Source organism: Trematomus bernacchii, unplaced genomic scaffold (genome assembly GCF_902827165.1).
Source record: "Trematomus bernacchii unplaced genomic scaffold, fTreBer1.1, whole genome shotgun sequence".
In the NCBI taxonomy this organism is placed as follows: domain Eukaryota; kingdom Metazoa; phylum Chordata; class Actinopteri; order Perciformes; family Nototheniidae; genus Trematomus; species Trematomus bernacchii.
Genome location: NW_022988131.1, coordinates 23763 through 95851, shown reverse-complemented (window position 1 = coordinate 95851; position 72089 = coordinate 23763). Strand labels below are relative to the sequence as shown.

The following is a 72089-nucleotide window of genomic DNA, read 5'->3' as shown; positions in this document are numbered from 1 at the left end:
TTACACGAGGCCGATAGAAACTGACCCCACAAACGATAAAGGGTCCCAAGGTGGATAGATTTGCAAACGAAACGCTCTGGGGGGGTCAACCGAGTCCGTGTAATCACCTCGATACGAATATTTCCTGAAAAAATAGCGATAGCCCCACCTCTCCCCACCTCTCCTGCTCACTGCTGTAGCAACTATCAAACATAGCTGTGTTAATTAAACGCACAAGGGGTTCTTGAATGAAATAATATTATAAAAGGCAAACCAGAATTGTTAACGCCCAATATACTCCTTAAACAAAATAAACAGAGTCAGATTTCATGCATTGATCCATTATATTGACAAAGGAGCGATCTCACCCGGTGTTTGTAGAGAATATCTCTCTTTCTGAGCGTGTCCTCTCCACAGAGACGTGCTTCTTGGTCGGTCGATGCAATATCCACAGATTCGGTTTCTTTCAGTTAACTTCCCCGTTGCATTTATCCATATGCTGAGGAAATGACTATATCCCGCTGAATACCAGCAATCACCACACACACTTCCTCCTGTCAGTAGCTACTGCTACTGCTACTGACCATGCTACAGATGTTAGTACAACATCTACAGCTCGACCATGCTACAGATATTAGTGCAAAATCTACAGCTCCTCTACCACAACCATCAGCAACAAGTGGACATGGAGAATTACATGAACTACATGTTGCTAAATACACCGCGGGGCATAAACAGAAGGGTAGCCATGGCAACATTGCTGCGGGGCTGCTCGGGCTGCTCTTCTTCGCTGCTTTTGGTGTATTTTGGCAGAAGTTACAGCGCCACTTACAGTCCCGGCATATGTACTACAGCGTTTCCAGCGGCCTCGTTTGAACAGACACGTTAAATGAAACAAATGCATGTGAACGGAAGACTTTTTTGAATATGCATACTGTGCATAAACGCAAACGTTCCCGTGTGAAGGAGGCCTAAGAGTGTAGTTCAGGGGATAGGGATGTGTGAAAGAGTGTGGTGTGTGGGTGTAGAGTGCAAGAGGAGGGGAAATGATATTGGTGTAGTGAGAATAACTTATCTGAGGGTGACGGGCCAGAGTAGATCACCGGATTGCAGGGTTTAACTGGGAAGGGGAAAGTGAAATGTTTCCCCAACAGCTCCTGGGTTCAGTGGCAACACTCCCAACAATAGCCTGATTTCTCTGATGAAGTCCATAAGAATCCACTTTCTTCCTTGCTGGATCCGACTTCCTCTTGGTTCTTTCTCTTTCTGTTGAATGACATGCTGTCCTCCTTTTAACAGCACACAGGTGCCAATCATGTCCTTGATCGGTTTCCTCCAGCTTCTCTCAGGGGTGGCTTGATTAGCCACTCCCCTTTTTCTCAGGGAATCTGTAGGAGTTTACTTTTTCCCCTGTCCTGCTACAACCTCATCTGCATCACAGCTCTCATCAATGACTTCTGCTCCATCTGTGGATAACAGTGAAGTGGGTCCACTCCACCACAGCTTGCTTTGGATGAGGTTCTCGACGCTCTGGCCTCTGGTGGGTCACTCTGTCTGACACAAACGGCTTCCACCTTTGTGCTGAGCTGCGAATCCAATGGAAAACGATCATCGAATCTGTCCACATGTAAAGTTGAATCTTTTCCATGTTGAGTGGCTTGAGAAGATTATTCCCTAACCTTGCCCCGATCAGTGCACCCATAAGCTCCAAGCGGGGTAAAGTCATTTTCTTCAATGGAGCTACCTTTGACTTGGAGGCCACAAAACTTGTTACAACCTCTCCATCTTTGTTTTGTCCTTGCAGATAGGCAACAGCACTGTATGCCTTTTCGATGGCATCGCAGAAGACATGCAGTTTGATTGTCTGTGAGTTTGGTTGGATCTCAATTTGGTACCACCTCGGAATGGCCACCAGGTGGAGCTTCGGCAGCTCTGCACACCACTGATCCCATTTTTCAGCCAAGTCTGAAGGCAGCTGCTCAACCCAACCGATTCCCCTCTCCCACAGTTCTTGAAACAGACACTTTACTCTTATAGTGAAGGGAGTCAGGAAACCGATGGGGTCAAATACTCGAGCTGATGTCTGCAGTACACTTCTCTTTGTATTTTCTTTGCCTTTTAAAATATCCAGCAGTCCCTTTAAGTCAAATACAAAATGATCCATCTCTGCTTTCCATACTAACCCTAACACCTTCAGTACATTTCCAAGTACAAGTGGCTGTTTCTGTTGTGTGCTCCACTCCACTTTCTGTCCACTTGGCTCTCAGATCTGGTGAATGTGTCACCCATTTGCACAGGTTCATGCCGGCGTGAGACAGAATCTCCTTTCAGGGTTCTTACGGTCATTAAAAACCTGGAAAAGTCATGGAAATTCAAAATGCTAATTCCAGGCCCTGGAAAAGTTATGGAAAACAATATTTTTCCCAAAGTTTTGGAAAAGTCATGGAAATGTAACTAAAGTTGCATCAAATATAATTTATATTTTATCTAATCGCCGAAATAGTAATACTATAATGATAATAAATACTGTATCGTATAGTAATGTAACGTAAAATGGCATTTAACTGACGAGGTGTTTTGCTGGTGAGAGATTTTGGTTGCTTTAGCGTGTAGAAGCTAGTAAGCCTACTATTGGATTTGTTTTAGATAGGCACAACATGTTTCATATGCAGACCTGATTTTCCTGTTCCATGTTAAAATAAACCATTTTCAGTGGTACCGCTGAGAAAGAGTAATTTTTTTAGTCATGGAAAATTAGGTAAAGGTCAAAATCACTGGTGAAAAAGTGTATGAACCCTGTTCTTTGCTGTTGTGGTAACTGCAAAGGCTTCATCCACATCACATGAGCTGGCAATGAAATCATCAACATAGAGAGACTCTCTCAGTGCTTCCACTGCCCAAGGCTGCTCTGATTCATACTGCTTGATATGATTTCTTATTGTTGCAGCTAACAGGAAAGGGCTAGGTGACACTCCAAATGTCACTCTATTCATTGTCATGATACGCAGCTCATCTTTACAGTCTTTGGTTGGAGGCCCATGTAGCCACAGGAACCTAACAGCATCTTTATCCTTTTCTGCTAGAGCTATCTGCAAGAAAGCCTTGGTAATATCTGCAGTAAAGGCGATCTGGTGGAGTCTGAACTTAATGAGCACATCTAACAGATTTGGGTTAAGGTTTGGACCTGTCAGCAAACAGTCATTTAGGGAGGGGCAACCCTCTTCATGTGATGATGCATCAAACACAATTCTTAGTTTAGTTGTTGCTTTATCTTCTTGATGTGGCATGTGATATTTCACAGCCTCCGGTTGCTCTTCTGCTGATGTGTTCACTGGTACATCCTCACAGACGCCCTGCTGCAGGTCATCCTGTATGACATCATTGTACCTTGTGTACAGGGTCACATCTGTTTTAAGTCTCCTCTTAAGACCTTCAAACCTCCCCTTTGCTACTCTGAAGTTGTTTGGGAGATCTTGTCTCTCTGGTCGCCATGGCAACTCGACTTGATAGCAGTCATCTTTGTATTTTACAGTCTGTTCGAAGTTTTGAAGAGCCTCTGGGTGTTTCTCAATCGCGAGTACGCTTGCTTGGTAGCACATGTCTGCCGAGCATCTTGCTTCAGAAGCGAGTCAAGAATACTTCCTGCCATTTGGAAAACGAAGTGTGGAACACGCTAGCAAGTGTGCAGGTGTGCGTCATATGAGAGGCCCCGCCTTACATCTTCCGCCACAGATTTGGGGAAATTGGTCCGTGCGCAAAGCATTGTGGGGACAGCCTGGCTGTGAGTGCGTGTGTGTGCGGAGATCCGCGGAGCCGCGGCAGAGAAAAAATAAGGCTGAGTGAGTGTGTGTGTGTGTGAGGAGCTCCACGGATTGGTCCATTTGGACCTGGGTATCGTTACTTCACTGTACTCAGGAAGAAAACAATGGAATAAGAGAAATGTCCAACGAGGCGTTCTGGGGCAGCATAGACAGGTCTTTTCTGTGTTAAGAGTTTTACTCGCTACAGGGTGTACTTTGAGGGTTTGTGACTCTGCAGACCGTTTACATGCATAAAAAGCTACATAACACACAAGGGGACGGGTAATAACCGGAAAAGCATGACATGGGACCTTTAAATATATTCAAAATGAAGCATCTACCTTATGTTGACCATTTAATGTGGGAATGAAATAGGTGTGGCCAAAAATGAGAAATACAGTATACTTGATGTTGACCTGGCAGTGTGGCAGCAGTTTAACAAAGATATGAATACATATGTATCCAGTTGGTAATAAATGTATAATCTAGATATATACTCTCATACTATATACTGTTTACTAATATGTCCTGTTTCTTCTCCGTCTTTTATTTATTCATTTTCATATTTATCTTATTTATTTATTATTTTTTTAATATAATCATGAATTTATTTCAGGATTCATTCCTTTTTGTATTTATTTTCAACATACTCTATATTTATTCTTAAATGTATTTAATTACTGTATTATTTATTTCCATATTTATTCTGTTATTTTGTTCATACTTCCATAGTTAATGGCTAGAAAAAGGGCTCCTGACCTATCTTCAAGCTTCATGAACCATCGCGATCTGAAAGTATTGAATTGACGAAGACGTTGTTATATTGCTGATTTGACATTACAATCAAAAAGTCTTAATGTACTTCACAAAAGACAACAACAAGCTGACCTCACACACAGTAGAAAAGCAGCAGTGATTCTTGGTGACAGAATGAAGTGAGGACAGATATTCTTCAGTCAGAGTAATGAGTGCGTGTCCTCTGGTCCTCAGGTCCGATAGCAGGTCATGTGGGTGACGGTAACTTCCACTGCATCATGGTGGTGGAGCCCAGCGACCCCGAGGAGCTGCACAGGGTCCACCTGTTCACTGAGAGGCTGGCCAGGTAAATCAACGCAGAACTGAACTACTGATCATCAAAACATGAATCTGTTATTCCAGGGTTGTTAAAGGACGTTTAAGAAATATATTAAAATGAATTGACAAATGCAAGTGCCCTGCCATTTGAACCTCCAGAAATACATGTATGTAGTCTGCTGGTCCAAACGGTAAATGATCATCAGTATGCACCTTCTAATTAGCTAGTCTTTATTCATGTCATGCTTAACATTTGGCCCTTTCCGCATGGGAATAACAAGACAGCGCTGCAATACCAAACAGCAAAATGATGAGTATCGCTTTCAGTAACAAATGTAGAAAACCTAAAGAGAAAACCCAGTTAAAGCTTGTATTTACTTTTATATGCTTTCAAATAACACAATTTGTATTTATTTTTCAAATCTCTTTTTTTATTCTGCTACCATAAGCAGAATAATTGAAACCTTACGGATGTGTTTAGTTGTATACATGTGTTGTATCATCAGTATCTAAACTCTCAGTGTGTGTGTGTGTGTGTGTTCCCCCAGACGGGCCCTGGCCCTGGACGGGACCTGCACAGGGGAGCACGGGGTGGGCCTGGGGAAGAGAGCACTGCTGTGTGAGGAGGTGGGCCCAGAGGCTGTGAAGGTCATGCAGCGCCTCAAGGACAGCCTGGACCCCAAGAACCTGATGAACCCTGGGAAGGTTCTGCAGTGATGGAGTCTGAGGAAAAGACAGAAACACAAAGAATGTCGGCTACTGACTAAATCAATCAATGATTTGTTCTCAAATATATTTTTGATGATTCTAATGATTTAAAAATCGTATTGCTTCTGCAAAGAAAAAAAAAGTGTTTTCTATTTCGTAGCGACGGCTGAACTGCGGCAACAACAACGTAATTTAAAATGACGGCAGCACTTATGGAGGTTTTCTGTAACTGTCCAAGTCTATTCACAGTTTATTTTCCATGAACCAGTCTTTAAACACTGACAGAGCCCATAATGTGTTCCCGTTAGTGTTTACTTCCTGTCTGTCTTCGTCTGCTGTTCCCGTTAGTGTTTACTTCCTGTCTGTCTTCTTCTGCTGTTCCCGTTAGTGTTTACTTCCTGTCTGTCTTCTTCTGCTGTTCCCGTTAGTGTTTGCTTCCTGTCTGTCTTCTTCTGCTGTTCCCGTTAGTGTTTGCTTCCTGTCTGTCTTCTTCTGCTGATTTCTCTCACGTCCAGTGCTCTTAACCTATTTCTTTCTCTTGTTTTATTGTTGTCTTTTTCTTTTCCTTACTGGTGAGATTGTAGCCATCTTGAATCCAAAAATGATTCCATGGTGTTTCGGATGGAAGAAAACTAACATGTTTTTTTGGCCACCCCTGACGTTAAAATGACAGGACTTTTTTCTGCGGATTGATGCGTCTGCACATTATCCCTTTATCAGAGCGTCCTTCTAGCAACAGTCTGTTATCCTTAGCAATGGTTTGCTATCAATACAAAGAGCAGACCACAGAATGTTCAAATAGGCCAATAAGAATTGAGTATTCAGCTAAGCGAGTAATTCACTGGGGGCCTTTATGACCTGTCATAGTAAGAAAAGCCCGGGTGTTTCTAAGAACACGAACAACATGTTCAGTGTAGTGACAGTCAGCGACAAGGCCCTGTACCAGGGAACTGAAATCAAAGCGGCCATCTTCATTTAATTATTTACTTCTGTACATTCACTTTAAAAAGGAAAATCAACATTTGTTCTATGAATTCAAGTCAATCAAGAATGTTTTAAATTAAAAATAGTGGCAGTCTGTACTCTCTATGTGGGTTTTTCATGCTAATATTATAAAGCTGTATTTGAATGAGGACTGCTTTGTACAACAAAATAAACCACCAGTTACTGAATCCTTTGAATCTGTCCTCACTTTGTTCCTGCATATCGTGATCATTCTTGTTTGATATTTAGCAAAAATGCTAGTATTTGCTTCTCCTCTCTGTTGTATATTATTGTAAGTATGCCATATTAGCTGATTCCCCTTTTTCCAGTGGGCCAAAGAATGATGCTAGGCTAAGCTAAGCTAACCGTCTCCTGGCTCCAACTATCAGACTGGTATCGTCTCACCTATGGACAGAGTGATTGAGTGTACTACATTTCAACTGTTTCAATGTTTACAATTCCTCAGGAAATGTATTAGAGTTTGTATACCTGTATTATTTCAAATGATTTCAACAATTTTCAAACTGTCTCATTGTATTGGTGTCGTATCTCCTTTGGGCACGCATCAGCGTCAGAACAGAAGCTGTCGTAAATGTATTTTATATCCAGTATTTTTACCTCACATTATTTTGATCTTGGTTGTTTTGCTGACTGACTTTTACCCAAATGAAGGATTTTTGTCACGGGACGTCTGAATCGTAAAATTTTTGAGAAACAAGCTAAGCAAACGTTAGCAGCAGCCGAGCAGCTAGCAGGGGAAACTGATTAGAAATGTGACTCCAAGTTCAGGTTTCTAAGTCTTGCACAACAAGTACATCACTTGAGATATCAATTTCCAATTTTATTTTTCAGGCTTTGACATAAAGTGAAATATATAAAGCAATCCTATTCTGAGTTATAATGCCAGCAAACAAGCTACATCAGTAATGAGTCTGATCTCCCCTACAGACAGTATGCACCTCATGTCAGCAGCTACAGAATGCTGTTATGACCTCGCTCTACTCATAGAAACCGGTAGGTGACTCAGCAATAGTCACACTTGTACATCTTGGTATCAGAGCACAACAGCATGCTAAATAAAAAATGATTAGAGTGTCAATGAACCTTCCTGTGGCATTGCAAAACATCGAGATTTTTACTAAATGGTTCTGAGACATATTGGCTTTTTTTGCAAGACAAATGATGCTTCAGATTGATTCAGATGTTTCCAGGCTGTCAGTCTGCTTTCACATCATGCTCCCATGGACATTGAACTGGACAGAAAGGGGATGTGCTGACTCAGCAGTCAGGCTGTTTGTATTGACTTGATCCGGTCCTGTCACAGAGAAGAAGTAATACTGAGCCGCACCACAGAGTGTCAGCAGAGCGTGCCTCAGTCAGACTGTGGGGGGACATGCAATGTTTTAAAGATGGATACAATAAAATGCTGTTAGCTACATCCTGCCTTTGTTATCCTGTAAATATTATGATCATAGCTGAAATGAACATTAGAAACACAATAATGAGTCCATGCACATTATCTGATCTGTTGAGGACACCGAGGTCATGTCCTCAGTTTTATTTCTGTGCATTTGGAGCTTTATGCATGCATAACATTTCACCAACATACACGTATTTAAACTCGCTGGGTTTTTAAAGGTCAGTTCTGTTATTTGATGGACTTATATCTTAAAGATGTTGCCTGATCTAAGCAAATCAAAATGAAAAGATGAGGTCAAATTCTCCATCATGGCAGAATTTAGACCATTGTAAAGGGTTCAGGAAATATAATGGTGACACTTTCTATTTCCACATCTATAGTGCATTATCAACGGCATTCATAGTGAATTATAAAGCATTGATTGATGATTCATACTTGATAACAATTCCGATGCACTATACCTATCGTCTTAAAACATAATGAATGTCACTTATGATCAAATAAAAATGAAGTGTAAAGGATTTTCGTGCACAGAAATCACTAATGATAAAGCAGATATATATTCTTTGAATGAAAATGCATTACTTCTAACATACCAATACCAGCGGTTTATTTAGTGAGAATGCTGATACAGCATTCCAACTATATGTTATGCTACGGACAAAAAGTTTATTATTATTATTCCATCCAATAATTTTGTCCGTCTTCTCTCCCACATTCAACATCGCAGAAACTCCGTTCAAACATCAAAACGTTCAGCTCCGTCGGGAATCGATGGCTATTACTTTTATCATTCATAACTTTCATAATTCCAGAGATACATCCCATAATTCATCACATTTTTAACCATTGAAGTCAATGGAGAAATTCTTCAGACTTCAAAAATCTTCATGCTAACTGTTCATTCATACTTTCACTCAGAAACCTCATTCCAACTTTAAAATGTTACACATCTTTCTGACATTATTCGTGTAACACAACTTTTAAATCTGATTCTTACTTTTAGAGAATTAAACATTGTTCAGACCTTGTTAAAGAGGTTTTCTTCAGATTTTAACATTAACTAGAGTGCGTGATGTCACAGCTAGAGGGTAAGAAATCTTGAAATGTGCCTTCATATATTTTTTTAAAACTGCCATAATTCCCAAACCCTACATTCTGGAGACATCATTTTTCATGACAAACGTAGGAAAAACATCTCGTAGCTTGAAAAATGACAAATGATTAAGAAAAATAATTAAACAAAATGCCTCTTGAGGGCATGAAGTGACAAAAACGTTCAACATGTCTCCATTAAAGCCCATTGTAATTTCAGGCAGATATTTCCTCACAGCAGCAGCCGCACACCTTTAGTTAAACTGCCAAAAAGGCCACATTATTAACCCGAAAGTACACAAATATTACACTTCAGATACTCAACTTCCTTGACATGCTTCACGTTTTGAAATTTCACAGATATCTGTTATCGTTCTTCCACAAAACGTTCACATGTAAGAGGTTTATCTGTCATTCAGAACAATGCAAACCTTTGATCTCTTCATAGCTCGTTAGCTCAACTATAAACACCTGTGTAATGGAACACGATGATGTCATCACTCCAACTGACAGCAGTCAGTTCTAACTGTTCATTTTCTCTCTCTCTCTCTCTCTCTCTCTCTCTCTCTTTCTCTCTTCTCTCTCTCTCTCTCTCTCTCTCTCTCTTCTCTCTCTCTCTCTCTCTCTCTGCCACACCGGTCCATGCCTCAACAGCTCTACGCCAAATCTGAACTCACCATATGCCGTTTCCATGGAAACGCATCCCTCGCCATAAAACACGATGTCCCTTTAAAGGTAGGGTAGGTAAGTTTGAGAAACCGGCTCGAGATCGCTAGAATTTGAAAATACACAACCGGAGAAAATCTGCCACTTCCTTACAGAGCCCTCCTCCAACACACACGTACGCGCACTGACCAATGAGGGCACGAGATAAGTTTGTGCACAGATGGAAGGCTGACAGGCAGGTAGGCCATCTAGTTATTTTAGCCGGGCCGGCTAAAATGATTGGTTGTGCTTTTTACAGTACTACGGCTTCCACAGATTAATTTTTTTATGGATTTTTTGTCAAAGCACTTAAGATATTCATTGCTATCGGGATGTTAAGAGCATTCCATGGAATATAACAAAAAGTGTATCTCGAGCCGGTTTCTCAAACTTACCTACCCCACCTTTAACTCCTATGAAAATGTTCAAAAAGTGCTCAAAATTCACATGTGTGCTAACAGTCCAGCCGTGAAGACATCTACGAGACAGTTTTGAGATTTCTTCAAATGCCGTTGCCATGGCAACACAATGCTCGCCATGAAACACGATGTCGCTGTAACTCCAATGGACACGGTCCGATCGCCCCCAAACTTCGCTTGTATATCACCGGTCCATGCCTCAACAACTCTACGCCAAATCTCAGATCTCACCATAGGCTGTTTCCATGGAAACGCATCCCTCGCCATAAAACACGATGTTGTCGTGATACCTATGCAAATGATCCAAACACCACCAGACTTCAGATGACAGTTAATGGTCCAGCCCTCAACATGTCTATATACCATTAGTGAGTTTTCCTCAAAAGCTGTTGCCATGGCAACGCATCCCTTGCAATAAAACACGATATTGCTATAACTCCTATGAAAATTGTCAAAAAGTGCTAAAACTTCACATGTGTGCTAACAGTCCAGCCGTGAAGACATCTACGGGACAGTTTTGAGATTTCTTCAAATGCCGTTGCCATGGCGACAGACCACTCGCCATGAAACACGATGTAAGTCCAATCGACACGGTCCAATCGTCCCCCAATCTTCACTTGTATATCACCGGTCCATGCCTCAACAGCTCTACGCCAAATCTGAGATCTCACCATATGCCGTTTCCATGGAAACGCATCCCTCGCCATAAAACATGATGTCGCTATAACTCCTATGAAAATGTTCAAAAAGTGCTCAAACTTCACATGTGTGCTAACAGTCCAGCCGTGAAGACATCTACGGGACATGCCGTTGCCATGGCAACACAATGCCTGCATGAAACACGGTTTTCTCATAACTTCAGTGAAAATGCTCCAAATGGCCCAAAACTTCACAGGTTTGGTAACACAGCCATCAACGCATCTAAGCGTATTATGGGATGTCATCAAATGCCGTTGGCATGGCGACAGATCATTCGCCATCAAGTTAGTTCAAAAGTTTGCATTTCAAAATTCTGCTGCTTTTCCAAGCCTTTTTACTTTTCTTCTTCTCATCACACATTCAAGCCCCCAGTGTTCATGTATCATTTCAATCTAAATTCTTCACTTTCTTCTTACACATTACATTTCAGCATAGCAGTTTAGCGTCAGCTTTTCAGCATAAAGCATTCCCACTAGCAATTTCTTCAGGAATTGCATTCTCTAGTTATAAATGCATGTCCTTCACTTTACTAACACATACAATCATAAGTTATGCATGATCTATTAAAGCTATTAGTGAGGTGTGGTTAGGTGATCACCAGATCCTTCCACTGTACAATAACTAAGAGCATCCATAAGATGCGTGTTCTTTATAAGCTCCTTTAATAGTTCATGCGTTATCATTGTATGTGTTAGTGAATTGATGCATCTATAATGCTTAACCCTCCTATTGTCTTCGTTTTCCCCCCCTTACTTTGGTGTTCGCGGTCAAATTTGACCGGTCCTGTTTTAACTGCTATTACATTAACACAAAAACCATTAATCATCACCACATTTCATTTAATACCTTTTCAAACTGTAAATATTGTATCAGACTACTGGTATACATGAAAAACTGCAGTAAATATACAAAGAATAGACACTGAACATGTATTGCGTGTGCCAGGTGTGATCCATGTGGGGGGATGGGCACATAAGAGCGGGAAATTGTTCTGTGTGTGTGTGTGTGTGTGTGTGTGTGTGTGTGTGTGTTTGATCTGATCCGGATGGTTACTAATTCCTTTTCTTTAAGGCGGTCATTTTTTACCAGGAACACCATGGGTGTTACAAAGTTGACTAAATCATCCAAAATTCAATGAAAGTGGTGATCAGCAATTTTATATGTTCAAATGTCTAAATAAAGCCTTAATGCAATCGAATGTAAAACAAAACAGTTATGATTGATGAAAGTAGTAAATCGGTCAGATTTGACCCGAAGACAACAGGAGGGTTAATAGTTAATGCGTTATCATTGTATGTATTAGTGAAGCGATGCATCTATAATGCTTAATTGTTGCATTGTATGCATTTTTATACATTAGAAATAATGTGCTTCAGATTACCATGCATGAAAAAGCAACTTAACATACACTTATTAATTATTATAAGTATATTTAATGTGTTATGATCGTTGATTAAGTGCATCAGAAATGATGTGTGTTTATAAAAGTATTCTAAAGAATGATGAATGCCTAATGACTCCACTATGAGTGCCCTCTTAATGCACTTGATGTGGTGTAGATGTGGTTTAGAAAGTATACATATAGTAAAGAGCTAAGTGAAGGTACATAAATAGATCAAATGTGAAGTTTGGTTTGGTTTGTCAGAAATCAAATGAATCACCATCTCACTGTCATCCTTTACTAAGGGTTTAGCTGTTACTGACAATGATTTGAGCATGACTTCCTTTAAGTTAATGAATCCTTGATCAAGATGTATTCATCGGTATTGATATGGTCAGTTATCCATCAAAAAGAACATCTTCTGGGTTTTCCTGTTTGTGAAAAATCATTTAGGTGGTGTTCATTCTTTATGCTTAATGCTGTTTTAAATTACCGACTTTTATAACTGCATTATAATTGTGGTTTTTCACTGTCTAAAAAGCTGTTAGTATGTTTTTAAGACAATGAATACCTTTCTAAGGGATTTTCCACAACCTTGCAACCTCAACGTTATTCTTATGAATGCCTTATAAAGGATCCATGAAGCATTAAATGATATATAACCCATTAAGAAGACAATTGTGAGTGAGAACCATTCCCACAATTACTCATTCTATAGGGTTCACTATGTTTTATTGGCTTATTTAAATAGTAAGCACTTAGTATAATTAGATTGTATTTACTTAATTGATCCCAGGGCATTGTTCATATCAAATATTATAATAATAATAATAAATACACACAGGTAATATATCAACAGATTAACCTTAAGTAAAATATAAACTAAGGATAATATTTACATTATACAAGTTGGCAAAGTAGTTGCAGTTTTTTTTTAATTTAAATTCATGAGGTAGTGTGAGCACACTATTGTTCACGATTATTGAAGTGTATGGTTAAAAAGAGAAATTAAAGAAACCATGAAGCTGTGAGTTCTATGCTAGCCAGAGGTGATGTGTTGTACAGTTTCTTTTTATCAGAAATGTTTTTTAGATATCGACAATAATTACTTCATTTAAACCAGAATACAGAGTTGCCCTGGCTGTGTATCCTTGTGTTTTTAAGGTCTAAAGTCAAAGATGAATCTTGATTGGGCCAAATTTGACCCCGAGCCACCCACAACAATGCTGCTGGGTCTTCCCAGACCCGAACACCAAATTATACATTTTTTTTAGAGACCTTCAGACTTGGCTAAAATGGTCAAAATCAGTTTTGTAGTGTTTTTAGCTGTTGTGGAGGATATCATGAAGACTTGTTCCGATAAAAAAAAAAACTAGTGCGTTATTATTATATAATTTTAACTTGAAACGGGTCACGGGAACCCGAACACAACATAAGGGTTAAGAAATAAACCCAGAGGGGATTTCCTTGCCCTTCAAATATTTCCAATTCCATAACGAATATTGTAAAATTGGATATGCACATGGACATCTGTTTTTAGAGCTATATATTGACAGTTTTGCTTATAGTCTTGCTCTTACTAACATAAATAAAGTCAAAACTACAACAACTATTTAGGATCTATAGGCTATTGCTGTAGAAGAGGTCTACCTGGTGTCCACTGCCTCACCTCGTCACCTCCTAAAATAAATGCCCCATGATTCAGAGGACTTTAAGGTCACACTGCAGACAACATCCCTATTGATTGTGAATTAAAGCAACGTGTATTTGCCTTCTCTCAGCAGCCTACTGTCTCCTATCCTGTCTCTAGGCTATTTATGATCCGGGCTTGCGCACTGAGCGCCTCCATTGTCTGGCGAGCAGCAGCAGCAGAAGCAGCGGCGGCTGAGCGGAGAGCAGCGGAGGGCCGATGTGGGCTTCACTGTGACCCGATCCCCGCGAAAAAGCGACAGCTGTTCGGACAACACGGGACAGACATCACGGACCAGACGTCATTGTTTTTTTTTCAAAGGCAGACTGTCGTCGGTCAGACAGGCAGCAACAGTTGTCACGATGTCTGAGATCAGATGAGGCGGGAGCAGGGGAGCGAACACTGCGGCGCTGCTGTGCTCCCGGCCGGGCGGGATAAACGCGTTGCTGTCGCGTCCCGCCTGCGATGATACCGCCGTGCTAACCACCTGGGACAGCGAGGGGAGTGAGCTGTAACATCTTTGTGTCATTCAGGACTATCGGCGTTACTCGGCTCCTCAAACATCCCCCGGTTGTGTCCCGGTTCTGTCTGCGGGTGAGCTGAATCCAGACTTCGGGGCGGGCTCATGTTCCGCTCGGCAGCGGAGCGGGCTGTTGCGTCTGCAGAGAGTCAGAGCTGACGAGCCTGCTGCCGAGACACAAGGACAGACAGACAGACAGAGAGAGATAGACAGGCAGCAGGCCGAGAGACAGACAGGAGCGAGGGGAGGGGGGCGACAGCCTGTTTCGGCTCTCTCGACCCTGTGCGGATCGAGCCGAGCCCCCTCCTGTTTCCGAACAGAACCCACCTATCTCCCGCTTTGGATGGGAGGAAAGCAGAGCACGGCGGGCCGGCCCCGGGGTGCTTTCCCCGGTGTCTCTACAGATGACAGCGCAGTGCCACCCTCGGCCCACTTCGGCCACTACCGGCCGAGCGGCACCATGGGCCTACGCAGTCGCTCGGTGAGCTCCGTGGCCGGGATGGGCATCGACCACAGCCCCGCCATGCCCTTCGGCTTCTACACCCCCAGAGGGACGGACTCGGACAGAGCCGGGGGGGGTCAAGGGGCACTACCGCCGCCCTCCACGGTACCGGCTACCAGGACACTGGGGGAGGGCACCACACGGAGGGGGTGCTCTATCTGGGTTCCCGGGGGTCGCTGGCTGACACCTTGCCCCTGCACATCGCGCCCCGCTGGTTCAGCGCGCACAGCGGTAAGCGTGAGCTCTGCACACACGCACGCGCACACACGCATCATTTTAGTGACGCTGGAGGATTAATCATCGCAGAAATCCTCACACAAATCACTCCGACACCTTGAGTCACGCACACCTTGTTTACCTGCGGGAGGAAGGACACCTTCGCAGTGTCATTACATTGCATGGCTGTGTAGGGAAGTTCAGACCAGTCTGAGGATGCTAAGAGAGAGAGAAACACAGCAGATTTACAATTTGTTTTAGCTTTAGGCCTAAATACAAGCAGACCCTTGTAACAACATATGTTTCCCTCAGGTTCCTACCCTGTGTTTGGAAATAATTCAGCTTCTTAACACTTTATATTTGACTTGCTCTGAATCTGAATTCTAAAAATTATTTAAAAAAAACACACACAATGTTGATCAATTCTGGTCCAACACTCAGAGAAAAGTTGTTATAGGTAATTAGATAATTTGAGGGAAACATATAGGCCTATGTCGTTTGCATGTATGGGAAATTGGATTTAGCGATCATTGCATTGCAGGTCTTGTCACGCTGCACTTTCTGCATAGGTCACTCCTTGTGTGAAATGACACTAATACGCCTGTTGCCAAATCTGGCTGAGTCAATTAGCCCGGCGATAAGAGAGGAGAACGGGAGGAGGAGAAACAGGAGAAGGAAAGATAAGGGATGGAGGAAGGTGAGGCAGGGAGGGAAGGAGGGAGAGAATGAAGGGTTTGGGGGGCGTTCATGCTGATCATCGGCTTAGCACTCACTTTACAACCTGTACACACACAAACTCATATAGACACATCGATAACAACATGGCAACAAACTGCTTTCCTTTCAGAAACATCAGCGATCACTTTTTTTAGGAGGATTATAACACACACACACACACCCACCCACACACACACACACACACACACACACACCCACACACACACACACCCACCAACACACACACCACACACACACACCCACACACCACATAGTATAGTATCCCCTCTCATACCAAAGCCCTGCCCGACTCACAGCAGGAGGAAAATAGAAAGTTGGACGTCAACATCTCAGCTGTTTTTCCCTGACTACATCATAGTCATAGCAGACCCTGAGGCTTCATATCAGTGGAGGAGAGCAGGAAAGGTGGTAGGGGTCAACTGAAGCTCGAAGAAATTGCGCAAGCTGACAACAGAGAGCCTGTATGAAATTGGTAATGTACAAATGCAGCAATAAATCAAATTGTGTGTGGTGGAATTGTGGAAAGTGGACCCTTTTCTTTTGTCCTAAGGGTGTGGTCAGCAGCTAGCTTGTTGGGGCTAAAGAGGTGAGGCTACTGGCCGCCACATTGCAGGAAGTCATCGCAATAATATTGTTTGCCAGCTCATAGAGTCTTATAGTGAAGGCAAACATGTTGAGTACACCAAAGTTTTAAGTTAGAAAAAGTATGGGTCCCAAGCACATAGAAACTGGAGGATGCTAACTTGCATTAAAAGTTGCATTACAGACCAAAGTTGCATGTGCAGAGCTCAAAATGACTTGGCCAATTTGGAACATTTTAGAGTGATTTTGGACGATATTGTGGATGTTGAGTCAATTTCGGACATTTTCAGGATCAAAAATGGCTGATTTTGACGTTTGAAAGACGTTTTAGGGGACTCAAAATGTGATTTTGTATTCCTAAAAATGTCAGAAATGGATTCAACATCCTCAATATACCTCAAATATCGGACCAAAACTGTCTATGCATTGTGTATCTATTGTCTGCATTGCTAATGAATGTTAATTAATGCAACTCGTGCTAATTGTGCAAATTGGATGCCAGTTAGCATCCTGTAGTTTCTATGTGCTGGGGACCCGTACTATACATTTCTAACATAAAACCTTGGGTCACTCAACATTTTTGTGTTCACTCGGCTGGCAACTCTATAACTATATGGAGGCATGCACGTTTATTTAAAAAACCGATGTGGATATTGGCGCTGGAGGCTTGTTGGTGATGGATGTCTCACACCTCAGCCAGGAAAGATCACATACAACCGATAGACAGCCCATCAGGATGAGTGACACGTGTTGGGTCGAGAACTGGACCATCTGAGATGTGACTGACAATACTCTTCCTGTGTCAGTCAACATCGGCGGGTTCAAACTGTTATTCTTTTTCTTAGTATTGGAATGTGTGTGCAGTCAAGGGTGGAGGCAAATAACCCTATAAAAGAAAGTATCAGACAGAGGCTGCTCAGACCAAAATGTCAAATATTTAATGCTCTAATAAAAAGACTGATGCTCTTATAAAGCAGTTCTGCCCCTTTTCATCCTCAGACCTCTGCTCCAACCAGGTTAACATGACCTTTCCTTCCAGCAGAAAGGTTACTCTCTCAGGGGTTTTCTGGAGGTGAATGAGATCTTTTCTGGAAACCTGCGATGTTTAAAAAAAATCAAGGATTAGTATTTATTTTAGAGAAACCACTGTGGCCAACGAAACTCATCCTAGTTCAATTTAGCTGTAGCTAGTGCCTTGAACCTGCATTATTTCAAAGGCCAGCAGGGGGCCACTAATTGCAAAAATAACTCAGGTTGTATAGAAGTCTATGTTGCGGCTTTCTCACCAGCGCTTTTCCCTTTCTAGCTCCGAGCTAGAGCTTTTCTGGTTCAGCTCCGGTTTCCCTTTTCTGCTCCCGCTCTGTTCACACCACTCAGAGCCGGGATGGTGCTGCCGCTGCTGCGTCATGACGTCACCGTTTACATCGCTGATTTGCTCCCCAACGGCGCTCACAACAACAACACGGGGGACTGCGTCGGGTCGATGATCGTGTTGCTTTAATCATACGAAGCCAGATTCAATTAAATAACGACTTCTCCAACTTATACTTTTCTCCAGAGTGCCGTGGTTCATTGTTTATTAATGTGTTTCAGCGGCATTTACCGACCGCTGCAGTGCTGGCTGCTCTTCCACGGGAGTTTATTCTCCCGTTAGCTCCGGGTTAGCTCACACGGCTCTAAAGTATTCACTGTCTGACTGTCACACAAGCAGCTGATACATATCCCCAGTTCCCCTTAAGTGAATGTGTGACAGTCTGAATTGACGCTGTTTGGCATCACAACGCTGTTATGAAAGTTTCTCTGGTATAACATGGGTGATGTTAGCATAGCAACCGAAGCTAAACTGACTACTTGCTAAGCAGTTTTCTACAGGCACATTTTACCGACGTATTTTTCATTATGATTCTACTTGTGATAGTCGGACATGACAACCTGTGCAGCCCATGTATTGATTCCATCCGAAGCTGCTATAATAACAAACAAAACGTCTGCCTGCTCTCCTCCCAATGATCAATAACAGCGAACGGATGGTCAAAGTAAGGTACAAATAAACAGAATCACACGAAGCCTGGTTAGTGTTGCCTGACTTTATAAAGTGTGTTTTTTTTATAAGTGTGTGCCTTCTAGTCACTTTGCTCAGCGCTACTGCTTGTAGGCAGGCATGACGAGACTCTTCAGTCGACCCATGTTCAGGGGAGGTCGGTTTAGTTTCCTGCACGCCTCGACATAAGAGAGACCTAAGCAACGCCCCTTTAGCTCCGAAGCTCTTGCTTCTAGACCGACAATTTTTTGGAGCTGGAAACGAACTGGATTCCGGAGCTAAGAGGCGGCACCGCTGCGGTGTGAACAGGAAAAACGGTACTTTTCAGGCTCTAGCTCCGAGCCGGCGCTGAAAACGCGTTGGTGTGAATGGGGCATGAGAGAGTTACCCTATACCTCCCACTTGACTTAAACATTGTGCACATCATCTGCTTTAATCGCTATATATTCCTGAATTCAGCATGATGTTCATTTTGTAAATGATGTTCCATTTAGTAGCCCTGCTTTAAAGACGATAAAGCTTTTAAGCGAGGCTTCTATGTGATTGACAGATCGGTACCGCAGGCCAGGGTTGTCCAGTTTAGGTGTTGTTCTTGTTTTTGTATAAGAACATATTGCCCTTTTTTTAAAAGTGTGTCTATACGCTGTAAAAGTTAAGATTTTGGTTGAGAAGAAATATCTTGTTTAGCTCTCGGTTGTACTTAACTCTTGTTGTTTAAAAAACAAATAAGATGGAGACTGCCAAAAACCACGACAGCTGTTCATATGTGAGGTGTTTTCTTGCCTTTGCATTAGATTGGGTCATAGAATGTTCGGATGTTGCAGAAGACAAGGAAGATTCAGGAAAGATTCATTTATTGACCTATTACCAAAATGATGCGAGGCTGCAGGTGAATGATGGTATGATAGTTTACTTAAGTCATACAGCAGTTTCCACTCAAATGAAAACCAGAATGTATTGTTGATTATTGTTAACTACATTATTTAGTTCAAACCTGGTAAAAGATATCTGATTGATAAACTATTTTTTCCAAAGACTGTCTTACTTTAAAGTGGACCTATCATGCTATATTATAATAATATAGTGTAGGACCATACCTATATAAGGCATATTTATACTTTTTTTTTTTCAAAATACCAAACAGATCATGCATTTTAGCCATGCCTCATTTTGCTCAATTTGACATTTTTTAGATCTGTTTTTAGCAAGGGCTGATTCAGTGAGAACAGCACCATCTACAGGCCTGGCATATGTACTACAGCATCTCCAGCGCTTTCGAACGGCAATGGCCGTGGCTGTCTCCTCCTGATTGGTGGAGTTGGCCCAATAGCCGTAGCGCCACCGTCCTGACGTCAGGACAGTGTTCAAATCTGGATCAGTTTTTTCAGATCCGTTGCAGCCCCTTTTTTAGAGATTTGGGTATGGGAAGGAAAATAGAGGGTTGTGTTTTCTGACACTTGGTGAGTTCCCTGGAACACCGGGGACACATATTCATGTATAAAAGACGTACAAAAGTGCATTTTGCATGATAGGTCCTAGGGCTATGCGATTATGGCAAAAATCATAATCACGATTATTTGGGTCATAATTGATATCACGATTATTAAATACGATTATTCATTGACTTTGAAAACATCCATTTATTGAACTTTTAAATACAAATAATAATTTGAACAGTATCTTTTTAACTGTTGATTTCCCTGAGCATATAATTCAACTGAAAAACCAATACAAAATAAATAAAATAAATGATACATTTATATCTACATTTAAATAAATAATATCAAAATAATAAATACAATAAACAAGATCAACAAATATTTTGGAGCGCACTTCAACAAGCTACTAAACATATATAAATATGATAAATACAAATAAATTGGATCAAATATGTTGCAGTGCACTGTCACAACCTAGCAAAGCAAAATAATCGTTTTTTTCGATTATGTTGTTTCGTAATTGTGGCAGGCCAAAATCGTAATTGCGATTAAAATACGATTAATTGCACAGCCCTAATAGGTCCCCTTTAAGTAAGGGAGATAAATGATGCATTCAGGGAATATGTGTTGTTTTTAAATGTACAAAGTATAATGTTTTATCTCTAAAAACAAAGTTAATCCATTAATATCCATGAGGACCAAGGATTACAAAGAGTATCCCACAACTCCACAGACCAGCCTCACTATCATATGTGTCACATGAGGTTTTTGTTATTTGTTAGGTATTATGCGCCACCAAAGAACAGCCACCACTGGATGGCCTGTCAATACATGGTACTATGTAGTTTGAATACTTGTTATTTTCAAGTCTGCTGTGTAGTGTTACTGACACACAAAAAGCTCATCATTTCTTATGACAGGAATGTTGCTGCTCCAGCATGTCACAGGCAATGGGCCATGTCACCAGAATCCATGTTGAGAAAAAGGTTGTTTTTTTTAAATGAGGAGTGTCATCAGACCTTGACCATCAAATCCTATCATCACACAAGTAGTTGCTGATCATTTAAGGAGAGACACACACACACACACACACACACACACACACACACACCACACACACACACACCACACACACACACACACACACACCACACACACACCACACACCCCACACACACATCAGTGTTAGATGGATTCTCAGAAGACACTTGACGCTGCTGTTCTGAAAACACTTCAGCCTCTCTATGTAATGGCTGTTAATCAGACAGGCCGCAGGTGCCTCACACTGTTTGCCCTTGGGACGTTGGTGTGTGTGTGTGTGTTTACAAAACTCCAAATTATCTTCCCATGGAAGAAAAACAGAAAAACAAATTGTTGCTATTTAAATATCAAGACAACGGCCAGTGGTGATACAGAAATGTGTGTGTGTGTGTGTGTGTGTGTGTGTGTGTGTGTGTGTGTGTGTGGTGTAACGGTCATCCACTCAGAGATGCATTTAGAAGGTTAATTTAATCACAACATAAACCAGTAAGAGTCTTAATTGCGTTTGTAATGTAGCCTCACATGGCCTCGCCTTGATCCTTGCTTCCTCTCACACACACACACACACACACACACACACACACCCACACACACCACACACAACCCCCCCCCACACCCCCACCCCCCACCCACCCACCCCCCCCACACCCCCCACACCCCACCCACCCCACCCCCCCCAGCCCATTCAGTTTTCCTCCTCCTCTCCATCATTCCGTCCGGTGCAGGTAGAGGTCAAACCATCCTTGCCGGGGCGCATTAAATGGCTGCGGCTTGATTCAGGTCGAGGCTTTAGCTTTAATTCTTGTTTATACTACACAGCTTTATTTTGGGTCCTGTCTCTATCTCACTATATCTCTGCTGAGGTACCATACCACTGCCTGCCTCTGTGTGAATCAGACCTGTCAGGGAGGAAGAGCAGTCCAATGACAGCAGCATCATGGCTAGAGTTCATGAGCTTACTCAAACAGGTCTTTTTTCAAGATTCAAGGCTTTTATTGACATACGTACATAGCTTCAGTGTCGATGAAAATCTTAGGTCCCAGGCTCCTCAAACAGTGCAACACAATAAAACAGATACAATAGTGCAAGTAAATACAATAAAATAGAATAGAATAGAAGTATATATATAGTATATATAGGGATAGTGGTGGTCTAATGCAGCGGTTTTCAAAGTGTGAGGCGCGCCTCCCCTGGGGGGCGCCAGAGAGCTTCAGGGGAGGCGCAGCGTGAGAAAAAATAAAGAGAAACAATGAAATCTAGCTCGTTAACTTCAGCTAACTTTATGCGAGCGGCAACATGGATCGATTTTTAGTGAAGTTACCTAAAGTGAGAGAGGAGACAGCGTCTGGCCACCCCAGTTGGCAGCTTTGTTTTGAAATAAAAGTTGTGGCTCATCGGACATTTATCAGAGAAAATCCCTGATGTCCGAGTGCAAGTGAATGCAGCACAAGACGCGAGCCTTGTAACCCTGGCGCGAGCGAGGAAATGTGATTGGCGGCGATTTCATTTGAACGGGCGGCAGAAAACGAGAAGCATTCGGACCCAAGTACACGGAAGGAATAAGGTATTTGCGGTCTACAATGACAGAGAAGAGACTGTCAAGTTTGGCTGTGCTCAGCATTGAATCAAAACGCACTAAAGCGTTGGATGTTAATACGTTTGTGAGGCGTTTTGCTGAACAAGATGGTAATCGCCGCATTCAGCTGTAATAGGCATGCCAACTTGATGCTCTGCTCACGGATGACTCGAGCATTAAAAACTGTTAAGATGATGACCTTACTTGTACATATATTTTTTTCTTGTGGGGTCTGCCCTGAGAAAGTCAAATAAGATGGTGTGTAAAACTACACTGCCCAGACAAAAATAAGTAACCACTTTGATTTAACTAGGCCAGTAGGTAAGGGCATTCCACTGGATATAATACCCCTGCATTATAGCAACAACAATAATAATAATAATAATAGCAATAATAATTGGGAGGGGGGGCGCGGCTGCGCTGTCTTATATTCTCTGAGGGGAGGCTCACCTTCCCACACTTTGAAAACCCCTGGTCTAATGGATAGTGAGGTGGGCTGAAGATCGCAAGGTTGTGAGTTCAAATCCCGCCAGGAACACCACCACTAGTGTGCCATTGAGTAAGGCACTTAGTCCTTAGTTACTCCCGGGAGAATGTAATTGGTAATTGTAAGTCGCTTTGGATAAAAGCGTCAGCTAAATGAAATGTAATGTAAGTAGTGCCATAAGACTCTATATACAAGTGATACATAATTTGTAAGTTGCAAAAAGGTGAATGTTATGGAAGTTCTTAGTTCAGGTGTTTAATAGTCTTATGGCCTGTTGAATAAAATTGTCCCTGAGTCTGGTGGTTTTAGTCCGGATGCTGCGGTACCGCCTGCCAGACGGCAGCAGACAGAACAGTTTGTGGCTGGGGTGATGGGGGTCTTTTATAATCCTGGGCTTTCCCTGAGCCGCTGGGAGCAAAGAGGCCATGGATGGCAGCTCCGTCCTGGTGATGTGCTGTGCAGTTTTCACCACCCTCTGTAAAGCCTTACGATTGAGGTCGGTGCAGCTGCCGTACCAGGCCGTCATGCAGCCAGTCAGGATCCTCTCTATGGTGCACCTGTAGAAGGTCAGGATGCTCTCTATGGTGCACCTGTAGAAGGTCAGGATGCTCTCTATGGTGCACCTGTAGAAGGTCAGGATCCTCTCTATGGTGCACCTGTAGAAGGTCAGGATGCTCTCTATGGTGCACCTGTAGAAGGTCAGGATGCTCTCTATGGTGCACCTGTAGAAGGTCAGGATCCTCTCTATGGTGCACCTGTAGAAGGTCAGGATCCTCTCTATGGTGCACCTGTAGAAGGTCAGGATGCTCTCTATGGTGCACCTGTAGAAGGTCAGGATACTCTCTATGGTGCACCTGTAGAAGGTCAGGATCCTCTCTATGGTGCACCTGTAGAAGGTCAGGCTCTCTATGGTGCACCTGTAGAAGGTCAGGATCCTCTCTATGGTGCACCTGTAGAAGGTCAGGATCCTCTCTATGGTGCACCTGTAGAAGGTCAGGATGCTCTCTATGGTGCACCTGTAGAAGGTCAGGATACTCTCTATGGTGCACCTGTAGAAGGTCAGGATCTCTCTATGGTGCACCTGTAGAAGGTCAGGATGCTCTCTATGGTGCACCTGTAGAAGGTCAGGACCCTCTCTATGGTGCACCTGTAGAAGGTCAGGATCTCTATGGTGCACCTGTAGAAGGTCAGGATCCTCTCTATGGTGCACCTGTAGAAGGTCAGGATCTCTCTATGGTGCACCTGTAGAAGGTCAGGATGCTCTCTATGGTGCACCTGTAGAAGGTCAGGATGCTCTCTATGGTGCACCTGTAGAAGGTCAGGATCCTCTCTATGGTGCACCTGTAGAAGGTCAGGATCCTCTCTATGGTGCACCTGTAGAAGGTCAGGATGCTCTCTATGGTGCACCTGTAGAAGTTGCAGAGTATCCTGGAGTCCATGTTGAACCCCTCAGCCTGCGGAGGAAGAAGAGCCGCTGTCGAGCTCTTTTGGTGATGGTGGTGGTGTGAAGAGTCCATGTCAGGTCCTCAGTAAAGTCCATGTCAGGTCCTCAGTGATGTGGACCCCAAGGAACCTGAAGCTGCTGACTCTCTCCACCGTAGTCCCATTGATGGCGATGGGGGCGTGTCCCTCTCCCTGCTGCTTCCTGTAATCCACAATCAGCTCCTTTGTTTTGCTGACGTTGAGATGGAGGTTGTTATCCTGGCACCAAGATGTCAGTTTTTCAACCTCCTCTCTGTGATCTGTTTGCATTAGCAAGCATCGCTAACACTCAGAGCTAAGCTGTACTGGAGAGAATATGTGTAAAAAAGCAGGATATAAAAAGGAACTCACCTTGTGGTAAACTGGCAAGAGAAAAAGCATTCGAGCTCCATACTGTTTCAGAAATAATCCTTGAGGTGGTTTTGGCGTTTCATCCCCGCAGCATTTAGAGCAGGGCTCTCCAACACGTCGATCGCGAGCTACCGGTAGCTCGCGGGCAGCTTTTCAGTAGCTCGCCGCTCGATTATTGATTATAGCGTAGTAAGGTTGCTTATTGATTTTTCGGCCGCGGCTGGACAATAACGTTTTTTTATTTTAGAATTTTTCTGTCACACGAATATCAAATGGTCGGTGACGCAGAGATCAAGGAACAGACGTGACAGCAGCACAGCGACAACACACACGGAGCAGTCTGCTTTCTCCACCAACACCAGTCCAGAACTAACAGCAGAATGACCCGCTCTGAATCAGGCCCTGTCGCTGCGCGTCAGAGACACACAGGGAGGGATTTGTGTTTTTTGAAAAACACTCGTTATCGTCATGTCAGGTTTTTGGTGGATTTAATCAAGTCTTGGATTGCAGAGTATGAATGTCCTCTTGCTATTTTCAGTTGATAAATACTTGTGTAAAGTTTGTGAAGGCAGGAGGAAAGCTTCCGCGATCACCGTCTCCTCTCCGTTCCTCCAAACCCCGCCCCCTCCCTGAAAATAATGAGTGACAGGCTGATAGTGACCCGATAGAAACTTTATTATTCACTTAATCACTGATTGAGATATGATGAAGCTAACTTAATCTCATACATTCATGGGATTTATGTAACAGTAAGACAGAGAATGTAAGTGTGCACCCACATGCACTATTTTTGTTTTTATAATGCTATTGTAAATACTCCTGCTGTTTTCAGACTCAAGTCCTGTGTGTGATGCATTCAAGACATTCAGTGTCTTTTTTTTAACAGAAGACTGTAGCTAGAAGCTGCAGCTAGACTGCAGAAGTATTAGTTTTTTGTTTTTGAGGATGGAACCATTTTCCACACAGATATAGGGAGGCTAGACCTATACAATTAATTTATTATGGTTTATAATTTAATGTCAAGACGAAGAAGAAGAAGAAAAAGATGGCTGAACAACTGTTCAGTGTCAATCCTGTGGAGATCTCCAAAATAATGTTCAGCTTAAGTCTCAGCAAAACTCACAACATTTCTGGAGCCTTGTAGACCCAGAAAACTATAAGAACATTCACCAAGCAGCACTGAAAATGTCTGCTTTATTTGGTTCTGTACATACCTTTGTGAAGCAGCTTTTTCTGACATGAATGAAATCTAAATACAGAACAAGACCAACTGATGAACATTTAAATGACTCTAATCTATGACTCCAGCATACACCTCTATGGTGGACTGCATGCAGTGCCATTCATCTCACTAACAAAAGAGTGAAATGCTTGTAAGGTGGTGATTAAGGACACTTATGTGAATGTTCAGTGATGTACTTATTATGTGGGCCATAATAATATGTGAGAAATCTTCGTTTTCTTGGACCTTATTTTTGATAAGCTTTAGGTATTGCAATTTCACACGTGTACAAAAGTATAGCTTAATTCAACTGATGAGGGCTATGTGAATAAATGTAAGCGATGTGATGCAAGTAGCTCTTGGCCACTTTCATTTTTTGAAAGTAGCTCTCAGATGAAGAAAGGTTGGAGACCCCTGATTTAGAGCATCATGAGCAGGCATAAGCTCCGCCCCTTATTTTTTCTTTTCTTTTCAATTTCTTTAAAAAAAAAAATGCTTTATACCCCGAATCAGCACTTTAGTCACAGGACTGAAACAGAGGGATATGATGCATGGCTAAAACGGGGGATCTGTTTGGTATTTTGAGCAAAACACTTCATAGACATGTTTTTTATATATTTATATATATCTGAGACCTATGCTATTGCCTAAAAATAGCATGATAGGTGACCTTTAATGTAAAGGTTTGCTGTAATTGTAATCTTTAAACGTTTTATGAAGTTATAGGTCAGTTCCCTTCTCTTTTATCTATTTTATTTGGTTCTGAAAACATCAACACATATACTATATTTATTGCACCGTCATCGCCACGGAGGAGCACACAGCCTCTGTGAGCGAGCGAGTGAGACAGAGAGAGAGAGAGAGAGAGAGCTAGGGAGAGCACACCTTTATCTATTTAATATAGTCGTAAAAAATAAAGTAAGAAATCATTCCAATGTGTACTAAAGGACAGTAAAAAACAAAAAAACAGTTTAAAAGGGGAGAGATTAGTAAAATAAGCATAAATAAAAAGAAAGAATGCTAGGTAACATAAGATAAGAATAAACCAGTTTAAATGATTTGTTATTGGTTGAGATCATATTCTGAAGATGTTTGGATTATTGAAAAGTATACAGCTCTCTTTCATCTGAGTGTTGAGAGCTGTTTCCATCAATTCATGTTGTGCTCAAAGTGCTCCAGATTGATGCTTTTCACTTCAACATTTAAAAAAACATCTTCCCGGGGGTGCATGCCCCCGGACCCCCCCTAGAGGAGGTGAGGACCCCCCTAGAGGAGGTGAGGACCCCCCTAGAGGAGGTGAGGTCCACTAGAGGAGGTGAGGACCCCCCTAGAGGAGGTGAGGACCACCCCTAGAGGAGGTGAGGACCACCCCTAGAGGAGGTGAGGTCCACCCCTAGAGGAGGTGAGGACCACCCCTAGAGGAGGTGAGGACCCCCCCTAGAGGAGGTGAGGACCCCCCTAGAGGAGGTGAGGTCCACCCCTAGAGGAGGTGAGGACCCCCCTAGAGGAGGTGAGGTCCACCCCTAGAGGAGGTGAGGTCCACCCCTAGAGGAGGTGAGGACCCCCCTAGAGGAGGTGAGGTCCCCCCTAGAGGAGGTGAGGACCCCCCTAGAGGAGGTGAGGACCCCCTAGAGGATGTGAGGTCCACCCCCAAATAAAGCAGGTTAAAATAATTAAATTGAATACATGTTCTTTTAGTAAACACTGAAAAGGGTCCCACAGACCCAAACAGCACACAAAGGTTAAAGGTCAGCATATCATAATGTTAAAATGTGCTAAATATATACACTGCAAAAAACAAAAGAAAGAGGAGTAAAAGTAGCTCACGACTTGTTTTTTTTGAAAGTAGCCCTCACCCTAAAAAAGGTTGGAGACCCCTGATTTAGTGCCTCGACATGTCTCCATACTTTAATGTTCAAAAAGCTCTTTATTGTTCTCATACTGCCTGTGCTGCAGCACCTCTTTTCACCCTCTGTCTGAAACCAGAGCCCAGTCTGCTCTGATTGGTTAGCTGACCGGCTCGGTTGTGATTGGTCAACCGCTAAGAGATGTCCCGCCTCTTGGCCTATCACGTACAATGTGTTGGAGCGCTAGCCAATAGAAGCGTCGATGTTACATAGTGATGTCACTATGTTACTGAAGTAAACAAAGGAGTCCAATGGAGGCGTTTCATAAAATAAAGAAATATTTGTTTAGGCTTCTTTCTTTTTTTCGCGACATTAACACGATAAAGTTGACAGCTTTGATAAAGTATATATATACAGTATATCTGCTGTATGTCCTACTCGATGAGCGTAAGGACAAACATCCCAGTTCCCTCTGCTACAGACAGAATGATTCAAGGTCTTTGGCCTGAAAGAACTCTCTGCTGCTCCTCCTCTGCCTGCATCACCAGGTTCAGGACTTGGAGGACTACAGATTATTGACATGTGTACATTCTCTAACACTTACATGGGGTCAGGGCGGAAATCATTACAGGGCTTCCTTAAGCACAGAAAAAATCAGCGCAGATCCTCCCACACACACACACACACACACACACACACACACACACACACACACACACACACACACACACACACACACACACACACACACCACACACACACACACACACACACACACACACACACACTGCTGCAGCACACAAAAACAAATAAAAACACGGCATCAGAGCGGCTGAACACACACCGTCGTGTTGTGGCTGGATTTCACTGTGAAAAACAAGGATCGGGGAACATCTGTGAACTGGTTTCGGGATTCAAGAATATAGGTCAGCACTGCAATTTATTTCAGTTTCCTCTGCCTCTCTCTCTCACACACACACACACACACACACACACACACACAAACACCACACACACACACCACACACACACACACCACACCACACACACACACACACACACACACTCACACACCACTCCTCATCTCTCTCCTCTTTCCTCCCTTAACTCAGTGCACATACAGACGAGGCATATGAGGACACACACACACACACACACACACACATCCTGCATACACACAAGGGCAGAAAGAGAGGATGGGGAATGAAGGAGAGACAGTGAGATGGGTTTTTGTTGCTGTGACAACCACACAGCCGCCCATCACTGCTGTTTTCTAGACAGATACGCACTAGCCCTCACACAAAAACACACCAAAGACACACTCCCCTCACCTTTGCAAATGTCGCCTCAACCTCACTATTCCCTCCCCGGCTGACTTATGTCGCACACACAAATGTTATTTACACACGCACTTGCAGAAGAAGAAGAAGCAGGGAATGAGGTCAGGAAGAAAAGAGAGGGAGGGAGAGAAAGAGGCAGACAGTCTGGAGAAGAGGAGAATATTTTTGTTTCCACTCTTTGGACCTTATTTAAAAGGTATAAAGTGCATCAAAGGTTGCATTGTCTTGAGGCTGCATGTCGAGACATATGTACTGTAATTGCGACGGGCTGACCAATAACATGCAGCGAAGGTCCGCCGTGGTAGCTGGGGCTGTTGCTATGGACAGCGCCTGAATGTCGTCACTTGCAAAACCTCTGACTTGGGCAGCTCTGCATTCAAACCGGCCAAATAGGTTTTGAACTGACCGATCTATATGTGGTCATATTACAGAAAAAGACCCTTACCAAGCTTATTCAAAGCATGCATTCCCAGCAAACCCAACAAGGAAGGAGCACCACTTGCTGCATAAGATCATTCATATTCATTCAACCTTTATAAGGAGGCTCTAAAAACACTGGAAAGAGTCAAATTCATATCAAGACTCACTGTAACTTTTAAACTAAATAAGGTTTTCTTAAACTGCTCTTTTGAGTTGAAACGGCAAATGGTCCCAGGCCGGGTTTGAACCCAGGTCCCCCCCCCCAGGCCATGGGTCGCCATCTTTACCAATTGAGCTGTAAAGCAGCCCCTTATGGGGTTCTTTTATTTGCCATCAATCAATCAATGAAAATGTGCCTTTATGGCCAAATCTGGCACATATACATGATGGACTCAAGTGCTCATGTTCAATAAGTGCATTGTCCATTTTAAATAATTAGAAATACAAAGTTCTTTGCACAATGTGGCTAAAAGTTTCTTAGTAAATTCATTTTCGAATGTTGTTCGCAAAGTAAGTTTCACAAAAGTAGATATGAACATGGACATGGAGGCCCAATTCACCCTCTCCCTCCCTTCTCTCTAGACACTTCCACTCCATTTGCATGTTTGCATGGAGGGTCCGCCACATGTTGTGAAACCCTCCAACAGGAAGTCTGCATTGGTCCTGACTAACCAGCTGTCATACCTGACCATGTGCAATGCTGTGTACAAACAGTTCTGAGCAAACTTTCACTCGTAACGGCGGGAAATAAAATTGACATTTATTATTGTCTTACCAACCTCGACTTGATATTGTTTTTTTAATTGTTTTACTCAGGATAACCGTCATCTATACGTGTCTAGTCTAGATGACGGTTCGATTGATTGTACAGTTTTGTATATTTACCAAGACTGCAAAAGCTTGCTGCTTAATTTACTCTCCACCCTTCTTCTTCTTCTTTGGTGTAACGTCAGAGGTCCAACTCGGTGTCGTGTAGCCATGCCCGCATCTCTGGTCCTAAGTCAAAGAGGCTGGCTTCCGAGCGTGGTCTATATAAAGGGCAGGTGGTCATTATATGTTCGGCAGTCCTGTTCAGGGGTTGCATGCAGCACTGTCTGGCAGGTCTACTTCATTGATGTTTTGAAGGCGACCGACCCCAGTTCGTAGACGGTTTAGTGTGTTAGGAGGAGACGACCTACCACGCCGGCAATGGACCACACTAAACCGTCTACTCTCCACCCTAAAGAAGACTCTCATTCAGCTGAGAGTGAGACTACAGGCAGAGCTCACACTGCACCGAGTATGGGTGTAGCGGTCAGTGTTCATCAGTGAGTCTCCTGCTCTCAATCTACATGTTGCACTTTCCTTTAGTGTGTTTTACTACACCTTGGATTCCGGGTCATTTAAAGTGAACAGATCAATCTCTCCCAGATGAAGTAAAGGATCAATGGATGGTTTATGTAATCCACAGATGAGCTGACACTGGTGCTCATGTAACAGTCTTTACCTAACGATTGCACAAGGGAAAACATGGTGTGTGTGTGTGTGTGTGTGTGTGTGTGTGTGTGTGTGTGTGTGTGTGTGTGTGTGTGGGTGTGTGTGTGTGTGTGTGTGTGTGTGTGTGTGTGTGTGTGTGTGTGTGTGTGTGTGTGTGTGTGGCAGGCTCGGGGAGTAACGGATTACATGTAACAAGTTTACGTAATCAGGATACAAAAAAAGGTAACTGGAATCGATTACAATTGCATTAAAAAATTACGTAATCAGATTACTGTTACATTTAGGAAATGTTTTTAAATGACCCAGCAGGATTATGGTTTATATCTAGCCTACTTTAATTCTTCTTTATTTGAAATACTTTTATTTTTAATGCAGTAGGTGGACACCTGATTTAATAAACAAGAATACAGTCTATTCTCTTGATTCATGTATTAGGGTTAAACAGCATTATATAAACTATTACTGTTATGACATTATTTATGAAACCATCTTGGTTTCTCTTTTCTAAGGTTACATTGTTACTTAAGTAAAAAATATCTCATTATTTATTTTCTTTTGTTTTTATTGCATTGCATTTGATAGAGAGCAGGGTTTTTCAAAGTGTGGGAAGGTGAGCCTCCCCTCAGAGAACATAAGAACGGCCGCGCCCCCCCTCCCAATTATTATTGCTATTATTATTATTATGTTGTTGTTGCTATAATGCAGGGGTATTCAATTGCATTTCAAAGAGGTCCAGTAAGAGAACATGTCATTAAATGCTCTGTTTTCGCTGTCTACCTTTCTCTTTTTTGAGCTCGCCATTTGAAATGACTCCGACTGTTTTCTCTCTTCTTGTCTCGTCTCTGTGTGTGAGTTTGAATCTATCGTGGCTGACTCACTGACTGACTGCACCCATTTGATTGGCTGAGTGGCGTCACCATCCTTAAAACATTTAAACAACAACTTTTTAAAACCTTTTCATCTTTATGTTTAAACATATTTTTGTTACATTTTTTACATTTTCAACATGGTGGATAAATCCTTATATGCTCCCGGCAACACACTGAACGTCAACTTTTCCTCCTTATTACACTCACCCCTACTTTAGTGGGAACAATGAGTCTGCGTCTTTGATGCACACAGGAATAAACGCAGGTCATCCTCTGGCTGCAGCCTTGACCGGTACTTGCTTTTGATCAAAGTCAATGCGGAAAACCCGCACTCACACAGGCAGGTGGAGGTTGAACTCCTTTTTGGCGAGGTGGGGGAACTCGGTCTCCACAGGCCAGGGACAAAAAATCAGCCCTGGCATCTCACCCAGCCCAGCCCACGTGAATTGTCAACGGGGGGGAGCCTTGCTGCAGGGAAACGGTGGACCTCTGTCGCCTGTCAGCGCAACTTCAATGATGCCGTTTCAAAACATAAAAAGTCAGCAAACCGAACCGGCCGTCAACGGCCCTTGACGACCGGCCGTTCTGTGATTCTCCAGATTCTAAACGTGTGTCACACGTTTTCTGCCAGACGCTGTCTCTTCTCTCACTTTAGGGTAACTTCACTCAAAATCGATCCATGTTGCCGCTCACATAAGTTAACTAGCTAGATTTCACTGTTTCTCGTAAAAAAAAATTGACGGCTGCGCCTCCCCTGAAGCTCCCCCGGGGAAGCGCGCCTCACACTTTGAAAACCGCTGATATAGAGGTAGGCCTACTCCAAAAGTGACGGAAAGTAATCACACAAAAACTGAAAAACGTTGACTTCAATTAAATGTATGATGTCAACAGATTTCAAATAACTGTATTAGGTTAGTTAAAAGCAATAATATTAATTTTAAGTATAAAATATTAGGTTCAACTTAATAATATTGCTTTCAACTAACCTAATACAGTTATGTGAGATATGTTGACATAATACAATTTAATTAAAGTCAACATTTCAGTTTTTCAGTGCAGGTTACATTACTTTTATGTTGTGATACTCAGATTAGGTTACTTAGTGTATTACAGTTTTTGAGATGTAACTAGGTATTGTAACGGATCACACCCTGTGTGTGTATGTGTGTGTGTGTGTGTGTGTGTGTGTGTGTGTGTGTGTGTGTGTGTGTGTTGTGGTGTGTGTGTTGTGTGTGTGTGTGTGTGTGTGTGTGTGTGTGGTGTTTGTTCAGGCTGTGCTATTTACTGATCCCTGTCAGCCCACTGCTCTCTGGAGAGACGGCCTCTGAGGGGTAGATGGTGCATTCAAGAACTCTCTTCCGAGCAAACATCCTAATTTAACCCCCTGTGAGGCCGGAGCAAACAGAGCCAGAGCTCCGGTCTGACGCTCTGTTTCTCTGTAATTATACATCTCTCCTCTCTCTGCCTCACCCTCCATGTAAGATCACTGAAGGAGCAGTTTTTCCAACCTCGTTTTTGCTCCTTTCAGTCCTTTGGTGTACATGAGAGCAACGCATTCCCTCTAACGCAAGACCACGCCCCCTTTTGGGGGAAAACACTCGCTGTCATTTGAAATAAATACAGATTCTGAAGTTTAACAAACTTCTCTGCATCGCAGCAGTCAAAAAAAACCGTGGCTTCAAACCAAAAGAACAACAAATATATACCTATTTTTAGAAACACAGCCTCCATCAGCTGATGGTCAACAGGGAGTGGTATTTCAACCTCACATGTAGAGACATTAACGGTAATTAACAACCTTCAGTTTCCATACCAATATTCTATATTTTTTACACATTATTAAACAATTAAATAATCAAATAATACATTCATAATTTTGGCTCCTACATGTATAGTCACATTACCCAACCCAGTCTCACCCGCATTTTGTGTTATAGTTTTTCTTATAGTTTTTTCCTTCTAATTTGATTTTCCTTTTTCTACCCACACACTGCTTTACTCAACAATAGTGCCCCTTTCACACCAACGCAGTTCCCGTTCCTAGCTCCGTGCTAGATCTTTTCTGATTCGGAACCGGTTCTTCTTTTCAGCCCCCCGTTTTGTTCACACCCGCCCAGAGCCCGACTGGTGCTGCCGCTGCTGCGTCATGACGTCACTGTTTACCAGAGGTGGGGACTCGAGTCACATGACTTGACTCGAGTCGGACCTCGAGTCGCATATTTTTGGACTTGAGACTTGCTTGACTTTGACTTGGTATTCATGACTTGAGACTTGACTTAAGCTTGAGACAGATGATTTGAAAGGACTTGACTTTTTAAAATTAAATATTGCGTTTGTTTTTGTAGTGAGATATTACATTTAGTTTTTTCTAAACGTGATTGGGTGATTATAGCGCCGTGCGCGCAAACCTGGCAACCCACTAGACGGCAGGAGCGTCAGTTAACATGGCAGCGGCTAGCGTTACTCCAAAAATAGTGAAGTTTGGATTCAAGGATTATGTTGTCGATGACGCTAATAAGAACAGCGGTATGCAGGGTCTGCAGCATAAAGATCAGGACCACCACAACATCCAACTTCATTCGTCACTACAAAAAAAACCCACAGAGAAAGGTGCGTGAATGTGTTTGTGTTAGCTAGAAAGCTAACGTTAAGTTTAAGCTACGTTAGACTTGGTTTCAAATCGATTAAGCATTGCAAAGAGAAGACAAAACGGTAAATGAACACTAGAACCGCCAAGGGATTCATTTGTACTAACCCTGACTACTGACGGGCTGTCAGGAGAGGGAGAGAGAGAAGAGAGAGGAAAATAGATGCCTTGTTTATTTTCCCCTGTGTATTATCAGAAGTTACTGTAACTGTTGAATAATGTAGTTCATCTACTTTTAGTAGTTTGTTTAAATGTTTTAATTATGTTGTTTTGTTTGTAGAAGTGCATAATTTCTTGATTTATTGTAAAATGAATCTGAACTTTTTGATCTGTTATGATGATAAACTGAAGCAAATTTCTAAATTAACCCAATTAACTGAGTTTTAAATCGTCCTACTTAGTTTATGAGGAAATTATGAAGAGGAACAAATTAAATGATTTGAAAATGATATCTATGTAGGTGCTGATGCTGTTGGCGGTTCTAGTGTTAACAGACATTTAAATTACAATATGTGTAATGGCAAATGCCATATATGATTTTCCTTACCTGGAATTCTGCCTTTTTGAACAGACTTTTTGATTGAGTCCTAGCTATTGTCTGCAGTTCTAGGGTTAATATGAATCTAATATGATTGTCATCAGTCTAAATTAGATTTCAAATGATTAACTGTGTATGTAAGAAGATCATAGTGTGGGTTAAATCCATTTTCATAACCACTGTCTTTTAACTGATTTAAATGCGGAAACTGGGCTTATTCATCAGAATTTTGTATGACTTTGACTTGACTTGACTTGACCTGAGCAATGACTTGACTTGACTTGCTTGACTCTCACCACAGTGACTTGGGACTTGCTTGATACTTGTAGGTCAAGACTTGAGACTTGCTCATGACTTGCACATGTAGGACTTACTCCCACCTCTGCCGTTTACGTAGCTGATTTTCTCCCCAACGGCGCTCACAACAACAACAATGGGGGACTGCGTCGGGTCGATGATCGTGTTGCTTTTAATCATACGAAGCCAGATTAAATTAAATAACGACTTCTCCAACCTTATACTTTTCTCCAGAGTGCCGTGGTTCATTGTTTATTAATGTGTTTCAGCGGCATTTACCGACCACTGCAGTGCTGGCTGCTCTTCCACGGGAGTTTATTCTCCCGTTAACTCACAGCAGCGGCCGCTGAAAAGTATTCACTGTCTGACTGTCACACAAGCAGCTGATACATATCCCCAGTTCCCGATGAGTGAATGTGTGTCAGTCTGAATTGACGCTGTTTGGCATCACAACGCTGTTATGAAAGTTTCTCTGGTATAAAATGGGTGATGTTAGCATAGTAACAGAAGTTAAACTGACTATAACTTGACTACTTGTTGCTATCCTATTGTGGCATAAGCCGTTTCCTACAGGCACATTTTACTGGCGTATTTTTCATTATGATTCTACTTGTGATAGTCGGACATGACAACCTGTGCAGCCCATGTATTGATTCCATCCGATAGCTGCTATAATAACAAACAAAACGTCTGCCTGCTCTCCACAATGATCAATAACAGCGAACGGATGGTCAAAGTAAGGTACAAATAAACAGAATCACACGAAGCCTGGTTAGTGTTGCCTGACTTTATAAAGTGTGTTTTTTTTTACAAGTGTGTGGTTGCGTTCTAGTCACTTTGCTCAGCACTACTGCTTGTTACAACTTTATTTGCCGTACTCGCCTTTAGCTCAGGTTAATCTCGCCCCCCCTCCGACGTAAGCGGGACGTATGCGGTTCTTGCTTCTAGACCGACAATTTTTTGGTGCTTGATAACGAACCGGATTCCGGAGTTTAGAGGCGGCTCCGCTGCGGTGTGAACAGGAAAAAACTGTGCTTTTCAGGCTCTTGCTCCGAGCCGGCCCTGGAACCGCGTGTGTGTGTGAAGGGGCATAAGTCACAATTACTCTTGTTGAATTGGAGCTCTGGACACCGGAAACTGTATTTCTTTACCCGTTCCTTCTCATATATGAATAACGTGAATATTAATATTATGTTAATTGATATTATTTTGTTTGTTCACTATCCCGCTGGCTCATGTGATGACCATCCTTTCAGTCTTGCTGAGGTTTTTTTCCATTACATCTCTGCGGGACAATCAGAACAATTTCTCTGTTTCTGCGAGCGCTCCACACCCGCAGCATCCATCCTCCCTTCCGTCTCTCTCTGTCCCTCTCCGTCTATTTTTCTCTTTCTCTTGTTCTGTCCAGTTCCCATGGAAACTGCTGGTCTTTCCGGTAAGGTAAGGACTTGGAGAGAGTTGCGTTTGCTAATAAAGCCAACCGTTTATGGTCATGACAGTAGTAGGCTGCTGATGATCAGACCCATGGAGGCTCTGAGGTGGAGGTGTGTGTGTGTGTGTGTGTGTGTGTGTGTGTGTGTGTGTGTGTGTGTGTGGTGTGTGTGTGTGTGTGTGTGTGTAGTGTGGTGTGTGTGTGTGTGTGTGTGTGTGTGTGTGTGTGTGTGTGTGTGTGTGTGTGTGTGTGTGTGTGTGTGTGTGTGTGTTCATGAGGGAGAAACGCTACACATACTGCTGTCTCGTCCTCTTTTATCTACAGTGTTTCTGCACTTTATTTGTAGAGCTCTGAATGCAACTCCTGCTGCTTCATAAATCAAGGTGGCAAAAACAAAATGGAGGTGACAGCCAAACTTGTTACAGTAAAAGGTTGAGCAAAGATGTCATACACTCAAAGAAAGAAAAAGTCATTTTCAGACTTCATTTAGTTATGTCAACCGGTTACACAAAACTAGGATAAATAAATAGGAAAAATACCAGAAAACAAATTATTACGTCTTGCATTTAAGCAAATAAAAACCAATCCATCTTAATTAAATGCTACATGTTAGCATGTTATAATTTGCTAATCAATGCAGAACACAGATAACAGCTGAACTGATGGGAATATTATTCGTTTCGCAGGTAGTACTAGGACCCATTGAAATGTTTACCTGGGGGTGATAGACTCAATGTGCTTCAAAATAAAAAGCAAAAAACAGAGGCAAATCCCATACATGGCAAAAACATATAAGGTACTGTATAAAACCTAAAAGATTAAAAAAAAGCAGTTACAGATAAGAAGGTAAGAGGATCAACGCATTACTGCTCATCCATCCAATTGTATGGCAGTCCATCAAACAGTTGATATATTTGACTAAACACTCTGTGAGCAGCCTAAGGCTCACCTGTGCAATAATCATGCTGTCTGATCAGCATCTTGATATGCCAACCTGTGAAGTGGATGGATCTCAACAAAGGAGAAGTGCTCAATAACACAGGTTTAAACACATTTGTGAACAAACTTTGGGAGAAAAAGGCCTTTCGTGTACATAGAAAAAGGCTTAGATCTTTGATTTCAGCTCATGAAAAATGGGAGCAAAAACAAAAGTGTTGCGTTTATTTTTTGTTATATTATGTTACACTTCTATGTGAAAACCTGTGGAGCTAACATTAGCAGAGTTCAGCACATAATGAAATAGTGCTATGCTAGCTACTGAAGGTATACTGACTGTATTCACATGCTGCTCTTGCTTTTAAATGACTAGCCTGAGAGCTACTAGCAACTAGCTTATTCCTGTATCTTTTGAACCTGTATTGTTCTGCTGAGTCACTTTGACACCATCGATATAGCTATCAAGCACATTGGGAGGACCCCTTTTCTGCTTCTTGAAAGAAATTGCAATATCCAACACACACTGGATTCATGGAAAACAAATTGTGTCTATGGCTAAAAAAAAGCATTTAAAACACACACACATTACATGAAAGCCGGTTATCACTTAAGATATGGGAAAGGGCACAAGAACTACAATGACTTTCATGTCGATAAATAGTATTTTTGACATCTTGCAGTCTTTCTTTTCTGGGCTGCAGATCAAAGATGATTAAAGTGGACCTATCATGCTATATTTGAATAATATAGTGTAGGACCATACCTATATAAGGCATATTTATACTTTTTTTTTTTCAAAATACCAAACAGATCATGCATTTTAGCCATGCCTCATTTTGCTCAATTTGAAAAATGTTAGCTCTGTTTTTGCAAGGGCAGATTCTGTGAGAACAGCACCATCTACAGGCCTGGCATATGTACTACAGCGTCTCCAGCGCTTTCGAACGGCAATGGCCGTGGCTGTCTCCTCCTGATTGGTGGAGTTGGCCCAATAGTCCTGACGTCAGGACAGTGTTCAAATCTGGATCAGTTTTTATCAGATCGGTTGCAGCCCCTTTTTTTAGAGATTTGGGTATGGAGGAAAATAGAGAGGGTTGTGTTTTCTGACACTTGGTGAGTTCCCTGGAACACCGGGGACACATATTCATGTAGAAAAGACGTACAAAAGTGCATTTTGCATGATAGGTCCCCTTTAAGTCACATATACTCACCTTCTATATCTTGTACTTTATATCTCGTCCTCACAGTGCCCATTCATGCATTTATCTTGTATCTCCATTTGCTTGTCATCACCAAACATCCTGAGTCTCTCCCCTCCATGATTCCTTGCGCCTGGTTGGCTGTGCAGCGTGACAGGCCGTTGCGACTCTCAGACTTCCTTCTCTCGTATTAATGGTTGTCTCGGCTCTGATCCGCCTGCCTGGAGGGCCTCTGTGTGTTCATTCTCCGCCTTCAGTCTGCCACACAGCTCACTCCAGAGTGGCTTGTTGCTCTCCTGCAGAAGCATCTCTGCCTTCAGCCTACTGTGGAGCTCCGTCTCTGCATGTGTGTGCATCTGCAGCTCCATCAGATCCCAGCTCCCTTGGCACACAGCTGAAAACCTCCAGTGTCCTCTGTGTCTTTCCGTGAATTAAAGAAGAATTGAGAAAGGGTTCTTAATCTTGTGAAGCTGATCATGCCCTTAGCTTACCTTGACTTGATTGGCACTGTGCACCTGTCTGAGATTAAAGATGTTCTCTCACTGCATATGTAATACAAATATTCAGACATTCACAAAAGCGGGCTGCCGTATAGCTCCAGTGGAGGACCCAGGTTTGATTCTGGCACGGAATCATTTCCCTAATGTCACCACTTCTGTCTCCCTGTTTTACATCTATCTCTATAGGAAAGGCACTGGTTGCCCCAAAACATCCTTAAAACTGAAAATGTTAGACCCTAATGATGATATATTTTCCCATAGTTTGACAGCCAGACAAGTTATGAAGGTCAGGAGAACCCAGATGTTATTGAACGTGTACGTTTTGTTGGGACAGTCACAATGACCAATATGACAATACTTTAATTTATATTTATGACCTGTTCATACTCTATTTAGTTACTTTTTACAGCACTAGCAGGCTGTGCCTGTGCTGCACAGTGACATCGCCCTGCAGGGAAAGTAGTGGATGTGATATCAAATAAACATCCCATTAACAAGAATGAGTTTAGTCAATGAAAAAGTGAAGGATTTCTTCTCTTTGTTTTGTTTGCACATACTTTCACTGCTGGACTGAACTGAAATAGCCAACAATGTAAAGATGTTAGCAAGCTAGCAATGTATGGAATGATTGTGTGTGTGGCGTGTGTGTGTGTGTGTGTGTGTGTGTGTGTGGTGTGTGTGTGTGTGTGTGTGTGTGTGTGTGGTGTGTGTGTGTGTGTGTGTGTGTGTGTGTGTGTGTGTGTGTGTGTGTGTGTGTGTGTGTGTGTGTGTGTGTGTGTGTGTGTGTGTGTGTGTGTGTGTGTGTGTTGTGTGTGTGTGTGTGTGTGTGTGTGTGTGTGTGTTGTGTGTGTTGTATTTGTTATGTTAACCACTGTTTAAAATGTTAGCATGCTGACATTTTAGCAGATTAGCATCTGAGGCTGATGGGAATGTTACATTTAATGAAGGGGATTTAAAATTCATCCCAAATATCATGCAATGCATCCAATACATTAGATCAAAAAACATCAAGCAATTTCATCCAACACATTTTAAATGTCATCCAGTGATTAGACGAGTATTATCACTGGAAGTCAGCCTGATAAAAGGCGGCTGCTGCAGCAACTAGTACGTTTTTATTGTTCATTTACACGACGAAACTAAATCTTGCACTCTAACACTAGCAAAACAATATTTGTAGGTAAAGGCAAACAAAACTACCTGGCGAAGTTGAAGAAACATATTGTGGTTTGAAATATAATAAAATGATAGGACAGTAGACACAAAATGCTTTTTGTGTGTAATGCGATGAATGTCATGGATGCAAATAAAGTCACCCCCACCCAGAGTATTCAACTATTCCTCTCTCCTTATGAATGATACCCCCTGAAAACAGGTTTCTGCTGACCCAGTACACTTCTGATTCATAAGGGGTATTCACAAAAGCTACAGTTGGAAAATATAAAAAGAACTGCTAGGCACTTTTACAGCGGCACAAGTCCCCTATAAGAACAGAACCATTTCCTTCCACTTTTATTTATCTCATTTTCTTTGCTTTCTGTTTTTTTTCTCTTGTTTTCCTATGTTTTTAGTCCTCCTGACCCCTCCTCCTTTCTCACCACTCTTCTCTCCACCTCTCAGTCCACCACCACAGTCCCTGCTTCATTCCATGATTCAGCGTAATTCCTTATTCTCTAGCATTCTTCCTATATTTCTCCATCCTGCGTTCCCCTTCATCTTTCTATCCGTCCTTCCTCCTTCCCTGCCTCATGTCCCCTCTCTTTCTCTCCCTCTGTCCTTCCTCCTCCCTCCTCCCTCTCCTCCTCCTCAGTTCTGCACCATAAAGTAGACGGCTGGATGATTATCTCTCGCTCTGCCCCCGGACTGTTGTGATCCTTCTTTTACTGCACAGTTAAAACGGACTCCCCTTTCTCCTCTGACGTCTGTCTGTCCTCTGCAGCTATCTCCAGTGATCAGGCAGAGCGTCTCCTGTTAACACAAGATCACAGCCCGGCTATGAGAACAATAACCGAGCTTCATCTGCTCTGTAATTATTGTTCCGCAGATATTTTATGTGAGCTTTGAATACAGTCAGGATTTAACAGTGCTATTGATTTGATCTGGAAGAGTTGTTTGTGCAGCCATTACGCTGGGCAGGCACCCATTTGATTTAGACGTCTCCTCTCCATGAACCTCCAACCTCTTCTTCTGGACATTATTCATCAGTATGAGTCAGGCTGATCCATGTTTTAACCATATTGTTTGCTGCATTTTGCTAGGGTTAGATTTAATGAATGAGTCAGTTTTTGCTGACTGATATCTTTTAACATGATTTAAACATACCAGAACATGTTGATGAACTGTTGAGGTGAGCTGAGCACACTTTCTCTCTTTTTGTTTGTTGGTCTATCAAGAACACTGATACAGAGGTCTAGTGCAGAAACCCGGTTAAAGTTCAACAATGCCATCATTTTGAAATTCTGGCTTTTTTTAAATAACTTTGCATGGCCACTTTACATGGTTGAGGTTGGGGGAAATCTCTAGGTGAGGGAAGGTTAAGAATGGAGAACTGAAAGCTTTTTGTGAAGCCTTGGGAAAATGTTGGTTGAGGTAAAAAATGTCTATGAAAATAATGCTGCCTGTCTGGGGTGTGTATAGGTGGGCTACACAATGTGGAATGTGTGTGAATATAAATGTGAATACCACATATTAACATTCTTATCCTAGAAGCTGTTATGGAATTGGTAATGTGGAATTACTTTTTAATTGATTAAGCACTTAGTGGAATTGAAGCCACAAACCCAACCATGCAGAGGAGGTTCAAATCGTTTCTGTCTCGTCTGGAGTCTTGTCAGGCTCCTACAGCCCGACAAGCTGCACTAATGGTCTGTGTCCATGTAGCGCATTGCTCAGAGCACCAGCGTCTTTTTCAATAGTGTCCAAGAGGACAGAGCGCAATGCCGATAAAAAGCGCTTCACAGAGGGTCTTTCTTCTGAGCACATCGTTGTTTTTGTGCGGTCTCTCAAAACACTATCTAACTTTTTCTGCAAAGTGTTGGTGATGTCACTGTAGAAATGAATGAAGAAGCTTGTTTTTGACATGTCTGTTAGAAATGGTCGTTTCTTTGAACAGCTCAGCCGGCTAGACATAAATGTTGCCAGTGAGTTTTAAACTTTATCACCGTTCGGGATCGTTCTCCCTACTCTACGTCTTTCAGACAGAGCAGTGGAGCTTTTTCATACAATGTGTGAAAGCAAGCCTCTTCAGGTTGGTTGAAATATTGAAAAAACTCAGCAAATTCTAAGGGGGTGAAGCTAGTTTGTCATACAACAGAGGCAATACATTGTCGAGATAACATTGTCATTTAAAACAACTAAAAAAGCAAGTTTGGCCAAAAAGGGCCCCATGGTCCACAGGGCCTTGGTTAGGTAATGGGACCCTTGCCTGAGACACGAAACCAAGGGCACATATTTTTTAACAAGACACTAGTCCAGGGGTCGGCAAGTAAGTTTGGCCTTGTATTTTTTCTTTTAATGTTTATTTTATTATCTTTTCTTTTTAATGACTGATTTTAAATGCCATTTTTATAATGTCTTCCATTTTTGTAAAGCACTTTGAATTGCCTTGTGTTGAAAGGTGCTATATAAATAAACTTGCCTTGCCTTGCCTTGCCTTGGGCCAATATTTTTCTGATCCACTAGATGGCGGGCCGGAACATCATCAAAAAGGCGTATTTAAGTAATTGATTCTTAAAACATGTGACACGTTCGAATGCTTGGGGGGGGTGCTAGTGAACTGTCAACAGGGGGGGGGGGGGCCTCGCTGCGGTGCCGTTCTGTGATTCTCCAGATTCTACAGATGGCCAGTCCGCCACTGCTCACAAGCTTATTAAGATCTAAAGCTTTAGTGCGTTTTGAATCAATGCTGAGTACAGCCAAACTTGACAGTCTCTTCTCTGTCATTGTAGCCCGAATGCTTCTCGTTTTACGCCGTCCCATTCAAATGACAATAGGTGCATCTCACTTCGGTTAAATGGAATCCTTGCGTCCCTCACTTGCGTTGTTTCCCTGCGTTTAGTCCCTCCCACCAGGGAAGCATGGAGAGACGCAAGGAAACCACGAGAAGCAGGGAGAAATGAGTTTTAAGAGCAATGGGACGTCGTTTCCTCCGGAGCGTCACGTGAAGCGACGTCTGTTTGTGATGACGCCGCACAGCTGATCGTCTGACAGCAGCCAGATCTGTGCATGCGCTGCATCGTCCAATCAGTGAGCGATACACAGTAAGGGGGCGGGGCGAGTTTCTAAGGATTTCACCGGAGGATGGTCTGGTGGTTCCTCGATTATCGCTCCTCCGTTATCACTCCTCGATCCTCGGTCCTCCGGCAAAAATAAGGCCACTGGGACGCTACTCAAGATGGCGCAGACAAATCAACTTCCGGTGTGATACCGAGCCCGAGGAGCGAGGGGAATGAAAAATAACCGAAGTGAGACGCACCCAATCACATTTCCATGCTCGCGGGGGGTTACAAGGCTCGCGTCTTGTGCTGCACTCGGACATTAGGGATTTTCTCTCATAAATGTCCGATGAGCCAAAACGTTTCTTTCAAAACAAAGCTGCCAACTGGGTGGCAGCATATGCACCACCACCCCTCGGCCTCCATGATCAAGCGGCTTCTCCGATTTTGTTTGTCAATGTTTTGACTGAACTTTGTTACTGTTCACATATAAGTAAAACATTACGTTTGAATGAATGAATGACAAACCGCATGTTGGCTATTTCAGCACCACGCGCAGTCCACCTACTTATTATAGATCCACTATCAGCGTCAGTGCACCCAGATTGTGCCTGTGCTTTGTGTCATTCACTCTCAACATGGATAAAAGTACAATAAGCATTCTTCAGGTGTAGGTAGATTCTGTATTCGGACATTATAGCCTATTATGTGCGACTGTCGGTCTGATATTGCAAAAAAAAAAAAAGAGAATCTTTTATCTTTATTTTTATTCTCAAAATAATTTTCCGGGCCAAATATTATTGCTGGCGGGTCACCAATGGCCGCCTATTGCCGACCCATGCACTAGTCGCTGCTTAATAAAGCTTAGTATTGCTCTTAAGGTATGTACAGCAACTAGTGAAAGCTACCTTTTTGATTGTATCCAACTTTTTATCAACTGATAGCTTCTCTTATTTGATGGAGGTTGTTCTGTAAGAGAGGAGGGATTGTATCACTGGACTGTAAAATATAAAAGCAGGTTTTTGGATAGTGAGGAACATGTCACACCTGTCGACAATGAAATTAGCCCTCGGCGCTACACTATCTTCCCCACCTTGCTTTCCGCCTCACTACATAACGGGCACACTGCTTCGCTTCAGCACTTATTGTTGACATTGGAGCTGAATAATGAGGTGCAGAACCATCCAGTATGGAAGTATTTCCCTAGAGCTAGTGTGGGCTGTAACATCTGGCAGTCAGTGGAGGTGTCTCTGTGAACCCAGATCCCTAGTTCTTCTGTTTCATGACAGTGATTGAGAGCATAGTCATTTCTGAAAGGGCGAATTTCGGCAAACCTTAATTAATAATCCTGTTTCTTCATCAAATGAGAAAACACAAATGTTTAACCAACCTTAAAATAATGAATACACATTAAAAAAAAAAGGAAAGCTATCACTGTGTTTATCAGAATGAGCCCTGAACACTGATTCAAGACCCCTAGAGGGATTTCATCATGTGCAAAAGTACCGTACAAGCTTTTACTTAAACCAGCCTACCATAACCACACAATAACATGTTTCTGGGCTCAAAAGTTAATTTAATCATAAATCAAATAAAAAAAAAATACAATTAAATTCAACTGTTATAACAAGGACATGATTATACTCAGGGGTGCACATAACATTTTTAGTGAGTTACTCAGATGAGTGCCAGGAGACAGCGTTTGGTACTCACCCCACACAAAGCGTGGTCCTCCTCAGTGTCTCCTTCACTGTCCTCTATTTACACTTCTTGCTGATGCTAGATGATGAAGATGATGAAGATGCACCTCCCTGTCTCTTTTTAAGCCTCCGATTTGCTTTCTCCAAAACTTGTTGCCAAAACTGTGAAGTCCTTGCATTTCCTGAGGCCAAGTTGAAGGATCAAATACTAAGAAATTATCGCATGACTTGAAGTCATATCTGATTTCAGAGGTGGGAAGTAACTAAGTACACTTATTCAAGTACTGTACTTTACTTGACTTTGATCTACTTTGTAAAATTAGCTGCACCTTTACCAGCTTTGATAACACTTTAATGATCAATCATTACAAAACATATCATATATATTATTCTGAAATGGACCAATCTGCACAATGAATACTTTTACTTTTTGTACTTTAACTATATTTTGATGATAATACTTTTTTAATTTTACTTTGAGTAACGTTTTGAATGCAGGACTTTTACTGTAACAGAGTATTTCTACACAAGATCTGAGTACTTCTTCCACCTCTGTCTGATTTCAAACTCTTCCATAACACCCTGAGTAAGTTTGCAGCTGTGTGTTTTACTCCACTTTGGTGTAAATAAAACTGCATCAGCTTAACCACAGAGCGTGAACGTTGTGATCAGCTGATTTTGTGCAGTTCTCCAGTGTGTGTGAGCATAGAATGTGCACAGGGGAGTCTCCCACTGCAGCCAGTTGGCGGAGTTTTGGCCAGTGCTTGAATTGGAATAAAAAAGGTGCCAGTACTCTAAATCAGCAACTGTTTCAAGTCAATTTATTTATACAGCCCAAAAACAAGAATTTGGCTGAAAGTCATAGTCAAAGTCATATAGTATATCCTATAATGCTGGTGGGTTTGTCTCTTTACTGTATATTTTAGAAAGGCTCACTGTACGAAAGGCAGCGGATATGGCTAAAGCCTGACTCCTACTGGCGGCTGGTTAAATGATTCCTCGTCCCTGAGTACACTCACGCATCTTTCAGCAGCTTGCTTTTGAATTGCTTCACGTGAGGCAGATTTAAGTATGTCAGCAGCTTTTTCATGGGCTTGTGATTTTTTGTGTTCTTTGATTTTTTTTTCTCAGGCTAGCTTGTTGTTTGCACTTGTCACTACCGAAATGAGACACTGCACACTCACCCCATTCAATCGAGAGTTTCAGTCCTTGTCCAGTGTGTTTTTCCAAAAGATTTGACCTCTTTACATATCCGACATCCCAGCTTTTTGTCTTTAACAACGAGCCATTCATTGGTCTTACAAAATATTCCACCTGGTCCAGGCCCGGTTCCAGAACAAAATGACTCAGGGTGCATCTGAGATTAGAGGGGGGTGCAGTGGGTAAAGTGCTATTTTTATAAGTGGGGAGTGGACCCTAACACCCTCCAGGGGGGTCCGGAGGCATGCTCCCCCGGGAAGATTTAAAAAAAAATATCAATCTGGTGCACTTTGAGAGCAAAATGAAGAGATGTATGGATACCTCTCCAGTGTTTCCCCTAGGATGGAGTCATAGCAGCGGTGCTAAGGCACGTGGGCCCAGCATAATGTGAGCGCGGAGCGCGTGGATTTTTTTAGTGTGGGCACGTGCGAAGTGCGCCCCGCCAATTTGTTTCTATGTGTCTGCCAGCACAAGAAAGGCTCTTGAGGCCTCTAAAACACCCATATGAAAAAGATCGGTTTACATTTTAATAATCAATCAGTATGTGAACATAACCAATAACCTACCATAGCCAATAACAAATAAATGTAACTTATTTAATTTTTGTTGTTCATTCATATCTTATTTTACCAGTTAACATTTATTTATTTATGCATATTTTTGTATCTCTCCAACTTTAACCTCTTAAGCCCTGAGCCTGTTTTTCAGGTCTCAGGCTCGAAAATGACATTCCCAGAACAAATGACCATATCTTCCCTTCTAAAAGGGTTAAATTAATAATCTTTATTCTCAAAGTAATGATAAACCTGTGAGTTGGATGTAGAAAAGTCAGAATCAATATAGATGTTTTTATTTTAAAGAAAATTCAGATTTTACATAGTAAAAAACTGTAAATTATAGTGTCCGTCCAAAAATTCTTTTTTACTTATAGTGAAAAACTACCCTTGGATGATGGGTTAGTAGACTAAAAGCTTTAGGAATCCAAAGTACAACATATAATAAGTACCCTATATCAAGATTGATGCAAAACAAGTGACATTTGACCTTTTTAGAGAGATTTTAGCCAAAAAAACCCACTTCTGGGGTCATTTGGGTGGATTGACCTATCTCTGGCCCCCCTTGCTCGATTTTGATGAATGAAATCTCTTTATAACCGCTAGAGCCAATGGAATCGAGGGAAAGTTATATACACACCAAACGTTAACAAATAAGGAGTGAGAGTGACGCGTTACCAAAACCGGAAGCTGCATACACTCTGGTGGCTACCATTAGCAGCTAACTTTTCCGCTCCAATTTTTACATAAAAAATAGAATTATGGATTATAAATAATTTTTTCAAAGGCACAGGTACATTATCAACCTATGGATCAACAGTTGTAGCATTTTTTTTTCGTTTTAATGCCATTGAAACACGTCTTTTGACCTAATTGACAGCTACGGTGAGACGATCTGCCGTAAAAGCTCCGTAAAGGTACGTGTTGTGATGTCTGTGTTTGCTTCCCCTGTCGCAAGTTCGGATCGCTCAGTGATGATACTATACCTAAATAATCAGTGGAGTCTCAGCTTTAATCGGCTATATTGTATGTGCAGCTACGATAAGTAATAAGGGTATCTTTATCTTGAATTGTGTGCCGCAGTGTGTTAGAATCTTTTCGCTCAGGGGTCATTTAGACGCTTCTTATGAGACTTGTGTTTTGTTTTGGTAAAAATGGTTCATATCTTCAGTTAGCTGAGATTCTTCCCGTTTAATCTGGTGCTACACATTAATAGTTTCATAAATGTTAAGAAGCCCTGAGACATTATCTCGAAAAAAAAACGGTGGGAGGGGTCCAATGGGGGGACCGCCGTGCTTAAGAGGTTAAAACGATATTTTTGGTTTACTGTCCTATCAAACCTGTTTTTATTTATCCTAATAATTATAAAGGAGTGCCTTGGAAATATGTGTTTACATAATTTGTGGTCAAAACGTTTGAGACCCACTGAGATAACTTAGACTAAAATGAACTATCTAAACACTCAGAGAGTCCTTTACCTCACTGAGCCTCTCAGTCTGACAGGAGAGCTCTCCTCCACCCTGGTTGTAGAAACATCTACTTCTTATATCCGTTAGCGCAGCTAGCACCAGATTCTAATAACAACAGCGCCGGTACCGGTGCGCCCTCTCTCTCTCTCTCTCTCTCTCTCTCTCCCTCGCTCGCTCGCTCTCCCGCTCCCACGCTCCCACGCTCGCACTTTGGCTGTGAGCTGCGGGCGCCTGATAAGCCAACATCCCCCACTTTCATCACTTACAGCGCCCATTGTACAGGGCAAATGAAAAGTGTAACCGGGGTGAAAAGGGTGTTACATTTACTTAATTATGAATGTTGTTACATCAAGGCCAAAAATTAGGATGAGCACCAACGGTCAAAAATGTTTTTTCCCCTCCCAGAGCTGCCAGCGCAGCACCCCCCAGATCTGGCGCCCTAGGCGACCGCCTATGCCAAAAATCGGCCCTGCCTAGTACATACAGTGGCAATTTCTCAAGATTTAGCAAAAATACATCTTTATTGAACATACAGTAACACAAATACTACAAATCCACATAACAAACAATCAAAAATGAAAAAGGGTCGCCACTTATTATTATTTTAATAAAAATAAAAAAGTAAAACAAATATTATTATTATTTTTTTTTTTTTTGGGTACCTGGCTGGCGCCCCCTAGCAGCGGCGCGCATATTTCAGCAGCGGCGCTGCGCCGCCACTATTTGTATATAGGGGAAACACTGCCTCTCAACATCCATATGAAACAGAACTGTAAACAGATGTACTTTTTCTTTATGGATATCTTACAAATCACTCCCCTTTTAAACTCTATTCTTGTTTCACTGTCATATAGTATTTCATTTTTAGTGAGTTACTCAGATGAGTACCAGGAGACAGCGTTTGTACTCTGGTACAATTGTGGTGAAGGCATCTGAGTTAGATGTATTTGAACCGAAATGTCTACAGGCATAGCAGAAGATGGCACTTTTTTTACAGGAAATTCCAGCCAATCTCTGTTTTTAAACCATGAGCTGCAAAATGAGCGCCTTACCCTGTACAGGCGAGTTGGGAACTTGTTTAAATATACCTGGGCAGGCTTTGTTTTGCAGAGGTCCTCTGGAACTTGCGGGCCGCCGAGGGGTGGCGGTGTGTTGTGTGGCAACGAAGACGGCTGCTCCGGGGGCGAGGCGGGCAAAGCCGCCGGCACCTCATGACGCATCTACTGAGTACCGCCGTACCGGTGTAGGTACCATATGTGCACGGCCTACCAGATCAGCCCGGGGTCCGTTACGCTTACCAATGACGTCACGCATTGGCTGTACGGCAAACCAAGAGGACATTTTACACGGCCAAATTCCGCAAAGAATATTAAAAAATAACAATCGACAGTGAATGTATGTTAGTGGAACTGTGTCAGGAAAGTGAAGTGTTAATTAAGGAATGTTAATGAAGAATTGAAATGCATAAAATAGAAAGTTAGTATGTAGCATATCCCTCCGAAATATGGTCGTTGACTTTACTGATGATTTAGAATTGATTGAAACTCCAGACTCAACGTAAGAGCTTGTGCCTCTTCGGGGAAGATGACATTTAAACATAAACTTTATTCTTTATTTTCTCCGTCTTTATATGTAGAAGATATCAGATACCATCACGTTGTTTCCATAGCAACAACAACTTCCTGTCAACAGCGTAAACTCACCTTCAAAATAAAAGCATCTAAATAAAACAGGAAGTTAACCTAAATTACATTTAAGACGTATACAACTGCAACGAAAGTAACAAAAACAATGTAATATCCTTTTCAGTTTCACAGAACACAAATTGGGTTTTTTACATAATATGTTTACATGATTTTGTTGTGCAATAAACAACCAGAGAAGCGATCTGCAAGGAAACATAGCACCCCGTGTCCTCATGCTCCTGTTTAACCTGCTTAATACATCACTGCTACTGTGGTCATATCGGGGACCCGTAACATTTACAATAGTTGAGATGTGAAGGGGGTTATGTTTTTTGTCTGTGTTCTGGGTTCCTGCAGTTTTTTGAACAGACAGTACACACGTACAGACTCTGAACGTGTGTACTGTCTGTGGGAGTTTACGCTGTTGACAGGAAGTTGTTGTTGCTATGGAAACAACATGACGGTATCTGATATCTTCTACATATAAAGACGGAGAAAGTAAAGAATAAAGTTTATGTTTAAATGTTAGCACCCCCCCGAAGAGGCACAAGCTCTTACGTTGAGTCTGGAGCTTCAATCAATTCTAAATCATCAGTAAAGTCTACGACCTTTATTTCGGAGGGATATGCTACATATTAACTTTCTATTTTATGAATTTCAGTTCTTCATTAACATTCCTTAATTAACACTTCGCTTTCCTGACACAGTTCCACTAACATACATTCACTGTCGATTGTTATTTTTTTATATTCTTTGCGGAATTTGGCCGTGTAAAATGTCCTCTTGGGTTGCCGTACAGCCAATGCGTGACGTCATTGGTAAGCGTAACGGACCCTGGGCTGATCTGGTAGGCCGTGCACATAATATGGTACCTACACCGGCACCGTGCCGGTATTCAGTAAGAAGTAACGGTACCAGATGGGTAAAAATCAGAAGTCCCGGTACTGCGTACCGATGAGTACCGGCCCAATTCAAACACTGGTTTTGGCACAATTCTGTTGTTCATACCGACGTCAACCCTGTCTGTGCACACGGTGAACAACTCAGTCGTCCAGTGATCTAAGCCTCTGCCTCCTGTAAAGCTTCACAGGTCCGTCGGTTATGTCCTGTGCAGCTCGGCCAGCACCCAGTACAATCAGTCATAGAAAGTCTGAGGATTTTTTGCAGGGAGCAAAACGGCAACGTAGCTGCTTAATGTCCTTGACATGTCTAGTAGTTTACTCCATTGAGTGTTGACAAGAAACAAGTGTAGACGACAGTGGCGAGCCGTGACTTTTATACCTAGGCCCTCTGACCCCCACCCCTTCCCTCGAAGAAAAACAAAAAAAGAGTTATCACGTCACAGCGTATACTTCAGTGGAAAAACAACGGCCCGGGGTGCAAAACGCATTAATGAAAGCGACCCTCTACCACACAAAACAACACCTGTAAATGTAACCCAATTTGTGTTCTTTGAAATTGAAAAGGATATTGCATTGTGTTTGTTACTTTCGTTGCAGTTGTATGTCTTAAGTGTAATTTGGCATGCTTTTATTTTGAAGGCGAGTTTACGCTGTTGACAGGAAGTTGTTGTTGCTATGGAAACAAGAAAAGCTTCACAGCGGGCGGAACTTGTCATAAAGTCCGCGATAATAAAACCCACCCATTTAGAGGGAAGATATGATTGGTCAATCGTACTGTCAGTTGACATTACTCTCTCGTTCAGTTACTATAGCGGGCCCTCTGTGAATTCATAGCAGGACCAATCAGCTCCTGTCTTCACAGTAACTCGAGACGGCTCAAGGAGCTTCTTTCATTTAACCCTTCACATTCAAACAGAAACTGTTTGAAGATTCGAAGGATTTATTTATTTGGAAATGTTATTTTAAATACAATTAAATCAAGTTATTTTGGTAAAACTAATGAAAAATATAACAAAAAATATATATTTTTAAAATATATTAAAAAAACAATTTTTTTTTTAATGTTTTTAAATATTATTTTGTAGAATATCTTAGGCCTAGAGGGCCCTGACGGCTCGCCACTGGTAGACGAAATATGTGTTTTGTTTTGATGTTTTGAGGTACGCAAAGGCGCGTAGTGACACAAGTGACGTTACGCAATTCAGATTTTGGCGCGCATGCGTACCTGCGTACCAGTTATGTGCACCCCTGATTATACTGGTTCGGGTTAGCCGGTTTGCATTAATACAAAGTTCCAAAGTCGCGAGCACTCAGAGACAACAAAACAAGACAGCCCCTCAATGGTTTTGTAATATATTAGCCTTTTCTGTCATACAGTACACTGCTGGAAACAACAGCACAACACAGTTTATATAAAATGTCACAATTGCTGTGTTTGTCCTTTCCATAAGCAGTGTTAGCATACGTAGCTAATCTGGCCTACCATGCTTAGTGAAATAAAAGTCTAAAGTTCTGAATAAGAACATTCAAAACGTTTACCAGTGTTACAGCAATTGAGTACTGGTTATTATGATGATCATTTTGCCTTCAATGGTAATATTGAAAAAGTGTTTTCATGATGAGTCTTCAGTGTAAAAACGGGACGTCCAATTTCGGGCTTCACAGCAACTCAGCAGAATCATATGGGTGATGACACTACGTCCATTTATATATATATGGTTAAAAACACAATCACTTTATAAAGTCTTTGGCTACTTAACTTAATTGGATGACATTACACATGATCAGTGCGTCCAGTTAAAGAGTTGTTCCAGGACGTGTGTATCCTAGCTGAAGGGCATGGTCACAAATGAACCAAAATAAAAAATGTGTTCGTTAACTTTATCTCTATACGAGCAAAGGAGCAACACATATTCAGCTTCTGGGGTGAAGAAAGCTCTGCTTCATGTGGAATTCATTTGGATTTCAACCGGTGAACTTTAAGGCAAAAATGGCATCGGCAACAATGTATTCGCACTAGACCATGCACTGACAAATACACTAAAATGACTTGCCTAGCTACTACTACTCCCAATTCACAAGTTAGCATTGGAAAAAAAACCTAGGTGCAGAGATTGTAAAATATTAAATATTAAATACAGCTTCACTTCCTGCTGACAGAAACGTTTTGGCGTTTCCTCTGCAGAGTGTCTTTGTTAGTCTGAAAGTCTTCATCAGTGGAAGCTGGTTATTTGGGAGCTGCGTCAGGGTCTCAGGCTGAGCCAGGCTGCCAAGGGGTTATGAAATATGCATTGGCCAGAAATTGAGTTGAGTGACCTCGTCTGGGAACAGTGTGTGTGAGTGTGTGTTGTCTGTGCAGGGGTTGACAAGAATAAGTCTCCATGGGACCATTTAATAGCACTTCAGCTCAGAGTGTGTGACAGCTCCATCTTCTCAACCTCCCTCACTGTTGGTATTGCAAAGTCATGCAAGGTGTACATGGGTGTGTGTGTGTGTGTGTGTGTGTGTGTGTGTGTGTGTGTGTGTGTGTGCGTGCGTGCGTGCGTGCGTACGTGCGTGCGTGCGCGCGTGCGTGTGTGTACATGTTTTCTCGAGGTCCTCGGGTAGATTGAAAAACAGATAGCCTGCAGGATTTGGATCATTTGTGCATTTTTGTATCCCTCCCTTTAACCAAAATCCTTTGATAGCATATCAATAACATGATTATAATCAAATGAATCATTTAGTGGGAATGCTGATACAGCATTCCAACTATATGTTATGCTACGGACAAAAAGTTTATTATTATTATTCCGCCGACTTATTTTGGCCCTCTTCTCCTCCCACATTCAACATCGCAGAAACTCCGTTCAAACATCAAAACGTTCAGCTCGGTCGGGAATCGCAGGCTATTACTTTTCTCATTCATAACTTTCATAATTCCAGAGATACATCCCATAATTCATCACATTTTTAACCATTGAAGTCAATGGACATATTCTTCAGACTTCAACAAATCTTCATGCGACTTCAACTGCTAACTGTTCATTCATACTTTCACTCAGAAACCTCATTCCAACTTTAAAATGTTACACATCTTTCTGACATTATTCGTGTAACACAACTTTTAAATCTGATTCTTACTTTTAGAGATAATAAACATTGTTCAGACCTTGTTAAAGAGATTTTCTTCAGATTTTAACATTAACTAGAGTGCGTGATGTCACAGCTAGAGTGGAGCAAATCTTGAAATTTGCCTTCATATATCTTTTTAAAACTGCCATAATTCCCAAACCCTACATTCCTGAGACATAATTTTTCATGACAAACGTAGGAAAACATCTCGTAGCTTGAAAGATTACAAATAATTAAGCAAAAAATAATTAAACAAAATGCCTCTTGAGGGCATGAAGTGACAAAAACGTTCAACATGTCTCCATTAAAACCCATTGTAATTTCAGGCTGATATTTCCTCACAGTAGCAGCCGCACACCTTTAGTTAAACTGCCAAAAAGGCCACATTATTTACCCGAAAGTACACAAAAATTACACTTCAGATACTCAACTTCCTTGACATGCTTCACGTTTTGAAATTTCACAGATTTCTGTTATCGTTCTTCCACAAAACGTTCACATGTAAGAGGTTTATCTCTCATTCAGAACAATGCAAACCTTTGATCTCTACAGAGCTCGTTAGCTCAATTATAAACACCTGTGTAATGGAACACGATGATGTCATCACTGCAACTGACAGCAGTCAGTTCTAACTGTTCATTTCATACTCACACACACACACTCTCTCTCTCACAAACTCTCTCTCTCTCTGCCACACACAGACTCTCTCTCTCTCTCTCTCTCTCTCTCTCTCTCGCTCTCTCTCACAATGTTCCAAACGGCCCAAAACTTCACAGGTTTGGTAACGATGCAGCCATCAACGCATCTAAGCGTATTATGGGGTGTGATCAAATGCCGTTGCCATGGCGACAGACTACTCGCCATGAAACACGATGTCGCTGTAAGTCCAATGGACACGGTCCAATCGTCCCCCAATCTTCACTTGTATATCACCGGTCCATGCCTCAACAGCTCTACGCCAAATTTGAAATCTCACCATATGCCGTTTCCATGGAAACGCATCCCTCGCCATAAAACACGATGTCCCTTTAACTCCTATGAAAATGTTCAAAAAGTGCTAAAAATGCACATGTGTACTAACAGTCCAGCCGTGAAGACGTCTACAAGACAGTTTGGAGATTTCTTCAAATGCCGTTGCCATGGCAACACAATGCTCGCCATGAAACACGGTTTTCTCATAACTTCAGTGAAAATGCTTCAAACGGCCCAAAACTTCACAGGTTTGTTAACGATGCAGCCATCAACGCATCTAAGTGTATTATGGGGTGTCATCAAATGCCGTTGCCATGGCGACAGACAACTCGCCATGAAGCACGATGTCGCTGTAAGTCCAATGGAAACGGTCCGATCGCCCCCCAAACTTCGCTTGTATATCACCGGTCCAGCCCTCAACAGCTCTACGTCAATTATGGGGTTTCTTCAAATGCCGTTGCCATGGCAACACAATGCTCGCCATGAAACACGGTTTTCTCATAACTTCAGTGAAAATGTTCCAAACGGCCCAAAACTTCACAGGTTTGGTAACGATGCAGCCATCAACGCATCTAAGCGTATTATGGGGTGTCATCAAATGCCGTTGCCATGGCGACAGATCATTCGCCATCAAGTTAGTTCAAAAGGTTGCAGTTAAAATATTCTGCTGCTTTTCCAAGCCTTTTTACTTTCTTTTCTTCACTCATCACACATTCAAGCCCCCAGTGTTCATGTATCATTTCAATCTAAATTCTTCACTTTCTTCTTACACATTACATTTCAGCATAGCAGTTTAGCGTCAGCTTTTCAGCATAAAGCATTCCCACTAGCAATTTCTTCAGGAATTGCATTCTCTAGTTTAATTTAATGTTCCTCAATAAATGTATGCATGTTTTTTCACCTGGTAACACCACACATAAGACTGTAATATAAGAATGAGTCAGGGTTCGGAGGTAAAAGCCTTTAAATAGCATTAGGATGCAATGAGCTACAAGCTAATGGACATATTCTCAAATTAAGTCAAGCATTTGTTTCAAACTTTTACTTTACAGTTTAGATGTATTGATTGATAAATGATATGGTAATGTGTAATGAAAAATAGGACAACTGAACCTGCGGTTTCCCTCTAAAGCTATCCATTGAGATAATGACCTACTCCTTTCCTCATAATCGTGCTATCCAGTTAGCAGTGGTAACATGCAGAGCTTTAGTCAACCAGCATGCTTCAGTCTAGCATGGCCAATTTAGATAGGGCTAAAAGTCAGTTACGTTAGCTACCATAATGTTATCATCATGATTGGTAATTCAGTAAAACAGGCATTAAACCCGAATCCAGATAGATTAGTCTCTCATTAAGTGAATCAAAGGTCTAAATGACAGTGGGCCTGATGGTAGGTAACAAGAAACTGAATGCTGGTTGACAGTAGCTCTGCATGCTACCACTGCTAACTGTATAATCTAAGATTGTTATAAGAGGGTACGTCACTATCTGGAGGGAAAGCTTCAGCAGGACACTGAACACTGAAGTCAAACTGGGTTAAAAATGTTCAGTTTGTCATTGCTTCCTACACTGTACCGTCACTGTAAATGAAGTAGCCATAAGGACTCTTAGCATTATCTCCTTCCTTCCGTAAAGGATGGTCTGGTACCCTAAGCTAAAGGAGAGAATAAAGGAAGAATTGAAGCTCCTTACAATTATCTAGAGAATTCAAACAGCTTAACATGGATGCCAGTTAGGTACTTGCAGGTCATTTCACTCCGTTAGCATCCTTCCTTAGCAAGTAAATGAGATGAAGGTGCTTGGGGAAGGTCAAGACACCTGCTGAATGTGTTTTTTTGGGGGGTATCTGCATGGTATATGGTTGGAGGTTGGCAGGTCTGTGGAGTGAGCCGAAGTTGGAGACAGGACATACAAAGCCAATGCCAATATATATACTGTTGTTGATTTCTAGCCGAATTAGTATTTGTTATTTTTTTAAGTGATGAGTTAATTGACCTATATTCACCTAAGCATTTTTCCACTTGAGGTAAGAGAGCGTACTGTAACTCCCTATCCGACAGAGACTGTTTTAAGACCCCGATCTGCTGTTGGAAAAATCCAAGGAACAAAGATATATGACAATGTTCTGCCAAAATAAATGTTTTTCCATCAAGTGTTGTTACTGGAGCACATCTCGTTTGTGACTGTAGACATTTGGAACCAGTGACTTTAAAGATATGTTTGTGTCCAGATGATCATCTATTGTTAAAATAAATATCATGCATCTTCTGGGTATTCCAGTCTGGTCTTCACCCGTCATACATACTCAATTTGCTTTGCTACATTGTATGACAAATCATCTGTAGGTAAACGTGCTGATCATGTGATGGCTGTCCTGATAAGATCCTGATCCAGTCAGACATTATCATCCCAGTCATGAGCCAGCGTCAGGAAAATCCAAACTGAAAGCATAACAACTGACTTAGCATTTGAGTCATATTTGGGCTTTGATCCCCACCGCTCTCTGAATGTTAATTATTGTATCAGAGCTTAGCACTGCTGTTCTCTGCATCTTTGATTCACTGATGGTGTTCATCACTAAAACATCACACAGGGCTGAAAACAGGATTAACACAACATTCATTGTTGTTCGAGTGTGTGCTCTTGATGTTGAAAAGGAAATACATGAAGCACCTGCAGCCACTAGACACTAATGGCGCGTTTCCACTACAGCGCGGAGCACGGTTTAAGAGGGCTGTGACGTCAGCGGCCCGTTTTTGGTTGCGTTTCCACTTGGCCTAGTACCGGCCGGCGGGTCCTAATTCACAGTTTTTCTGGCCTCATAAAATCGTGGGTCTAGGGCCAGAGACAACGAGGCTGAGTCGGGCTGAGTATGCTAAACTAGAGAGAGAATCGCTGGCAAGGGGGATACAACTACAACAAGATGGACATATTTGACCGTGATTTAATTGTAATACACGTTTCAAAATGATGCCGAAGTAACAACATACTGATACCGGTTAGTAAAAACCATGAATTAATGCTTTGACAAGTCTGCAGACAGACGGCAGGCGAAAAACCTTATAAAATGCGTGTTTTCTAAATAGAGATTGGCTAAGCTAACGCAGTATATGCTCCGACCGTCCACACTCACAACAACGGCCTACACAGACATAAATAAAGCAGCAACTGTATTCGCCATGACACAGGCAGTCTGTGGTTTGTACTTGTTTAACTTTTGTCTAGTTTCTGAACAGATATGAGGAGCTGTGAGCTCTGAGTGCTAACAGCTAACGGCTGTGTTGTTTTTCTGGGGTTCTCATTGAAGATGACGTCACGGCTCCGCCTACACTGCGTTAATATAGATACTACCCCAGTTCCTAAACTGTAATGGAAATGCGCCATAAAGTGAGCCAGTACTAACGAGGCCTAGCCATACCGAGCGAGGCCGTGTAGTGGAAATGCGCCATAACACATGAGCTTTTTGTTTATTTGAATGGATTCCAGATTGAAATGCATTAGGCTACTAGTAACAGTATACATACTTCTCAAGTTTGTGACTTTCTGAACTTCTCTAAATCAAAAATATGATTAAATTAAACATCTGGATTTGGATTGCAATACCCTATTAATGCAGTTAAAGGTGGGGTAGGTAAGTTTGAGAAACCGGCTCGAGATACACTTTTTGTTATATTCAATGGAATGCTCTTAACATCCCGATAGCAATGAATATCTTAAGTGCTTTGACAAAAAATCCATAAAATAATTTCATCTGTGGAAGCCGTAGTACTGTAAAAAGCACGACCAATCATTTTAGCCGGCCCGGCTAAAATAACTGGATGGCCTACCTGCCTGTCAGCCTTCCATCTGTGCACAAACTTATCTCGTGCCCTCATTGGTCATGTGCGCGTTCGTGTGTGTTGGAGGAGGGGCTCTGTAAGGAAGTGGCAGATTTGTTACGGCGGTGTATTTTCAAATTCTAGCGCACTCGAGCTGGTTTGTCCAGAATTACCTACCCCACCTTTAAGCTGCTGAGTAGGAAGTGCTGCTAATTTGTTCTAATAAATCTTAGCATAATAGAAATAGGAACATATTTTTGGTTTGTGGAATGTTGTTTTATTTTTGTAAAATGTAAGCGTTAGCTTTGTCAGTTAGTTGAGTTAGCTTTGCAACACCTGGCAGTTACAGGGTGTTCATGTTAAACAACAACTCCACTTTATGTCAATCTCTTAGTAAACACCAACAAGCGCAGATACTACTACTCCATTATAATGAGGCCAAACACATATATCTTTATCAGCTATCTACAAAACGGCTAACGGATAAAAGTTAACTTCACTTCACTCACCTATACATTCAATATTGTGCTTAAATGCATCCTGTGTAGCCACAGTTAAAATACTAAAGCTAATGTTGCCGTCATGGCTGCTAACGTGCGGCTAACGCTATGCTTACAGCTCCATTAGCCTTATAACGTGTGGAGAAAATGGTCAAATCAAAAAGGCTAAAAGTCAGTGAGGTTACTTTGAGCTAAAGCAGCAGTATTGAGCTCTGTTTCTCTGTGTCCTTGGAGCAGCTGCATTAAGAGGCACCTGCTGAATGTGTTTGTATCGATTGTATTCTGGCTTAATCTGTGGTTAGATGGGCCCACACGGTTTATGAGTGCTTGTTTGGGTATGTGAAACAATTACACAGGATGTTACTGTACCCCAAGGCTTAAAATGCCCACTGAATGTCTAAAAGAAAAAAGGTGCACGGCACCACTGGGAAAGGTAATAGATTCAAACTGATTTTATTTTTGTTCTTTTGCCAGAAGATATAATTAAGGTTTTGAGTTTTATTTTTCATTGTTCCCTGTAAACTACTTTACAGGTGACAGTGCCAAACATTGCCAAGCCAAGTATGATTAATATGGTTAGGTTCATTCATTACATTTTTCTCCATTCCCTCCCTCCTTTGGACATTGTTTCAGCATTTATGACGAGTTATATGTTGACTGATGTAGTCCATATTAAACTGTGTTTTAGTATTAAATTAAGGCTGAGAAATACTTATAAATAGACATATTTTTGAATTCCTAATTAAACTTGTGTAAGCTGTAGACACTAATGTGGTAATGCAACAAAGAGCAGCATAGTTGTAGGAGTCTATATGTGGCTTTTCATACGCAGTTCGGAAACATTTGATGGAGTAGAATCATTTGAGCTTAAACTTCCTCCAGCGATAATTTGGTTTTAAGAAAGGAGTCAAACAAATAGCATGAAAATATATTTTATAGCAATGAATACAAAACAACAACAATATACTGTATAATACGTAGAGGTTAATGCCAGTGTCAATGTTGTCATTGTCACTTATATCATCACTATTGATTGAGTGAAAATACAATACAACTTTAAGGTTAGCAGCATATTTTTTGTACAATTACACAAGATATTGGCGTTTTATTGCCAAAAATAACCAATTGATGATGAAGAGCAGGATAAAAACACATCTCATCTTGTTTTGCCCTTTACATCCTGATGACGATGCAGAAACATATTTCAGTGTGTAACATAACCTCGTAAAAATACTGCATGCGGTCTAATGACGTCACCTGCAGTCCACAGTGATGGGGGTCAAGACAAATATTTTAGAGAAACCTGCCAATCTGACTAAAACCACATCTGCATGATGCAGGATTACTGGCACAAGTTGCTTAAATACACACCGCTGGTGCGTACTCTTACGACACACACATCCAGATCTCACATAGACACCACTATACTTAATTTATGATCGGGTCCTATGATTTATTGTTGTCCCTATTTGACCTCATGCGCTCCTTGAATATGAAAAGTCCTCAAGGATTTGTGGTGTATGGTTGAGTCGAAGGCAAAGAGGCGCACACACACACAACACAAAACAAACAAACACACACACCACACACACACACACACACACACACACACACACACACACACACACACAAACACACACACTCACACACACACACACACACACACACACACACATGTACACACACATGTACACACACATGTACACACACACACACACACACACACACACACACACACACACACACACACACACCACACACACCCACACACACACACACACACCACACACACACACGCACCTCCCTGAGTGGTCCTGCTCGACCGTGTATCATAACCCTTCATTTGTCCTCAGATGCACCTTTCTCACCTTCCTTCCTTCCACCTTCCTCACCTCCTTTTCACTCATTTCCTCCTCCTCCTCCTCCTCCCTCTGCTCGTCCCTATGGAGCATCTGAAAATAGAAGCCAAGGGAAAAGTGGGTCAGGTGCTACTGTATGTGGAAGACGGTGGGGGGGAAAAGTGAATTTGTCTGTGTGAAACCTGACATATTGTAAAACTACCTTTGTACCTCAGATTTTAAGGAATGTTTTCATGAAGACGGCCATTTTCCGAGAGCTGGAATAATGAAGTTAGCGTCACATACTGTACCTCACACACTGCAGGTTTGCAGCATTTTTCAGTCAAATATGACCCCCTTTCTCATGGAAATAAATAAATTAGAGACACATAGTTTACACCCACTAATATATGAATTATTTTGCCATTTAAAGGTCGTTAAAAGGTTACAACACTATAATTATTTAGTCTTTCGGTCTAAAACCCAAAGATGATGTAAAATCGACTTAAGGAACTTGCTGAAGAATCTAGGACAGGAGAATGAAATACATTTTTTCAATTGCCTTTCATTCATTCTCATTAGAGACAAGCTCTCGGGTACTGAACATAAATGCCTGAAAAGTACATATATGCTTAGATGCCCGTTTAGGGAGTAAGTTCTATTAGTTGGTTCTTGAACTCTGCTCCACCTCTGGGGCTTAAAGAGAGGTCAGGCTATTATCAAATGTAAAGTTGTCAAAGTTGTGTAAGTCAAAACTATACCTTCCTTTGTAGGAGCGGACTGGCCATCTGTGTGTTCTGGAGAATCACAGAACGGCCTGCAGTGCAGGTTTTTTTTCCTTTAAGTTGCACTGACAGACGATAGCTCTAATGTAAACGTTTGGTTCTTACTCACTAAAGCCCCGGCCAGACGAGGACGATAACGGTCGTATCTGCTACAGTTCACTATCAGATAGACGGTTCGGCCACACGAGGCCGACATGGAAACGCAGAAAACGATAACGATAACGGTTCCCAAGGTGGGTAGATCTGCAAACGAAACGCTCTGGGGGGCCAAACGGCTCCGTGTTTACGCCTATACGATCATTTCCTGATAACGTTGAAGCAATAGCCCCGCCTCTCCCCACCTCTCCTGCTCAGAGATCAGCTGCTGGGCTGTCAGAAGAGGGGTAGGAAAAGAGAGGCTCCGTTTTTTATTCTTATATGATTATATAGAGTCGTTATTCATTTGTTTTAAAGCTCAATAAATAACAAAGAAGACCTCTGACCGGCACTTTTCTAATTTTGTCCGGAAGATTTAAACTTTAATGGACATGTTGACCGGCGAAAAAAAATCTAACTGAAACTCTGCTGCACGGTCCCCTCGTCCCTTGGAAGAGGCGGAGAGGTGGGTGTTTGTCATCTGCTGGTGGACTAACCGGAGAGAATTACAGTGCTCGTCTGGGGGAGGGAGAAAAAGAGCCAGAGCGTCCACAGCGGAGAATAAACAGAAGGGCAACCATGGCAACCATGCGCGGGAAGTCTTCTTCGCTGCTTTTGTGGCAGGAGTACAGCGCCACTTACAGGCCTGGCATATGTACTAAAGCGTCTCCAGCGCTTTCGAGCGGTCTCGTATGAACTGACACGTTTCTGGTGCCTGTTGCGTGTGGACGGAAGACTTTTTTGATAACGATTGCGGTCCGTTTGCGTTATCGTCCTCGTGTGGCCGGGGCTTAAGTAAAGATATCTTCGATTTCAGATAAGGCATTTTGACACCGCTGTTTCTATTGCATTTCCATGGCTAGTGCTGCCAGAGTGCACCAGATCAACACAATGGGCCTTTCTTTTTCTGAGGAAATACAGTATTTGCAGCAGGCCTGCCCCTCCCTACACGCAGATCACGCAGACTGCGTGGGGCCTCATCTTGCAGAGGGGGCCTCATCTTATGCGCAAATGTGGCGCAATTATGCGCTCAGGCACCGGCGCTAACAGTTCACGAGCGAGCTCCACTAGCTAAATCACTGCAATGCCCCTTTAAGTTCAAGCACATTTTTCTATAGCCTTTTATTGAAAATACATTTCTGAGGATAAAGATAGATAAAGGACACAAAGCGATGACGATAAACTGATAGACGTTCAGGAGTACTTAGCACCACCAAACTACAAAGTGTGAAAGAAGAAACACCTCCCTGGGAATACATCGTTCCAAACAGGAAAAAACTGGAAAGGAAAAGGAGAACCCCTTGTGATGTTGCTGCTTCTATATATGTAAATCTCACTATAACTCCACATGACTGGAGCACATACGGGAGTCCCCAGATGCTATAATCATAGCTACCTCCCCTATAATCTTCTACCTAATCAGTGAAAACCCACCCACTCGACCATCTTTTTGAAAGCTGGTTTGTACCTTAACTTTGCTAGTGAGAATGTTTTGGTAATTGTGGCATCAAAGTGATCCCTCCCTCTGCTCAGAATCCAGCACTGATCACAAGACTCCCTCATCACAGAGCGGTTTTCTCTGTTTTCATTTATGTGTAAACTCATCTCATGTGGCCCAGTGGCTGATCTAATTACCTGCTATGTGTTAAACTAATAATGTTAGGCCTAATGGGTCCCATCAAAACAACACAGGAGGGGGCGACTGAGACACATCCACCATTAAAAAACAACCAAGATAGTGTGGAAATGTTCTAAATACATCAAGATATAATAATGTCACCATATTTCCTCTATTACTCCTGTTATAATTACTTATTTGTGAATTAAACCTATAGAGTGGTGCAGTAATGAGTTATTTCCGAAGGCCTACTCGCAGTGTTTCCGTCAGGGGGGCGTCTTGCCGTCATTTGATGGCCTTATTCAGCTCGGAACGGCCTGAACTCAAGCCGAGGGTGTCCAATAAAAAAGATTGCTTGAAAAGGAAAAAGGACAAGGACATCCCTCTGTTGGAGGGGCAAAGGATTGGGATTCTTTTCGGAGTATTGAACCCACGGTGCCTGCCACAGGACAACACGGAACTTGCGCGATTTGGATGCGATGAGCGGTGGAGCATGCGCGTGAACTGCGAGCGCCGGAGCCTCGCAGCGACGAAACTGAGGCTCCGTGGTAAACTGTGGTAAAAAGAGCCGGCTCTTCTTCTTAGTGAGACGAGCCAAATGATTCGGCTCACTAAAAAGAGCCGTAATTCCCATCACTAACGTAAAGAGATATTATCTACTATAAGGGACGGCTCAATTCAAAATTCAAGTCACGTGACTCTCTCTCGGGTGGACGCCCTCTCAGCCCTGGTCTGGCGGAAACACTGCCTACTCGGATGCTAGCATCACAAGGCCTCCCTCAATAATAGGCAATGGAATTTCTTCATTGGGTGTTGGACTATGGCATAAAATACAATCCTCGGCAACAATGTAAGTTACACATTTTGTTCAGCAGGATATTCTCCACATATAAACAACACTTCTGGCAAACACCATGGTAAAAAGCTGACGTGAGGCTTTAACCTGTTAAGCCCGATTGCCCCCGCCGGCGGCAAAACACAACAATTTTCACGAAACTGTGTCTCAGGGCTTCTTAATATTTAACAACCTATTAATGTGTCATACCCACTTAACGGGAAGAACCTCAGCTAACTGACGATATGAACAATTTTGACCTAAACAAAACACAAGTCTAAAGCCAAGCCTCTGAATCAGCACTAAGCGAAAGGGTGCTAACGCACTTAGCACATAACTCACGGTAGCAATATTTTATACTTCATGCAATCTGCACAAACTAGATATCATATGAAAGCTGATATTCCACAGATTCCATTGGTATAACTATCATCACTGTGCGACCAAAGCTCGCGGCAGCGAAGGCAAGCAAAGACAACACACAACTTCACTTTACAGTGCCAAAACGGCAAATACGTCTTACCTTTACTGTTTTCTGATCAAAAGTTGTGTTCAATGGCATTAAAACGCATATAAACGCTGCTGAAGGTTAATACAATGTCTCTGTGTCACTTTGAAATGATAACTGATAATCCATCATAACATTTATGGAATTAAACTTATTTTTCATATAGAGTGTAATGGAGCTTCCGGTTTTGGGCAAACTGCGTGCGCATCACTCTCAATCCTCAATGGTAATGTTTAGATGGATTTAGGAACTTCCCCTCGATTCTATTGGCCCTAATGGTTCAAAAGAGCCAAAATCAACCAATGACCCCAGAGGTGAGTCCGCCTGGACCTACTTTTTCTAAACCTCTCTGAAAAGGTCAAATTTCACTTGTTTTGCATCAATCTTGATACAGGGTACTTATTATATGTCCTAGTTTGGATTCCTAAAGCTTTTTGTCTACTATCCCATCATTCAAGGGTGGTTTTCACTATAAGTAATGGTTTTGTTTTGGACGGAAACTATAATTTAAATTGTTTTACTATGTTCAATCTGAATTTACTTTAAAATGAAAACATATATATTGATTCTGACTTTTCTACATCCAACTCACAGGTGTATCATTGCTTTGTGAAAAAAGATTATTAATTTACCCCTTTTAAAAGTGAAGATATAGTCATTTGTTCAGGGCATGTCATTTTCGAGCCTGAAACCTGAAAAACAGGCTCAGGGCTTAACAGGTTAATGGCTCTGTTGGTATACAATATTTGATTCAAAAGACAGGTAGAAATAATGTAATAACTCCATCCACATTGACTTTAAGTTCACAGTGGATTTTTTTTGTATCAGTCTGCAGCAGGTTGTAGCTGTGTTTAAAGCCAAAAGAAGAAATGTAAAACATCCCGAACATTGAACGGTTTTTAATTTCATTGTTTGACCAGAACATGACTTCTCAAAGCCTGTTAGGTCCAGCCTGGCTGGGCTCTATATCGTAATATCCTCACCTAGTTTATCATGCTCTGTCAGATGGGATCCAGAGACCCTGTAGAAAAACAGCAACACTTAAGTGGTCTGCAGATCGGTCATTTATCACCAGGGCTCCTAGGCTCCGAGACTTTAGATCAGCTCTTTAGAAGCTAAATGTTTAACATCATTTATATCAGAAACACATTATTTTCCTTTTTTTATAATAATACATTTACCCTTAATGAAATGATGCTTTGTCATTTTCAGCGGTGGAAGATATGTTAATTAAGTAAAAGTGGAAATACTACAATACTCAGTTACAGGTAAATATCCTGCATTTAAAATCTGAGTGTTGGCATCAAAATATACTTAAAGTACCAAAAGCCGACGCTTATTCCTCGTGTCTATCACTCCCTGCCGTCAATTTTTTTCACATACACAGCGAAAAGATTGTTCTGCTCTGGTTTTGTGTTTCTGCCATCTCCGTTGCTCAGCCGATTATGTTTGGCTGCTGTTTAGCTCCTAGCCTCTGCCGTCCTGCCATTAGCAAAACGAGCTCACCGCCGTGCTCTGCTATCCATGGAATCCCCGCTCCGGAATACCCCGACTGGGCTCCTCTCTGCCACGCTCCCAGGACTATCCACGAATCCTCCCTCAGTCCTGCCATCTCAACTGGGCTGTTTTCCATCACCGCTGCTGAGGTTCGAGGTCCGGTTTCTACCAGGCTAATGGTGCTAGCTGCTAGCTGGCTCGCTGTTCTTCCCACATGCCCCACCCCGGAACCTGTGGTCTTCAGACTCTGGCCTGCTTACCACCCCCCGCACCAACCTGCGAACCTTCGGGGACAGAGCCTTCAGTGTGGCAGCCCCCACCCTCTGGAACGCTCTCCCTGCGGAGATCCGCAACATCCCCACGCTTGACGCCTTCAAAAGGGCCCTCAAGTCCCATCTGTTTGCCAAGGCTTTCGGCCCCTAATCTATTTGTTGTTTTGTCTGTCTAACTGTTTGTCTGACTGCCTTTTGTTTTTGTTATGTTTGTTTCTACTCCTGTTCTTCTTTGTAAAGCGACCTTGGGTCTCATGAAAGGCGCTATATAAATCCAAGTTATTATTATTATTATTATTAAAAGTAAAAGTACTCATTGTGTGCAATAGCTCAATTCAGAATCATGTATATTAAATTACTGGATTATTATTTTTGATTAATTAATGTATTCATCACAGCTGGTATAAGTGAAGCTACTTTTAATTACTTTATAAACTACTGATGGATATCTTAAGCTTAGCTAAAAAATCAGTATATGTAAAGTAGCTAGTAACTAAGTACAATATTGGCTTCTAAAATGTTGTGGAGTAGAATAATAAAGTAGCATTCTATTCTTACAAAAGATGTATTTACCTTTGGGTGTGGCCGGTGGAGTGCAGTTCCCACAGATTTGTATGTGATGTTTTTTGCCAGATTTATTTTGTGTGAAAATCACAAGAAATGCCAGGCTCATGAAGAAAAACCAAAAGAGGATGAATTGTGGTTGAATCAATGTATACCACACTGTGCAGCACTCACGATCACACAAGTCAGCAGTCTGGTATTAACCTCCGGTAATTGTTCCAGACTCGGAGATTGTAAAAAATGATTATGTGGACGATTGTATGCAGGGAAAAAATCCATTCAAACAATGATATTCTTAAGTTCTTTACTTGCATGGTTTGTGCAAACAAATCAATCTATAGTAAGGTGTTTTAATTAATATGTATAGGGGGGTTATAGTTTCAATAGACATTTCATTTCTTTAGGGTGAGATGGACATTATATTGAAATCTAAACTACTTCTTAGCATCGCAGTCACATGTCCCGCACAAACACACTCTTTGTCCCACATTTGTTGGCACCTGGTCACAATAACTTCAATACATTTCACCACTGGTCATTTTCTTAAAGGCTGTCAGTTACATGTGCTATTCAATTTGACAACTACTTATTTTAGAGATATATCATTAATATCTCTGCTCTTCTGTTCTTCTTAGGATTCAAGTGTCCTGTCTGCTCCAAGTCTGTGGCGTCCAATGAAATGGAAGTTCACTTCATCATGTGTCTAAGCAAGCCCCGCCTCTCCTACAATGGTAAGAAATGCCAATGTCTTTTTCTGAGGTTCCTTTTCTTTACATGACAAAAGCTACAACCGGTGCACAGGAAATTCTTATAAGTAATCAAGTGATAAACCCCTTAGTTTTTACTTTTTACGTATTTATTCACAATAGTGTGAAAAGTCTCCTGACCCTGCTGCTCAGCTGATTAATATTCACGACAAGGTTGGAGGGTGCAAAGACTGATGCATGTTGTCAAGCTAGTCATTCTAAACCATGATAAATATAATGGCAGGAAATGGAGAAAATCACAAACATTTAGGGAATGAGGTTACACAACTTTACATATTCCTTCATGAAAATACAATACACAGTGGAAGCTGCTCCAGGAAGTGCGCCGTGCGTCGAAACAAATGTTTGTAATGGCCAAACGGTACAACTTCAGTGTCAGTCTGTGACGTCATTTTGCTGCCCTCATGGATTGGAGGTGGGGCGTAAGGAAAATGCAGTGCAATTGGATGCGGAGGATCCCTGGAAGATTTGTGTTCTTAAAAGTCAGGTCAATTTGGCTTCATGCGCCACTGATCAACTTTCAACTGGGCCCCAACCCTGTATCCAGTTCTCTTTATACATTTATCGATGTTCCCGGTCCCTTCTGAGGCCGTTATGGCTGTGTTTACTTTTAAATAACAGGTTTAATTGTGCTTTAAGCCAACAGTGCATAGCATGGTGACTACAGTGTAGACAGAGGAAGCATCACATATCCCATTTCTGGGGCGCGTTAACAAGAGATTAGCTGTTGACATCATTTTGATGCAACAACAGATTGAAATCATACATTGGTGTAAGGACTTTCAAGACATCTGCTTCAAACTGCTGCATAGTTCACTATAATAAGCAAATCATTCATCAAGAAATCAAGAAAAGGTTTGATGAACTAACAATATGTCTGAGTTCAGGGGTTTAGAATATAACATTTGAATGGCTCATGCACAGTTTGGTCATACAGACAGAGTTTACCAGCGTTAACCTTGAAGATCGATGCTCAGCGTGTTCTCTCCACGTCACACAGCTGTGTCACCAGGCATGTCAGGCTCTTTTATTTTGCTTTATTGATCGTCTGCAGAGCTGTGTGTGTCCGCTCATCCCTCACTGTCTCTGCACACTGCCCTCTCTCCTCTGCCACCACTCCGGGACCACTGATCTATTACTCCTTGGTATATTTCATATTCTCTGGGCAAAACACCTGCCAGTTGTATGGAATCCTTTAGGAATGCTATACATATTTGGGAATTTGTCCAATCAACTAATGAACAATGAGATGCCAAAATCCCTGTGTGCCTGGTAGATTATTGGATCACTGGCTAGTGTGCTTACAATATTTTTAAGGTAATATTATGTCCAAGTTTTCATCACTTGTAAGGTACATAGTACATCTACACTGTAGCGGACTCTAAGGACATAATTGACCATTATCTGTGGTTTGACACCAGCAATCAACTGATGTACCTTTTCTGTGATGTTTTATCTTCACACTAACACAGTAACAGTTGGGAGCTTATGTTAAGAATAACGTTCAGGCTCATGGTGAAGTCATGGTGAAGACAGAGGCTCATGGTAAAGCCCTCGGTGCATCCTTGTCAGCCCAAAAAGTCTGGAAGTCATCAAAGGAAACGTTGTTCTCAGATATATCCTGGTGCAGCCCTGTTTCACTGAAGCACATTAAACTACACTCTTGATCATCTGTCTGCCTCCTAGCTTAAGCCCTCAGCTCTTCCATTCATTAGCCAGTGATCTGACATTGCCCATGCCATGATGAGAGGCGGAGACAAATATCAAATATTCTCCATAAATCTAGACCGAGCTCTCCTCCTATGTCTCTTCTGTTTACTTTGCATCCTCCGAGTCCTTCTCCAGATTTCAGTGGGGATAGCCGTTGTTCTGACTACCATGCTAGCCTGCTTTAGCGGATCAGCTGTTCCTGGTCTAAACAGGGCAGCCATGGGGTTACTGCTAACAACTCAATGGAGAAATAACAAACCAAATCTCTCTATATATAAAGTTTAGAGAGGGCACAGCTTAATAAGATACTGTTAGTAGTTACTGATAGAAAAATAACAGGTAAAAGCTTGAACATAGTACAAATCTTTTGTAGCAGGAGCGCCTGCAACCGGCTGCATGCATACTACTGTATAATATGTTCTGCTGTACTAATAAACTACACACTTTTTGCAGTGTGTATCCTCCTCTCAGAATGTATTTTTTAAGTGGATCTTTTCCTTATGCTCTGATGTCTGAATCACATTAAGAATAGAACTTCTCATAGCCAATATGGACAGTAGGTTTAAATACAAAATAGAGTGCTGTTTCAAGTTGAAAAATATGTCCTTTATAGTCTAGCAGCAAGTCCTCAACATTACATGTTACTTGTTAGATGCTTTTATCCAAAGCGACTTACATACTCAATACTGTGGACAATCCCCACAGGAGCAATTTGGGGTGAAGTGTCTCAGGGACACAACGACATGCTGACTGCAGTGGGGTTTGAACCTGTGCTCCCCTGATCTGAACACCAACGCTCTATCCACTGCGCCACACGCCTTAACAAAGGCTTTAGTTTTCGAGATACCCCTACCTGAGGTAGAACAAATGACAACAATGATTTTTCTTATCTTTAGGGTCTCCCATTAATGAAATTGATTCTTGTCAAATTTTATTTTGGGGGAAAAAATGTTTTTTGGGTTGTTCTTTAGAACTACCCCAATCCCTGAAAAAGAGCCAAATTAGACCAGGCCGAATATGGGAAAGGTGACAAAAAAGCCCATAACTTGAGAATGACCACTCTTTTCCTCTTCAGATTTGCTGAGGTATGAACCAGGTGGCTGTCCTACATCACCAAATAGTCAGACAATTATTTACCTAAAGAAATACTGAATTATAGTCCTGTAAACTTAGCTTTAGTTTAGACGGAAATTGTACTTTTTGGTGATACTAACAGATCATACCACTAAAATGACCAGGAGGGACGATGTCAGTGTGCTGAGTGACAAACATGATGCATGTTTATGGTCACTCTGTGTCCAAAGTGATACTTAGGGCTAGAAATGTGCAGAAAGAGTCAATAACGCTGCTGCAGACACAACTTCCTCTCTACAGTATGTTTCCTTGAGCAGGCTGCTGTTTTAATTAGGGAATGGACTACAACTCCTGGTTGCCTGGAGACACATGATTGACACGTCCATGTCTGTTTGTCGCCCCCAGCAACTCTTTGATTGACAGTCACTAGTTTGACTCAGCACTGTCCACATATACGTCTGCTCTGGAGCCTGAAGGTCACCTTGTAGAAGTCTGTGTGTGTGTGTGTGTGTGTGTGTGTGTGTGTGTGTGTGTGTGTGTGTGTGTGTGTGTGTGTGTGTGTGTGTGTGTGTGTGTGTGTGTGTGTGTGTGTGTGTGTGTGTGTGTGTGTGTGTGTGTGTGTGTGTGTGTGTGTGTGTGTGTGTGTGTGTGTGTGTGCAGAGTAATGTTGTTGTGTTTCTCATGATAATCATAATGTTACCTCAC

The 72089-nt window shown here is 42.0% G+C and overlaps 2 protein-coding genes across 3 annotated transcripts in view; both read left to right on the top strand.

Moving 5' to 3' along the window:
• ldhd (lactate dehydrogenase D) overlaps window positions 1-6739 on the top strand; it is a 17464-nt gene extending 10725 nt beyond the window's left edge. For both annotated transcript variants that reach the window (XM_034122143.1, XM_034122142.1), the window contains exons 10-11: window positions 4770-4881; window positions 5402-6739. In XM_034122143.1, coding sequence (XP_033978034.1) covers window positions 4770-4881; window positions 5402-5570 — 281 coding nt within the window. In that variant the 3' untranslated portion in view covers window positions 5571-6739. The remainder of the gene's footprint in view (window positions 1-4769; window positions 4882-5401) is intronic.
• Window positions 6740-14144: 7405 nt separating this feature from the next.
• On the top strand, window positions 14145-68564 carry znrf1 (zinc and ring finger 1; the record flags this gene model as incomplete). The annotated part of the gene is given in 3 exon segments (XM_034122139.1): window positions 14145-15061; window positions 15064-15207; window positions 68469-68564. Coding segments are annotated over 3 exon segments (484 nt in total), but the record flags the coding sequence as incomplete, so codon positions are not given.
• Between the last annotated feature and the right edge of the window lie 3525 nt (window positions 68565-72089).